The sequence below is a fragment of the Zingiber officinale genome, chromosome 7A (genome assembly GCF_018446385.1).
Source record: "Zingiber officinale cultivar Zhangliang chromosome 7A, Zo_v1.1, whole genome shotgun sequence".
Lineage (NCBI taxonomy): Eukaryota > Viridiplantae > Streptophyta > Magnoliopsida > Zingiberales > Zingiberaceae > Zingiber > Zingiber officinale.
Window position 1 is genome coordinate 137,580,211 of NC_055998.1, and position 72,089 is coordinate 137,652,299.

The 72,089-nt window shown below is 34.8% G+C and overlaps 2 protein-coding genes across 5 annotated transcripts; both read left to right on the forward strand.

Moving 5' to 3' along the window:
• The first annotated feature begins 902 nt into the window (after positions 1-902).
• On the forward strand, positions 903-29,600 carry LOC122002777 (probable serine/threonine-protein kinase BSK3). Of its 4 annotated transcripts, XM_042558088.1 has the most exons (11): positions 903-1,069; positions 1,255-1,397; positions 1,516-1,736; positions 16,432-16,567; positions 17,283-17,416; positions 17,490-17,595; positions 19,459-19,544; positions 26,878-27,066; positions 27,350-27,514; positions 28,142-28,255; positions 28,945-29,600. In XM_042558088.1, exons 2-11 carry the CDS (start codon positions 1,316-1,318, stop codon positions 29,188-29,190), a joined length of 1,479 nt encoding a protein of 492 aa, XP_042414022.1. In that variant the 5' UTR covers positions 903-1,069; positions 1,255-1,315; the 3' UTR covers positions 29,191-29,600. The 4 variants fall into 4 exon arrangements, with proteins under 4 accessions (XP_042414022.1, XP_042414023.1, XP_042414024.1 ...); XM_042558089.1 differs by lacking the exon at positions 17,490-17,595 and having other exon boundaries at positions 17,283-17,360; XM_042558090.1 differs by lacking the exon at positions 903-1,069 and having other exon boundaries at positions 1,254-1,393.
• An 18,292-nt stretch (positions 29,601-47,892) lies between these two features.
• LOC122000544 (ethylene-responsive transcription factor ERF096-like) lies at positions 47,893-49,514 on the forward strand. Its single transcript, XM_042554917.1, has 2 exons — positions 47,893-48,298; positions 48,988-49,514. The coding sequence occupies exon 1, from the start codon at positions 47,944-47,946 to the stop codon at positions 48,292-48,294; it is 351 nt and encodes a 116-aa protein (XP_042410851.1). The 5' UTR covers positions 47,893-47,943; the 3' UTR covers positions 48,295-48,298; positions 48,988-49,514.
• The last annotated feature ends 22,575 nt before the right edge of the window (positions 49,515-72,089 follow it).

Below are 72,089 nucleotides of genomic sequence, written 5' to 3' on the forward strand. Positions count from 1 at the left end.
GTGCACAATGACCGAGCGGAAGGAAGCACCCCCCGGACGGCGCAAAGAATCAGGGCCGTCCGGACGACTTTCACCGCGTCCGGACTTTCACCGCCTGCCCGGTGGGCCGGGCTCCCCAGACAGGTGGTGGGTAAAAGATGGGGACATTTTCTGACAGCCGTCAAGTCGTATGGCTATGCCATACGACTAGCCTGACAACGGGGGTCCTGCCGTCCCATCAAAGAACATTCTCTCACTGTAGCAGTATGAGATCAGGTAAGCTCTCTGACAAGTGCATACCGTGGTATGGGTTGCTGACACGTACGCATCTCGATGGGCGTGCATCAATTCTTTCTCCGTCCTATATAAAGAGGCTATTACTTCGCCAAAGGTACGCATGATACAGATTTGGCAGCCACTTTCTCCATAGCCTACCTGACTTGAGCGTCGGAGGACCGTCGCCGGGAACCCCTCCCGGCCCGGTTTGTTGCAGGTTCGCCGGAGCACTCGAAGATCCAGCAGAGAGCGCCACGCGCCCAGCGTCCGCTGACTCTTGGTTCGGACAGGATCAATCCTTATTTCTGGAACCCAACAATAACTTGCTCGGTCGAAGTTGAAGACCAAATCCCAGCGAGCGGTCCCGATTGATTGACTCCGGAGTCCACAAAAAATGAACGGTGATGGACCTTGAACTAGGACCCACCAGTTTGCTACCGAATCAAAGCAAAGTTAAAAAATTGCAGAGACAATTAAGAAAAAATTATGAAATTTTAATAAAAATTCAAATACCGAGTCAAGAAATGATGATAAATATGTATATATATATATATTAAAAATATTTTTTTTGAAAGGACAGCATGTCGGATAAAAAAATTGCTTCTGAAATAATAATAATTAATAATTAATAATTAATAATTAATAATTACAATTATGATCCCCATGGAAGAAGCAGAGGAGAATAAACACCAGGCGAGATCCGATCTCCACTTTCCCCTCCCCTCGATTTGCTGATCCCTACTTCGATTCCCAGCCCCAGCTCGTCGATCGGGATCTTCGGAGTCGCGTTCTGGGTACTGGAGAAAAGGATTAGGTACTGCTATAGTTTCTTGTTTTTTTTTTTAATTGTTTGGTTAGATCCGGAGCTTGTAGTTTGTTGTTTTTGTCAAATTGACTGTTTCTGGTTTTGGATTCCACTTTGAAGCAATCGAGCTAGTGATTTCTCATGCCATTTTTAATTTTAATTTGTTTTTGTTCTTTTGCTGTTTTGGTTTGTAGCTAGCTCCAGATGGTTTAGCTGCTGATCTACTCGAGGAGAGGAATATAAATATAGTTGGCTATGGGAGCTAGCATCTCTAAATCACGGCCCTGTTGCTGTCGCTCGCAGTTCAAGGGGACTGTTCTTGAAGCTCCGGATGTAGGTGTGTTTGTGTTTGAAGAAGAATGAGCTAAGATTGTTTGAGTTTTGAGTGATTGTGGGCTGCGGGTAGTAGAGGAAGTTATGATGATGGGTGTTTGGTTTCTTTGATTCTGTTGCAGAGGGTGAGGAGAAAGGTGAGGCGTATGATCTGCCGCATTTCCGGGAGTTTTCTTTCGAGCAGCTGAGATTGGCTACATCTGGTTTTGCGGTTGAAAACATTGTCTCGGAGCATGGCGAGAAGGCACCGAACGTTATTTACAAGGGGAAGTTGGATGCACAGAGGAGGATTGCGGTGAAGAGATTTAACAGATCAGCTTGGCCTGATCCGAGCCAATTCCTGGTACTCCTTCAACTCCATTTTTAAGCAGCAACAACTGCCTGATTGTTATGAAAGCAATCAGTTGTAGATAATGGATTCTGTGGAAGTTGACATTTATCTTAACACGCTTGGGTTTTGTTAGCTTATTATCAATGTTCTTGTTCTCGTGCTTATCTTTTTATTCAGTCAATAGGATGTTTGAATGATAACAGAGGTGCATATGCTTGTTTGATTGGTTTCAAAATGTTTAGTTTAAAGACAGTCCTAAAACTGTCTCTTCAACTTAACAGGTGAAGTTTGGTTTTACAAAGAGTTTGCAAATGTAGTACCATGGATTTTTATCAATGAGAGATGTATTATTGAATAGGCTAATTCTTCAAGAGCCTGAAACTTTGTAGTTTAATACTCTTTTCACAATCTTAAAGAAACAAAATAAATTCAGTCATGCATGTTTTGTGTTGAAAATGCTAAGCCAAAGTGCCTTTCTTTGAAAAAGAGGCTGCCCTCCCTGCTAACCCTAAGGGACGGGGCTACGATACTATATGTACAAATAACAGCGGAAGACTTAAAATAATTTTCTTAGTTTCATAAAAAACTTTTCTTTTGTTTTTCTTTTCATCAAAACCGAACTACACTATCATGGCCTCAATAACATGATATCAAAATTAGTAGAAACATAACATCAAGTCACACATAAGGTACTACAATTCATGATACCAAAGCGTAGTTCTTTAAAAGTTTTTAAAGCAGGTTCTTATTTGGTTGCCTAGCCACTGCCATACACATCTCCTTGCCCCTCCTGCTGCTCCTCTAGCTCATCCAACTTTTTCCTTTATCTGTGGTACAAGGACAGTAAGCTGTGAGCACTCATGGCTCAGTAAGTTCCTTTCCTACTCACTAAAACCGAAAATCATAGTATAATCAAAGAATGTCTCAACATGACATCACTTCAACTAGTCATGACATAATGTAACATACTCTTTTAAACATATCATGCAACATGAAGAAATCATAACTAGTCATGGCATATCATAGCGTAAGACATAGCATAAAGCATAACATAATCGTATCTAATCATGGCATATCATCATAAGGAGTCATGGCATATCATACACATGAACATATCATACACATGAACATATCATGGAACATAACATAATCATATCTAACCATGGCATATAAATCATCATAAGGTATATGCATATGATTTTGAAAAACATGTATCCGAAAAACATGTGTATGTCACATGATCTTTAAAAATCATTTCTTCTTACATATATACTTGAACATAATCTCAACTTAAAGGGGATCCCGGCTATGTACCACTTACATATTGCGCGCAACCTATGTAGGTCCAAGGTAGCAAGTCTTGAACCCTACAAGGCAACATACTAGGCCCGAGTCTTACTCCCTCGACCTAGGGGCACTTAGGAGCCCATCCCTAACGAGGCCCGAGTCTTATTCCATCGACCCCGGGGCGCTTATGGAGCCCACCCTTGGTACAAGCCATATAAAGTAAAGTACATGTCATACTTATACATATCATACATCATAAAAGCATGCATCACTTAGGCACACATCATATCATAAAAGTATGCATCACTTAGGCATACATCATGTCATAAAAGTATGCATCACTTAGGCATACATCATATCATAAAAGTATGCATCACTTAGGCATACATCATGTCATAAAGGTATGTATCACTTAGGCATACATCGTACCATAAAAGTATGTATCACTTAGGCATACATCATATCATATCAATATGCATCACTTAGGTATACATCCTATCATAACAATATGCATCACTTAGGCATGGATCATAAAAACATGCATATCTTAAGCATAAAGCATATCATCAAGCATGCATAATTTAACCACATAGCATATCATGAAAGCATGCATATTTTAAACACTAAACATAGCATCAAAGCATGCATAATTTAACCATATAGCATATCATGAAAGCATGGATATTTTAAGCACTAAACATAGCATCAAAGCATGCATAATTTAACCACATATCATAACATAAGCATGCATATTTTCAGCTCATATCATATCACCAAAGCATGTAAGATTTATCCACATATCATAACATAAAACATGCATATTTTGAACTCATAACATATCATAGAAATTCTCATCTGGTATAGCTCACAAGCATACATGTCTAAGCATAAAAGTATATCATGTGCTCATCCAATCATAAGGAACAATGTAACATGATTAATTTGGGTACTAAGCTTCCTAATCCTTTGGGTTCTTATCATGGCCGAAACCCTCTTAGGTGCCCATTTAGGTTTTAAACACATCCAAGCATGTAGAACCTAATTCATTCACGTATCATTTTTATAGGAAGTATCATAAACAAGGTTTACTTGGACTCTAAGTTCTCCAAGTCCTTAAACCTCATTTGGCCGAATCTTAACAAGTGTGAAACAAGGTTCTAAAGGACATAAAGCATGAAAACCTTAACCATATTTATAGCATTCATTTCAAGGAATATGGTAAGCACCATTGGGTTCGTTCCTAAATTCTTTAAGCCCTTAAATTTATGTCTTGGCCGAAACTTACAAGTACTCATTTAGGTTTTCAAGCAAGCATACAAGCATGTGAACTTACTCTAACATCATGTATAAATTTATAAATGGCATCATACAAGTGATCATGGCCGAAACTTCCCTTAGCATCAATTTAGGTCACTAACAACATATAGCATGTGAATTTTTTTAGCTTTCTACATTTCATATTTCATGGAGAGTGACATGAGCATGTTCAATGTAAGTTCTAGGGTTTCTAGAGCATGTATCCCTTCATGGCCGAGACCTTAAGGTGTCCATTTGAATCATAGTTAAATATATAAGCATGTGAACACAATCAACATGTTATCTTAATTTCATAAGAAGCATCTTTAACACATGAGGTCTAAATTTTAGGGTTTCTAGGTCTTTAAACCCTACATGGCCGAACCTCATCAAGCATAGCATTTGTTCAAATGGCATAAAAGCATAGAAAGTCATAACACATTTCATAACATGTATAAAAGTCAAGCACTATAAGCATACATTTAAATTGTGTCTTAGGTTTCCTAGGTTTTTCCTTTCTTTATCTCATAGCATATGTTTGGCCGAAACCTTCCAAGTCTTTAAACTAGGTTTTAGGTGGCCTAAAGTATGGAAAACCTAAACAAGTTTTATGGCAAAAATATCAAAGAACTATACATATAAGTTTGGTTCACAACAAGCTAGGACCCTTGTGGTCATAATTATCATATATCATGCAACCAATTTTCCTATACTCTAATTAAGCATGGGAGCATTAAACAACTTTCATATCTTATTGTCATGGAGGTTTTGAGCATGTTAAAAATCTGTTTAAGATATTCTAAGCCATCCACCTTACCATGGCCGAAACATTAAGAGTGGTGTTCATGAGTTTCTATCAATATACAAGCATGCAACTTCTTTAAGAAACTCTATATTCTATCATATAAACATGGTGAGTTTAAATCCAAAGTATTCCTAACCCTAAACCCTTCTTTGGCCGAAACTTGTGTGTGGGATACTTTTGGTTCCAAGTAACCTTCAAGTATGAAAACAATAATGGATCCTTAACCATTTATTTAGAGGGTTTTGTGCAAGTTAGGTAAACAAATAAATTCCCTAGCCCTTATAAAACCTTTTTGGCCGAAACTCTAGGGTTAGATACATCTCTAATCCAACATCACATATATATAAAAATATGAGAGAAAACATTCTTACAAAGAATAGAAAAATTATCATGAATCAAGGCTTATTTTAAACATTCCTAGGATCACAAGTCCTTCCTTTGGCCGAATTTTTCACAACTTTGTTCTAGGTTTTAAAATCCTCATAAAATCCAAAAACACATCAAAACTACTTGTACCACAGGTGAGGGGATACTTACATCCTTTTCGCTTGTGGTTCTAAAGTGTGGTGATGGAAGAAAGGGTTTCTTCTTCTTGTTCTCCTCCTTTGTTTTCCCTTGGTAGCCTTACTTGTATCCTAGGAGGAACTTTGTTTTGGGGGCCGAAAATGGAGGAGAGGGGGCTGAGGTTCTCGGTGATAGAGAGGGGAGAATGAGAGAAATGAGTGAAAAATCAAATCTTCTCTTCACATGCTCTCTTTTATGTTAAGGGGGAAGAGGTAGCAAAATTGGTTTTTGCTTTCCTTCTCCCTTAGCCTTTTTTTTTCATTTTTATATTTATTTTATTTATTTATTTGTTCTCATCATTCATGACGAAACAAGGGGAAATGAATCTCCTTAATTCCCCTCTTTAAGTCACGACAAAGAAGAGGAAGAGGGAGAGAAAAGAAGGAAGGCAAGTTGCCTTTCTCTTGTTCTTTTCTTGTTTTCTTTTGGCTAGCTTTTACTCTCATCCTTATCATGAGTTTCCCTCCTTTGCTATCAATATATTATTCCTATCCCAACTGGTTATTACCCATTAATCCTATCATTTACATCATGAGAGGTTCAAGGTTCAATCCTTGACAACTCCTTATTTTTATTTCTTTTTATTTCTTTTTGGTTCAACATTCTACTAATATTTTTCTAAGGCAAATTCATCATTCTCTTATTTTATCTTAAAAGCTTAGTGGGTGTTACAGTACCCCGTACCTCATAAAAAGTTCGTCCTCGAATTTTAAAATAGCTCCGGGTACTTTTGTTTCATATCGTCCTCGCGTTCCCAGGTGGCTTCTTCAAATCGTTGATTCCGCCATAGAACCTTTACTAAGGGTATTTCTTTGTTCCTTAACCTCTTGACTTCTCGGTCCAAGATCTGAATAGGTCTACTTTCGTAACTTAGGTCCTCTTGAACCTGTACCGACTGTGGCTCAATTACTTGATCTGTGCTGGGAGTACACTTCTTGAGCATCGATACATGGAACACATTGTGAATAGCTGCCATGTCTGGAGGTAGTTCTAGTCTGTATGCGACTTGGCCCACTCTTTCTAAAATCCGGTACGGTCCTACGTATCGTGGGCTTAACTTGCTCCTCTTTCCGAACCTCATTATCCCTTTCATGGGGGATACCTTAAGGAATACCAAATCTCCGATGTTGAATTCTAGCGGCCTGCGCCGTTTATCGGCATAATTCTTTTGCCGACTCAGAGCAGTTTCTATTCGTTGGCGGATCTTCTGTATAGCTCGGGTGGTGTCATCAATAAGTTCCGTTCGGAGTCCCATTTCCTTCTTTTCACCACTTTCATACCAGCATATAGGGGATCTACACTTCCTCCCATACAGAGCTTCGTAAGGTGTCATTTTAATAGTAGCTTGGTAACTATTATTGTAGGCGAATTCTGCCAGGTATAAATATCGACACCAGCTTCCCTTGAAGTCCAGGACACAAGCTCTTAACATATCTTCTAATATTTGGTTCACTCTTTCAGTTTGCCCATCGGTCTGAGGGTGGAAAGCTATACTAAATAACAACTTCGTGCCGAGGGTCTTCTTAACGCACTCCCAAAAGTGAAATCCATATCTTCTTAACGCACAATCACCCATATAGCGTCATATCCGTTTGTCGTCCTGGGAAGACCCGAAATGAAATCCATAGAGATTTCTTCCCATTTCCATTCTGGAATTTGGACAGGCTGTAGTAATCCGCCCGGTCTCTGGTGTTCAGCTTTTCCAGTATACTCTCAAATAACTTCTCTTTTCATACCGGACCACCAAAATTTCTTTTTCAGGTCCTGGTACATCTTAGTGGAGCCCGGGTGTATTACATAGGGTGTTGTATGAGCTTCTTCCAGTATTTTCCTTCGCAACTCTGGGTCCTCTGGAATGCATAACCGATCCCTGAGGTATAATATCCCGTTGTCCGCGATACGGAACCCGTCATTCTTCCCTTCCAAAGTCTCTTGTTTGATTCTCTGGAGGTTTTGGTCACTGGTTTGCTTTTCCAGTATACTCTCAAATAACGTCGGTGTTATGGTGAGGGTAGAAAGTCGCCCGGACATAGTTTCGACCCAAGGATGCGAAACACGTCTCGGTTTCTCGATGGTTTCCCATATTGGTTCGTTTCCAGCATTAAGTAAAACTTTAGCATATTGATTGAAATTAGGTAACTGACCTGAGACGATGGCAGAGGCGTTCGCCATGTCATCTCAAGGAGAGACACTGCATCGTCATAGTGGGAGGGCCCAATCTTCCTCGATCGATCAAGTCCCTTCTATGGCAGATGATTTGGTGAAGCCGCAGGGTACTCTATTCGGTTGTTCGCTGAGGTAGTGCCCGAGACCCAGTAGGCAATTTCTTGCCAAATGACCTTCCTTTTCGCAGTTGTAGCACTTTCTGGTGCTGACACATACCAGAATGCATCTTTCCACATGTGGCACACTGAGGGTACTTGGTTTGCTTATTGGCCGGACCACCTTTTGTGTTGTTCCACTGTTTCCTCTTTCCACCTGAGTTTCCTTTCTAGCCGGTTCTGGTATTGTGCGATATTTGTCCTCCGGTCAGTGCTTGGTTCTTGCCCTCGTTCATTGCTTTCTGGTAGTGCTCGGTAATCAGGGCACTGCTGACTAGCTCCTCTGCAGTCTGCGGTCTATTAACTCCGCCGGCTATGTTCAGAGCTATCTCGGGTCGGAGCATCTTTAACATTAACCGGACCCTTTCTTTTTCGGTACTGATCAGTTCTGGGCACAGACGTGCTAGGCGGTTGAACTTTTTGACGGCTTCGTTAACTGACAGATCACCTTGGCGGAACTCAGTGAACTCATCATAGTGCTTGTTGGTCACTTGCATATGGAAGAATTCTTCTAAGAACTCTGTCTCAAAATCTGTCCACTACATCTGGTTTATTTGTCTTTTCGCTTTTACTCGGTCCCACCACATCCGGGCATCTCCTAGAAGGCGTAATCGACGCATTCGACCTTCTCGTGTTCGGGCCACCCAAGAGTTCCATTATGCTTCCACGGTTCGAGCCAGCTCATGATCCCATGGTTCGCAGCTTCGAGAATGCTTCCGCCAGCCTTCGCCATCGAATCGAGCAGGCCTCTTGTCGGACCATCGGAAGGGGGCCTCGAGAGTGCGGAGTGGTATAACTAGCGTATTCTAGGTATTGAGACGAACGGGTGTGTTGTCCCGGTATCAAATAATGCTACAGCTCTGATTGTCAGTAGCTGACCCGCGACTACCTGTGTCAGGTCTGGTGGAGTCACTGTCCCCTCGGTTCGGGCATTGCGTGTCCTAACCATGTTTATCTAAATAATGACAAATAGACTAGTGTAAGTGGTTATCGTTTTTAGCCAATCTAACGTACTATTTTGTTTCTATCTATTTGTTCTGGTATTATTCCTAACCTACTAAAATGTAAACCTAATCTAAATTATAACTAAAAGCATAGAATAAAGCATCAAACATAAGCAAGCAAAACATGAAACTAAAGCATAAGCAATATAAGGAAAAATAAAGAATAGAGTGACAAACAATATAACATAAGGAAATAAAGCATAAGCAATATAGCAAAGAAAATAAAGCATAGGCAATATAACAAGGAAGAAAAATAAAGCATAAGTCATATAACATGAAACTAAGCATAAGCATATAACAAGAAAATTAAGCATAAACATTCTTACTTGGAGCGGTAGGTCGGAGTTAATAGACCGCAGACTGCAGAGGAGCTAGTCAGCAGTACCCTGATTACCGAGCACTACCAGAAAGCAATGAACGAGGGCAAGAACCAAGCACTGACCGGACGACAAAAATTGCACAATACCAGAACCGACTGGAAAGGAAACTCAGGTGGAAAGAGGAAACAGTGGAATGACACAAAAGGTGATCCGGCCAATAAGCAAACCAAGTACCCTCAGTGTGCCACATGTGGAAAGATGCATTCTGGAGTATGTCTCCTGTGGTACAAGTAGTTTTGATGTGTTTTTGGATTTTATGAGGATTTTAAAACCTAGAACAAAGTTGTGAAAAATTCGGCCAAAGGAAGGACTTGTGATCCTAGGAATGTTTAAAATAAGCCTTGATTCATGATAATTTTTCTATGCTTTGTAAGAAGGTTTTCTCTCATATTTTTATATATATGTGATGTTGGATTAGAGATGTATCTAACCCTAGAGTTTCGGCCAAAAAGGTTTTATAAGGGCTAGGGAATTTATTTGTTTACCTAACATGCACAAAACCCTCTAAATAAATGGTTAAGGATCCATTATTGTTTTCATACTTGAAGGTTACTTGGAACCAAAAGTATCCCACACACAAGTTTCGGCCAAAGAAGGGTTTAGGGTTAGGAATACTTTGGATTTAAACTCACCATGTTTATATGATAGAATATAGAGTTTCTTAAAGAAGTTGCATGCTTGTATGTTGATAGAAACTCATGAACACCACTCTTAATGTTTCGGTCATGGTAAGGTGGATGGCTTAGAATATCTTAAACAGATTTTTAACATGCTCAAAACCTCCATGACAATAAGATATGAAAGTTGTTTAATGCTCCCATGCTTAATTAGAGTATAGGAAAATTGGTTGCATGATATATGATAATTATGACCACAAGGGTCCTAGCTTGTTGTGAACCAAACTTATATGTATAGTTCTTTGATATTTTTGCCATAAAACTTGTTTAGGTTTTCCATACTTTAGGCCACCTAAAACCTAGTTTAAAGACTTGGAAGGTTTCGGCCAAACATATGCTATGAGATAAAGAAAGGAAAAACCTAGGAAACCTAAGACACAATTTAAATGTATGCTTATAGTGCTTGACTTTTATACATGTTATGAAATGTGTTATGACTTTCTATGCTTTTATGCCATTTGAACAAATTCTATGCTTGATGAGGTTCGGCCATGTAGGGTTTAAAGACCTAGAAACCCTAAAATTTAGACCTCATGTGTTAAAGATGCTTCTTATGAAATTGAGATAACATGTTGATTGTGTTCACATGCTTATATATTTAACTATGATTCAAATGGACACCTTAAGGTCTCGGCCATGAAGGGATACATGCCCTAGAAACCCTAGAACTTACATTGAACATGCTCATGTCACTCTCCATGAAATATGAAATGTAGAAAGCTAAAAAAATTCACATGCTATATGTTGTTAGTGACCTAAATTGATGCTAAGGGAAGTTTCGGCCATGATCACTTGTATGATGCCATTTATGAATTTATACATGATGTTAGAGTAAGTTCACATGCTTGTATGCTTGCTTGAAAACCTAAATGAGTACTTGTAAGTTTCGGCCAAGACATAAATTTAAGGGCTTAAAGAATTTAGGAACTAACTCAATGGTGCTCACCATATTCCTTGAAATGAATGCTATAAATATGGTTAAGGTTTCCATGCTTTATGTCCTTTAGAACCTTGTTTCACACTTGTTAAGATTCGGCCAAATGAGGTTTAAAGGACTTGGAGAACTTAGAGTCCAAGTAAACCTTGTTTATGATACTTCCTATGAAAATGATATGTGAATGAATTAGGTTCTACATGCTTGGATGTGTTTAAAACCTAAATGGGCACCTAAGAGGGTTTCGGCCATGATAAGAACCCAAAGGATTAGGAAGCTTAGTACCCAAATTAATCATGTTACATTGTTCCTTATGATTGGATGAGCACATGATATACTTTTATGCTTAGACAAGTATGCTTATGAGCTATACCAGATGAGAATTTCTACGATATGTTATGAGTTCAAAATATGCATGTTTTATGTTATGATATGTGGGTAAATCTTACATGCTTTGGTGATATGATATGAGCTGAAAATATGCATGCTTATGTTATGATATGTGGTTAAATTATGCATGCTTTGATGCTATGTTTAGTGCTTAAAATATGCATGCTTTCATGATATGCTATGTGGTTAAATTATGCATGCTTTGATGCTATGTTTAGTGCTTAAAATATGCATGCTTTCATGATATGCTATGTGGTTAAATTATGCATGCTTGATGATATGCTTTATGCTTAAGATATGCATGTTTTTATGATCCATGCCTAAGTAATGCATACTTTTATGATATGATGTATGCCTAAGTGATGCATACTTTTATAATATGATGTGTGCCTAAGTGATGCATGCTTTTATGATGTATGATATGTATAAGTATGACATGTACTTTACTTTATATGGCTTGTACCAAGGGTGGGCTCCATAAGCGCCCCGGGGTCGATGGAATAAGACTCGGGCCTCGTTAGGGATGGGCTCCTAAAAACATGTGCATATCATGCCTAAGTGATGCATATTGTTATGATAGGATGTATGCCTAAGTGATGCATATTGTTATGATAGGATGTATGCCTAAGTGATGCATATTGATATGATATGATGTATGCCTAAGTGATACATACTTTTATGGTATGATGTATGCCTAAGTGATGCATACCTTTATGACATGATGTATGCCTAAGTGATGCATACGTTTATGATATGATGTATGCCTAAGTGATGCGTACTTTTATGACATGATGTATGCCTAAGTGATGCATACTTTTATGATATGATGTGTATAAGTATGACATGTACTTTACTTTATATGGCTTGTACCAAGGGTGGGCTCCATAAGCGCCCCAGGGTCGATGGAATAAGACTCGGGCCTCGTTAGGGATGGACTCCTAAGTGCCCCTAGGTCGATGGAGTAAGACTCGGGCCTAGTATGTTTGCCTTGTAGGGTTCAAGACTTGCTACCTTGGACCTACATAGGTTGCGCGCAATATGTAAGTGGTACATAGCCGGGATCCCTTTAAGTTGAGATTATGTTCAAGTATATATGTAAGAAGAAATGATTTTTAAAGATCATGAGACATACACATGTTTTTCGGATACATGTTTTTCAAAATCATATGCATATACCTTATGATGATTTATATGCCATGGTTAGATATGATTATGTTATGTTCCATGATATGTTCATGTGTATGATATGCCATGACTCCTTATGATGATATGTCATGATTAGATACGATTATGTTATGCTTTATGCTATGCTTTACGCTATGATATGCCATGACGTGGCATATCATAGCGTAAAGCATATCATGCAACATGAAGAAATCATAACTAGTCATGGCATATCATAGCGTAAAGCATAGCATAAAGCATAACATAATCGTATCTAATCATGACATATCATCATAAGGAGTCATGGCATATCATACACATGAACATATCATGGAACATAACATAATCATATCTAACCATGGCATATAAATCATCATAAGGTATATGCATATGATTTTGAAAAACATGTATCCGAAAAACATGTGTATGTCTCATGATCTTTAAAAATCATTTCTTCTTACATATATACTTGAACATAATCTCAACTTAAAGGGATCCCGGCTATGTACCACTTACATATTGCGCGCAACCTATGTAGGTCCAAGGTAGCAAGTCTTGAACCCTACAAGGCAAACATACTAGGCCCGAGTCTTACTCCATCGACCTAGGGGCACTTAGGAGCCCATCCCTAACGAGGCCCGAGTCTTATTCCATCGACCCAGGCCATGGAGCCCACCCTTGGTACAAGCCATATAAAGTAAAGTACATGTCATACTTATACATATCATACATCATAAAAGCATGCATCACTTAGGCACACATCATATTATAAAAGTATGCATCACTTAGGCATACATCATATCATAAAAGTATGCATTACTTAGGCATGGATCATAAAAACATGCATATCTTAAGCATAAAGCATATCATCAAGCATGCATAATTTAACCACATAGCATATCATGAAAGCATGCATATTTTAAGCACTAAACATAGCATCAAAGCATGCATAATTTAACCACATAGCATATCATGAAAGCATGCATATTTTAAGCACTAAACATAGCATCAAAGCATGCATAATTTAACCACATATCATAACATAAGCATGCATATTTTCAGCTCATATCATATCACCAAAGCATGTAAGATTTACCCACATATCATAACATAAAACATGCATATTTTGAACTCATAACATATCGTAGAAATTCTCATCTGGTATAGCTCATAAGCATACTTGTCTAAGCATAAAAGTATATCATGTGCTCATCCAATCATAAGGAACAATGTAACATGATTAATTTGGGTACTAAGCTTCCTAATCCTTTGGGTTCTTATCATGGCCGAAACCCTCTTAGGTGCCCATTTAGGTTTTAAACACATCCAAGCATGTAGAACCTAATTCATTCACATATCATTTTCATAGGAAGTATCATAAACAAGGTTTACTTGGACTCTAAGTTCTCCAAGTCCTTTAAACCTCATTTGGCCGAATCTTAACAAGTGTGAAACAAGGTTCTAAAGGACATAAAGCATGGAAACCTTAACCATATTTATAGCATTCATTTCAAGGAATATGGTGAGCACCATTGAGTTAGTTCCTAAATTCTTTAAGCCCTTAAATTTATGTCTTGGCCGAAACTTACAAGTACTCATTTAGGTTTTCAAGCAAGCATACAAGCATGTGAACTTACTCTAACATCATGTATAAATTCATAAATGGCATCATACAAGTGATCATGGCCGAAACTTCCCTTAGCATCAATTTAGGTCACTAACAACATATAGCATGTGAATTTTTAGCTTTCTACATTTCATATTTCATGGAGAGTGACATGAGCATGTTCAATGTAAGTTCTAGGGTTTCTAGGGCATGTATCCCTTCATGGCCGAGACCTTAAGGTGTCCATTTGAATCATAGTTAAATATATAAGCATGTGAACACAATCAACATGTTATCTCAATTTCATAAGAAGCATCTTTAACACATGAGGTCTAAATTTTAGGGTTTCTAGGTCTTTAAACCCTACATGGCCGAACCTCATCAAGCATAGAATTTGTTCAAATGGCATAAAAGCATAGAAAGTCATAACACATTTCATAACATGTATAAAAGTCAAGCACTATAAGCATACATTTAAATTGTGTCTTAGGTTTCCTAGGTTTTTCCTTTCTTTATCTCATAGCATATGTTTGGCCGAAACCTTCCAAGTCTTTAAACTAGGTTTTAGGTGGCCTAAAGTATGGAAAACCTAAACAAGTTTTATGGCAAAAATATCAAAGAACTATACATATAAGTTTGGTTCACAACAAGCTAGGACCCTTGTGGTCATAATTATCATATATCATGCAACCAATTTTCCTATACTCTAATTAAGCATGGGAGCATTAAACAACTTTCATATCTTATTGTCATGGAGGTTTTGAGCATGTTAAAAATCTGTTTAAGATATTCTAAGCCATCCACCTTACCATGACCGAAACATTAAGAGTGGTGTTCATGAGTTTCTATCAACATACAAGCATGCAACTTCTTTAAGAAACTCTATATTCTATCATATAAACATGGTGAGTTTAAATCCAAAGTATTCCTAACCCTAAACCCTTCTTTGGCCGAAACTTGTGTGTGGGATACTTTTGGTTCCAAGTAACCTTCAAGTATGAAAACAATAATGGATCCTTAACCATTTATTTAGAGGGTTTTGTGCAAGTTAGGTAAACAAATAAATTCCCTAGCCATTATAAAACCTTTTTGGCCGAAACTCTAGGGTTAGATACATCTCTAATCCAACATCACATATATATAAAAATATGAGAGAAAACCTTCTTACAAAGCATAGAAAAATTATCATGAATCAAGGCTTATTTTAAACATTCCTAGGATCACAAGTCCTTCCTTTGGCCGAATTTTTCACAACTTTGTTCTAGGTTTTAAAATCCTCATAAAATCCAAAAACACATCAAAACTACTTGTACCACAGGTGAGGGGATACTTACATCCTTTTCGCTTGTGGTTCTAAAGTGTGGTGATGGAAGAAAGAGTTTCTTCTTCTTGTTCTCCTCCTTTGTTTTCCCTTGGTAGCCTTACTTGTATCCTAGGAGGAACTTTGTTTTGGGGGCCGAAAATGGAGGAGAGGGGGCTGAGGTTCTCGGTGATGGAGAGGGGAGAATGAGAGAAATGAGTGAAAAATCAAATCTTCTCTTCACATGCTCCCTTTTATGTTAAGGGGGAAGAGGTAGCAAAATTGATTTTTGCTTTCCTTCTCCCTTAGCCTTTTTTTTTTTTCATTTTTATATTTATTTTATTTATTTATTTGTTCTCATCATTCATGATGAAACAAGGGGGAATGAATCCCCTTAATTCCCCTCTTTAAGTCACGGCAAAGAAGAGGAAGAGGGAGAGAAAAGAAGGAAGGCAAGTTGCCTTTCTCTTATTCTTTTCTTGTTTTCTTTTGGCTAGCTTTTACTCTCATCCTTATCATGAGTTTCCCTCCTTTGCTATCAATATATTATTCCTATCCCAACTAGTTATTACCTATCATTTACATCATGAGAGGTTCAAGGTTCAATCCTTGATAACTCTTTATTTTTATTTCTTTTTATTTATTTTTGGTTCAACATTCTACTAATATTTTTCTAAGGTAAATTCATCATTCTTTTATTTTATTTTAAAAGCTTAGTGGGTGTTACAATTAAGTATCACTAAGTTTGACTTTTGTTCTAGAGCGGTGCTGTGGCATACTGTGGCTTTGTCTCAATGCACAATTTTGCATTATTTAATGTTTATGGCCCTTTTGTACCTGAAACTCATTACTGTTTCCTAGAATTTTTACATCTGATAAGTGATAACCGCCAAGTAACCTTTTGAGTTGATCTATGTCTCGGTATCTTTAAGTATTGTAAAAGAATTGCCTTTGTTGAGAATGTAATCTTTTTGTTTAGGAAGAAGCAAGAGCTGTTGGCCAGCTTCGAAACCACAGATTGGCAAATTTGCTTGGCTGCTGTTATGAAGGCAATGAGAGGCTTCTTGTGGCAGAATATATGCCCAATGAAACGCTTGCAAAGCACCTTTTCCACTGTAAACGCCCCAGCATCAGTGCCAACTACTGCTATTTTCTGTTTTTTTTTTTGTCAAAGATAAGAGAGTTATTGCCAATTTCTCTTTATTTCATCGATTTTCTTTTACACAAATTTCAAAAATCACAAAACAAAAATTCTTCCATTAGTTTGAGAAGTTTCCCATATTATTGAAAAAACAATTAATTTATTCACAAAAAATATTGGTTTTGTCTACTAAGCATTAGGATGCTAGATTTTGAGATTTTTTTGGTATGATATATGGAAACATATTTGACTCTTCTGCATCCTTATCTTTAAAGTATACTATCCTTTCTTATGTGGTTGTCTTTCTAAAGGTGTTGAAATCATCTTAGCAGTTGCCTCAGTTACTTAATACAAGTCCCTCTAGTTGCACGATCTAAGTCATCCAAAATGCAGAAAAAAACCCTAGTATGCAGATGTTATACACCCTAAATCAAGGTTCTTAAAATGCTTAAGCTAAATCCTTCCCTTTCTTCTCAGACATCATCATGTTTTGGCTTATTTGGGTAGAGGCTTCCTTTATTACTTGGTGAACTTATCCCATTGGTTTTTGGGGTCCTTACTTCAGAAATTTTTATGAATAAGAAAAGATGAAGCTTCAATGCTTTTAATCGCAACCATCTCCAATCTTGTTGTTTATGCTGTATATGTTGTCTACATCATGGATGTGTCTAATTTATTGTACTTTACAGGGGAATCACAACCAATGAAGTGGGCTATGCGACTAAGAGTGGTTCTCTACTTGGCTGAGGCCTTAGAATATTGCACCAGTAAGGGTCGTGCACTCTATCATGATCTTAATGCCTACAGAGTTTTATTTGACGAAGTGAGTAGTAATGTAATATATCATTTCGAGAATTGATATGTAGTTTGCACTCTTATCTCAAATTCTCTTGCAGAGCTGTAATCCGAGACTATCATGTTTTGGCCTGATGAAGAACAGCCGAGATGGCAAGAGTTATAGTACTAATTTAGCATTTACACCTCCAGAATATTTGAGAACTGGTTTGTGGTCTTTCAAAACTCAACTGCCTCTCACTTTGCCTCGCTAATTAGGGATTTGGATGCCCACCATATTCCTCCCAGGAATAAGTCACTAAATATCATCGTTAGAAGCATTAATTGCCAATCCAATTATGTAGTAATTTTTAAACCATATGTTTAAAAATCAGGCCTTGCCATAAGTCTTTTTTTTTTTTTTTTGAATTATTTAGAACTTAATCAATTCATTGAGATGCTATCTAGCATTCTAAAAAGTGGTCTACGTGGTGGCATATGCAGTCACCTATGCATATACTGCAGGGAAAACATTAGATAACTTATGGGATTAGCTTTAATTAACGATTACGAAATCCTATTGGGCACATATGTCATATGAGGCCTGCGTATTCAGAAACCCAAAAATATTTTGTCAACTGAACTAATCTGTGTCAAACCAAATCATATAAAATGCTTTGTTATTACTTGTTGGCCCTTCAAAAATAATGAGGGTTTTATGATGTTTTTCTCCTCCTATAATGATTTGTTCTTGTGATTGTTAAATCATAGTTAAAATTTCATTTTGTGCTGGCTGACATGTGATTTACAGTTCAACACGTACTGAAATTGTAACCAAGTGACAAATTTTTGGTCAAATTAAGATTGAACAAACTTAAACCCAAATTAAACCTAATTTAGATCCAATTCTAAATAGTGAATTAGACATACAATTTAGGCTAACTTAAAGCCTTAGATTTGATAATAACTATATAATATAAAGGATAATTACAATTAATTATGTAACCATATACAAGTATTAAATAATCAATAGACTGATGTAACTCATCTTAAACCCTTGAGATGATTGTCACATTCATAGCCTTCCTACTAGGCTACTACTATGGTTGTGATACATCATGTGGTGACTACTTGAATCAGAGCATCGTGGCCGACTTGTAATAGTTCCAATTATGCCTTTTCAACTTGTAGTTGCCAATTAAGGTGTATTGTTTGACATGTGGATATACAAATTCAAATATTGAATGTTCTCGGAGCAATGTGTAATCTTGATCAGGCAAGATTATGGTGTTGATTTTACTTGGACGCTGAAAGATCCAATGCTCCCATCCAATTCAAGAATTCTATTCCCATGTTTGTAAAGGCTCCTAATAACAAGGCAGCATTAGAGATACTCTTACTAGCATGGTATGCTATATAGTTTTTTTTTTTGGTCGAGTTGTTTCTAACTAAATCTAATTCACATGACTGTAAAACTTGTTTTTTGGAAGCAAATAAACCAGATAGAGGAGGTCAGAGGGTGGGGCCAGTCCAAAATCATGTCCATCTATGCTACATGTAGGCACAGCTCAGCAGTGAGATGATACCGAGCTAATATGAAAACCAGAACCCTTTTTTCAAGATTTTAAACTTATTGTAGGGGAGTCATATAATAACACTTTCATTTGAAACCTCCCCATGGCATGACATAGATTTGTTACTATATGCATGTAGTAGTTTAAGTAATTTGCTTCAGTCTGAGCATGTTGAATTTAGCTCTTCAAATAAAGGTTCCAAATCATGGGACAGAAAGTGCTTATGGATTTGATAAAATGTTACCTTTTGACTGATTAGCAACTCTTGTGGCTCCCTTCAGCCTTTCACTTAATGCATATGCAATGTTTTTTGCTTTCTAATTTTGGCAGGTTAACTATCTTGTTTTCTTTTCTGTCAAGATTCCAATTGTAGGTCTAATATGGGCCCATGTTGTTTTAAAGATTTTCTTTTTTTGTTGAGAAATTTCAATGCAATATCTTCTGTGCTAATTATGTTTTTATGTGTCACTTCTACATCATGCTGCAAGTAATCACGTTTCTGTTGGTTGATATGCAGGAAGGGTTACACCAGAAAGTGTCATATATAGCTTTGGAACTTTGCTCCTTGATGTTCTAAGTGGAAAGCACATCCCTCCTAGCCATGTAAGTTTTGTTCTTTCATGCTTCACTACATTTTTTATTCTTAAATACTTAGTAATGTTCCACATTATCTGGGATAACTGCTGTGCTATTTCCTTGCTTAGTGTTGAAGTTCATGAGCCAATGTCAAAAACATTTTTAATTGCTAAGCCTGTTTGTTCATGGACTGTACTTGGCTAATTAGTTGGTGCCACATCTTAGATAAAACATTTAATCTATCTACTGAGTGTAGATGGTCATATGTGAGGTGTTAATGCTAATAAATGAATAGAGTACAAAAATTTGTATAGTTACGAAAAAAGAGGGGTGATAAAATAGAAACATAATAACGATACTAGTTTAAGAATTTTCATTAATATTGTTAATGGTTGTTGTACAACATATTAGACAAATTCACTCATTATATCAAGTTCGCTTAGACCTCACTTTTGGACTTGTAGCTAGATGAGCACAAGTACTAAAGTGCTTTTGAGTTTGGATGAAACCAATGGATGTCCTAGTTTGCACAAGGTTGACCATGAGTGGGTTTTCACTTGACGTATTCATAATTTGACTGAGATGAACTAGGGTTGGTTGGGTTTGTCGATCTTCAAGCTTTCCTATTATAGTTTTTTTTTATTACAGTAGCTTGCAGCATAGACCAAACTCAACCTTAGACTTTGGCTCTCAACCATGGTTTAAAATTTTGAGCATTATCGGAGTTTCGGTTTATGACCAGAATGATAAGGTTTCAATATTTTTTAAGATATGAAATATATTAATTAACAAATATTATTATAATATTTGATTACTATAAATATTTACTATTAGATTAAATTAATATTTTAAAAATCATGATTAAGTAAAGTTATTTTAGGATTAACTAAGGGCATCCGTAGTCGCAAACCTTATAAAGAGGTTTATGCTCTGCCACATCATTGTCACATCAAAAGTTAAAAACCTTACTTTTTTTAAAAACCATTTTCTATTATCATAAAACCTCTCTCTTTTAAAAACTCCACTTCTTTTAAAATTCTCTCTCTATCCTCTCTCCACTATTTTTATACTATTTTTTTTTATAAATCTGGTCCCAAGATTTTGATACAGCTTTATGAAAAAAAACTATAAACCCCACCTATGTAGTGGGGGAGGGGTTTATATTGAGAGATTTATAGCATAAATTGTATGCTATAAATCTCCCACTGCAGATGCCCTAACGTCTAGGTATAATAATTAGGTTCATGTAGGTTTAACTTGAATTGAATTTATTTTAATGAGGATTTTTTTTCATGTATTTAAGGAGGAAAGGAGGAAAGGAACCCCACCAATGTCGGTCCCAAACCTGGATGAAAGGGCGAGGATTGCACGTTAGGTTGCTCGCCAACGTGGACTTTCAGACAAATTTTAATGAATGGATCCATCAAACTATTGTGCTAATGCTAGGATATTCCTCGGAAGGAATGCATTGTAAGGTCCAACTGTAACATCTTGGTAAGGACCGCTACATCTCTTTGAGAACTTAGGTGTAGTGTTAAATAGGTAATAGTTCTCACACCATAAATTAGGTAAAAACAAGTATTATAGGAAAATTAATTGTCTAAGATTTGGAATATGGAATCTAGGAACACTCGTTGGTAAAACAATGAAGGTAGTAGATATGATGATTAGGAGAAGGATTAATATTTTGTGTGTACAATGGACACAATCTGTAGGAGAGAAAGCAAAGATATAGAAAATTCGAGTTTTATGTTATGATACACAAGGAGTAAAACAAGAAATGAAGTATTGTTGTCAATAGTTCACTAAAGGATGAAGTAGTAGCAATTAGAAAGGGTATAGGATTATAGTTCTCAAGATAGTAGTGATGAAAGAAACTATTAATGTAATTAGCATATATACCTCAAGTAGAATTAAATGAACACATCAAATCTAGATTTTGGGATGGACTAGATGAGATTTTATAAACTATTCTAGCAACCAAAATGATTTTAATAGGAGATCTAAATGAATATGTGGGAGTGAAAAAAATGAGGAATATGATAGGGTGCATGAGGGTTATGAGTTTCGAACAAGAAATGAAGAAGGAAAAATTATATTGAATTTTGTGATAACATATAACCTTACACTAGCTAATACATTTTTTAAGAAAAGAGAAAAACACTTTGTCACGTTCAAAAGTGAGAATAATAAATCGTAAATTGACTTTCTTATGATTAGGATAGAGGATAGAAAGATTTATAAAGATTGCAAGGTCTTCCTGGAGAAAACTTAACTACCCAATATAGATTAGTAGAATTGGATATACGCCTCATGTATAGTATCAATAGAAGAAAAATATGCACGACTCCTAAAATTAAATGATGAAAGTTAAAGGATGAGAAGCAAAACATATTTAAAGAGGGTAGGAGTTCAAGTATTAGGAGAAATATATGACGACTTGAATACGATATAGGATTAAATGATATCAAAGTTGAAAATAGTAGTTAAGAGTGTACTCGGTGAGTTAAGGGATATGCACCACCAAGTAAAGGATCTTGTTAATGGAATGAGAAAGTACAGGAGAAAGTAAAAAAAAAACGAATAGCTTATAAGGTATTATGTACTTGTAAGAATGATGAAAACTTTAAATATACAATAGCTAAGAAAACAGTGAATGAAACTTTTAAAAGTTTATATCGAAAGTTAAATTCAAAAGAAGGGGAAAGAGATATTTACAGAATAGCTAAAGCAAGAAGAGGAAGATGAGATCTTGTCCAAATAAAATGCATTAAAGATAATGCATTAGGGTACTAGTAAATGATAAAAAAACATAAAAGAGAGATGAAATTGGTATTTTCATCAATTTTTTAATAAAGGTGACCAACTTAACTTATAATTTAATTAGGTCAAATGATTATAAAAATTTTAAATTTTTATTGCAGAATTCAAACTTCAGAAGTAAAACAAACTTTAAATGAGATGCAAATTGGAAAAATAGTTGAACTAGATGATATTCTGATAGATGTATGAAAGTCTCTAGGGAAACAAGATATGGAATGACTTACAAAGTTATTCAACCTGATATTGAAAGCTAAAAAAAATGCAAATGAAAGGTAAGTATTTTAATTCCTTTATATAAGAATAAAAAAAAGTCACGGGTTCGAATCCTGGAAACAGCCTCTTGCAAAAAGCAGGGTAAGACTGCGTACAATGGATTCTTCCCCAGGACCCACATAGCGGGAGTTTTGTGCACCGGACTGTCCATTTTTAATATAAGAATAAAGAAGATATATAAAATCGTGCAAACTATAAGGGTATTATACTAATGAGCCTTGCTATCAAATTTTATGAAAGAGTAATAGAAAAAAAGATAGAAAGGAGACTACGGTAATCGAAAATTAATTTAGATTTGTCCCTAAAAGGTCATTAATAAAAGCTATATATCTTTTTAGGAGACAACTAATTGAAAAGTATCGACCTAGAAAAAACTTATGATAAAATCCTATGGAAAATTATATGGAGAAAATTCTAGAAAAGAGGTCTTAATATAGTGTATATTAAATTAATTAAGGATATATATGAAAATGTAATGACAAGAGTGAAGACTTCAGATTAACTGAAACGTTTTCCATAAAGATAGAAGATCAATTTTAAGTCGCTATTTTTATACACTAATTATGGACGAACTTACTAGACGCATACAAGATATGGTATTGTACGTTATTTGCAGATATTATTTTGGTAGATGAGACACGTGAATGAGTAAATGTTAAAGTTGAATCTTGGCGAGAAAAAGCTAGAAGTGAAAATTTTTAGTCATAGTAGAGTTAAGAAAGAAAATATGAAATTTAAGTTTAATAATATTAGACGTATGAGACAATTATTAAGATAGGAGATGACGCTGTAACCTAGAGTTTTAAGTATTTAGAATCATTTTTTCAGAAGGATGGAGGGATTGAGAGATGTCATATATAGAATATAAGGGGGATGATTGAAATAGAGGAGAGCATTAGGTATTCTTTGTGATCATAAAGTAACTATAAGATTTAAAGGAAAATTTTATAAAACAGTGGTTAGACTTGCTATGTTAAATGAAGTTGAATGTTGGGTTATAACTCTAGCACATAAGTAGCAAATGAGAGTTGTAGAGATGAGGATGTTAAGGTGGATGTGCGGACATACAAAGCTGAATATGATAAGAAATGAAAATATTGGAGAAAAAGTCGGGGTTACATCTATTGAGGAAAAACTCTGGAGACATGTTTAAAATGGTACAATATGTACTTAGTGTAGGATCGTTGTGCTTGGGGGGTGAATAGTGTTTGTGGCTTTTCACGTTCGTTTAAAACTCGAAGTAAAATGCAGTGGAATAAATAAAGAACGAAAATAATAACAATGCTAACAAGTTTGTTTTTACTTGGTTCAGAGTTTTTGACGACTTCTACTGCAAGGCTCACGATCGTCGATCGCTTTCGTTGGACAATCCACTAGAAGTTTGAATAAGGATATAATATTTAAGTACAAGAACTACAATAATTTAAATGTTGTAAATTAAATTATACCGACAACAACAGATCTGAAGATTCTCACTTTCGATCGTCGGAGCAACGTTACAATGTCGTCGAGGGCTTTTCTTATCAGTGCGCAAGAGTGAAAGTTGTTTGGATTGATGTTCTTGAGATGCTGGTCGAACCCTCCTTTTATAGGCCCATTCGAGTGCCTAGATCCCCTCTCGGGCGCTTGGAGTGTGTTGACGTGGCACACCCTCGTCGAAACTCCATTCGAGAAGTTTATCCATGTCCGGACGCCCAGACCACCTTCGAACACTTGGACTGCTGACGTGGGTAGGCCAAGCAACGCGTCACACTGCAGCTCGAAGATGAACTTTTGCCGATCTTGGCGCCTGGACCCGTTCGGGCGCCCGGACCGTCCAAGTGCCTTGGCAGCCACCCGGGCACTCCTCTTCGCTGCTGACCAGGGCGCCTGGAGCAACTTCGAGCACCTGGACAAGCTCCGGGTGCCTGGAGCCCTTTTTTTCAGCCACCTTTTGCTTTCCATCACCTGCACCACAGAGTTAGAAAGATAAGTAATAACATGTAAAGTAAATTTTGAACTGTCCGGTCCTGACATTGATTTTCATTGAAACTCTAGGTCAGACTGATGACTACTGTTCCCTTTGCGGGGAACACATCTTTACCTACTTCTCTCAGGAGAGTTTACCTTTTGTCATACCGGGTCTTCAAACCGTTTGGACTTTTTCCAAGCATCCGACACTTCAGGACTTTCACCTAGTGTTCTCGACCCTAGGATTTCCCGCCTGGTGTCTGCGACAAATAAATACTCTAGTTGGGCTGTGAAACTATGACAAATGTCATATCAAATGAGGAAGAAAAAAAAGGTTTGATTAGCAACAATAAAACAAGATAAAATTTATATAAATATAAATGATCATATAATAGGGGATATAGTCTAATGACGTAGAAAGATCCATATAGTTAACCCATCTAGTGGGATAAGATTTGACTATTGTTATCCTTATATTTAAGGAGGAAAGGAATAATAAAAAAATGAAAAATGAATGTTTGTTTCCATGTGTTTAAGGATAAAAGAAATTAAAATATGGGGAGGAAGGAAAAAGAATTAACCATTAAAAAATAAAAAGAGAAATTAGCAGTTTAAAAAAAAAAGAAAAAAATTTGAAAATTGAAAAAAAAACTTGGCTGCCTCGAGTGGATGTCGCCGTCTTCCATGAGACCTTCGTGCGGCCACAGGGCCTTCGTGTGGCCGCGGGGCATTCACGCAGCACGAGGCCTCACACGGTACCTTGTTGGGTTGTGCCGGTATAGGTGTTGTGTTGATCGGCGGACGGAATGATAAATTCCATCTATGCCGCCTGGTACGACACAAGATTTTAAACCATGCTCTCAACACAATTCATGCTTTTAGGTTTTTGTGCATTAAAATTATACCTATAATTGTCCATAGTTTAGGTTGGACTCAACCTAGACTTCAGCTCTCAGTTCAATTTGGCTTTTAGACTTTTATGCCTTTAAATTTTATGAATAATTGCCTGCAGTTTAGGGAAAACTAAGCCACCTCAATGCTTAGTCCAATTTGGTCTGTACGCTTTCATGCCTTACAATTTTGCTAGCAGTCACCTACATCATTGTTAGAGGATTGCTTTCTATTGCATGATGCTCCTAAGAACCTTTGACTCGATGTGTTGTGCCTTTTTAGTCATAAAGTGTCTCTTGGGAGCTAAGTGTTCAATAATATTGGCTTAGAGGACTTAAACCATTTCCTACTAAATGATGCCTCCAGAATCCTTGACTAAAGCTTTTAGGTCATTTTATATTACATGGACCTCTTGAGATCTAAATTTTCAACAATATTGGTTGGAAGATTCTTCACCCTTTGATACGTAATGCCCCATGAAACCTTGACCATCTTATGTTATTTTCTATTATATGACGCCTCTTACATTCCTAATTCCTCAGCAATATTAGGTTGATGACTTATGCCACTTTCTGTTATGTGACACTCCTTGGAACCTTTAATTCAAATTCTTGTATCAATTTTTTTTTTTGCATGATGTCTCGTGCTGCGAAGTCTTCAACGAAATTGGGTTGATTTTATGTATTTCAACCTTATCCCTCTGATTGATTCATACTTCAGTTTTTACAAGGATCAGTTCAGCAAAACATGGCAAAAATGATTGATAACTCGGTCTGAGTTATAGAAGTTCAAGATATTTCAAGTACATACCTTCATGACAGTTCGAACCTAAATGTGTGTATGTGTGTGTGTATATATATATTCAAGTTGTCAATCTTCCGCGACCAAGGTATCCTCTTCTTCTCTAAGGTGCTTTGTTATAGGCTTTGGGTTGGATCTCCACACTAATTTTGTATGGTTCCTCTTAGTTAGGTGCCATCTTTGCTTGTTCTATGGGCTGCCCTTGTTAAACTTTCTCGTAACTAAATTCCCATCTTGAAATGTCAACCTAATAAGGTTATTAGAGCTTATAAATTTTAAGCAATTCAATTCTCTAACTTAAAACCCTTAATTGTTTCTTCTTAACCTCATGATTATATTCCTGAATCAGAACCTCTTTTATATTAAGCCATCCAGCCCCAAATGTGGTTCCAAATTGACTCCAGCAGATCGAGGTTGACTTTTAGGTTCTTATCCACTTGATCCTTAGCAAAGGTTGTATTTTAAAGGATGGCACTGTTTTTTCTGTTGATGCAAGAACTGCTGCCAATCAGAACACCAAGTTGAACTTTTCTCAATTTAGTCATTTAGCCATGTGAATTTATTGTTCTTATAATGTTGTATCATTATCTGTATCTTTATTTATCCAGAGATTTACTTACAGGCCCTTGACTTGATACGCGGTCGCGATTTCAATATGTTGACAGACTTTTGTTTGGAAGGGCAATTCTCCGATGAAGATGGGACTGAATTTGTACGCTTGGCTTCAAGGTGCCTACAATATGAACAACGTGAACGTCCCAATGTGAAGTCAATAATACATGCGTTGACTCCCCTACAGAAGGAAACTGAAGTGAGCAACTTTCGCTTTTTTGCTCCCCATCTGTGTTAGGCTTTCATGATAGTTTTTTGCCAGCCTTTGACTGTTGGCACTTATATTTTGTTGTTAATTAACTAACAAGTAAGTTCTGTCTGTGAGAGGTAAAACATAGTTGTGATTTTATGTAGTTTTTCGAACTTGCAAGTAAGCAAATGCTTATGCAAGCTGTATCTTTGTGTTATAAATATGCTCTACGAATTAGTTCATACCCTTGCTTTTAAATCCATTATACATATTTACAGGATATATCCTGTAGGTTCCCTCTTATGTTTTGATGGACATCCCTTGTGGTGGTGCATCCTCAATAGAGTCGCTTTCACTTTCTCCCCTGGGCGAAGCTTGTTCCAGAATGGATTTGACTGCAATTCATGAAATAATGGAAGCAGTTGGATACAAAGATGATGAAGGGACCGCCAATGAGGTTTGCATATAAGTTTTTCTTTCTTGCGCTGAAATAGCAGACTCTGCATAGAAAGTATGTATTATTGGAACAACTAATGAGGTTTGCATATGAGAAGTTTTCCTTTTCTTGACCTGAAATAGGAAACTCATTTAAATATTTGCTGAATATATCTACTATCATCTCACAAACATCATAAAGCTGAGTATTTTCTAGATGGGTTTCAGTTTATAATTTGAAATAAATATGACATAATTACATTTCTCCATTTTGCTTTAGAAGATACTTCATTTCAACTTACTCATATAAGAACCTTGCCTTTTGCCTTTAGTTTAGCACTCCTCGGTATCCATGGAGAAAGGTGGGTGTAAGTTGTCATCCATTTAAATATATCCTCCTAGTCATTTTCTGCTATTTATTCTTAGTTCTCCAATTTGATGTTTGCTCTGCAAAGTCCCTAGGCATGCCCTAGGCATTAGTAAGTGGGACCAAGAAAATTTTTAACACGACATGGAGTGCTCCTAAAGGCTCTTGATAATTGTTGGAACAACAGATTGAGATGACTTTTTGTTTGTCTTTAGTATTTCAAGTTATGTAAAGGATCTCACAATGTGCGGATTTTCTCATTCATTTTCTTTCTTCTTTTAGTTGTCATTTCAAATGTGGACCAATCAAATGCAAGAAACACTCAACTCGAAAAAGAAGGGTGATACCGCTTTTCGGCACAAGGATTTTAATACAGCGATTGAGTGCTATACACAGGTAAATTATTCTTCTGTTCATCATTTTGTTTCTTCATATTTTGCTTGTAGAATCACTTCCATTTTGCTGTTCATCAGTAATTCAGCAACCATCTTTAACTAAGGGTTTGAAATGGGTCATCATCCCAGCTTTTGGAAAAGATTGTATCAATGTTACTCTAATATCTATTGTGACTGCAATTAATCTCTTTTAGCTTATATATTCTAGGAAAGGTCAATGATTATATACTCTGTCAGAGTATATATGCATTATGTACTCCATCAGAGTCCGAATTGTTTCTCTAATACAAGGATGCAACAACAACCAAACTTTATTCCATAACCTCATATTATCTCTTAGCTGATATGCAGGTTCGGCGTGCAGGAGCACGTCACTAAATAAAACATCCAATGCCACCGCATACTGCAACACTGATCTGACAAACATAGGCCTGCATGCTCAAATGTACAAAAATAATATGTTTTCTGCTTGCATCCACATGCATGTAAATCTTTCAGTCATCAAAATTTTAAAGAGATGACAAAAACATTAAGGTAATTCCTATAGTTGTTGAACTACCATTTTAACAATATATTTTGGTATTATTTTTGTACAATGTAGTTTCTTTCTCTCTCTCTCTTTTTTTGTTGTTTTGACCTGAGACAAAAATCCTGACATGAAAGTCTAAAAGCCAATAATCTGACATGCAGTTTATTGATGTCGGGACGATGGTTTCACCAACAGTTTTTGCACGCCGTTGCTTATCATATCTGATGAATGAAATGCCCCAGGAAGCTCTTAACGATGCAACGCAGGCACTAGTTATATCACCTATATGGCCAAGTGCTTTCTATCTTCAGGCTGCTGCCCTTTTGACTCTTGGGATGGAGAAAGAAGCTCGAGAAGCACTCAGAGATGGTTCTTTGCTGGAAGCGAAAGGAAATGGGGCGCATTAAAGTCGACTAAATATCCACAAACATCAAATCCCCTAAGAATACAGATCAATGCCCCATGAAAATGGACTGTATCTTTTAAAGACACTATTTCGAATGTCAAGAGGTTTTGCCATTATTATCAGTAGGCATGATTCTTTGATGGCCCCAGTGTTCCAGAGTTGCTCCACATTCTTACGACTGAGGTTTAGGCTGGACCATATTTAGTGATTTTTGAGTTGTTTTTTTTTTTTTTTTAAATCTTTTCGAAGTTAAGTCATAACCCTTCCAATTTCTATTGTAATTATTTATATATGGGGAATCAACCCGAAAGCTTTGTGGAAGACAGAATGGGTTAAGTTTGTTGCTTCCCCTATGTGAATGTCCAACTAAATGTTTTAATTATTGTGTGGCTTTGCTGTCTTTTCTACTGATTTTTTTTTTTTTCCATTTTCCTTTTGTTTTCTGTTGATTAAATATTGGAATTATTTTTTTTTCATGATGATTTCTTGAATGAATGAAATAATCTTTTGTAAAGTAAGATAAAAGATAAAATAATCTTTTGAAAAGTAAGATAAAAAAATAAGATTGCTCATAATAGATTCTTCTTTTAAAGTTTACATTGGTGGGAATGGAATTTTATGCATCTAGTTGGTACGAAGATTTCTTGATTAATGTATAGTGGTCATGTAGCTAATCAATTATTGAGATTCACAGCAACGTGCTTAGATATCAAATAATTAATAAAATAAGTGAGAATAATATAGAAAAATTGTCTTTTGATCGTCCGGAAAGAACAAGGTAGTCATTATCTCTTTTCAATTATTATTATTCTTTTGAAGAATGATTTTAAAATGATGATCGACAATAATTGTACCTAGCTACGAGGAAGATGCACCTAGTCATCTCTACATTGCAACCAATTATATTAAAAATTCCATTATAAATATTCCTTATTTACGGTCCTCGGAACTTGACTAAACCCTTGATTGGACCTCGAAATAATTAATCAATCCCCAAAAGTGACTTGGTTCGCATAATTAGGCCCTCCATTAGATTGTCTTCGCCCTCCTAGAGAAGGACATCCATTCCATTCAAAGTGTGCTAGGATGATGAGTAAATAATTGCCTCTTTAATTGCCATCCTTCTAAGTGATTAATAATATATTTAAGCCCTTGTGATATAATCGAGTTGGTCATTGTAGGATAGATTTACTAAATTAAATAAGAGTGATAAAGTCGACGGAATACTTTTCTATATGATTTTTTTTTAATAAGACGATAAATTTAAGCACGGTGGCTATAGGTATTCGTGAATTTTTTTTAATTTATTCTGATGATCGATAAAATTTTTTTATGAAATTGGATTGGTTACCTTTAGGATTAACAAGCTCAAAGAGCTGGATACCTGGATTAAAAAACAAATCATTAGTGCATTTCCTCCGAGCTATGGTACAATGACAAGATGTCGATGTAATTTTTCAAGCATCCATAATTCAATTCTCAGCTATGGTACATTGCAGAGCATTTTCCTCTAATGAGATGACAAACCTGAGATGTTAGGCTACTAGACCATCCATTATGAACACTTTCAAATATACCCTGATGATCATCCCTAGGATGAATCAATTTGAAAGGCTGGATATCTGGTGCTAGATAAACAAAATTATCGATGCACTCCCCCAGGCTATGGTGCAGCAGTTAAGGTAGTACAGTAATTTTTCAAAATGACAAGCCAAGAACATTGACGGTCTAAATAAAATAACACTTTCGAATTTATCTTGTTGGTCAATAGAAAATTTCTGTAGTACTAGATCAATTACTTTTATGATTAATTGATTCGAAAAACTGGATACTTAAATTACCAAAAATAATCATCGGATCAGTGGTAAGACATTTGGTGGATTCATAGGATATCATGGTTCAAAATCCAATTGGGGGCAAGGACAAGATTTACAGTGGAGGCTAGCAATTGGGCGAATTGCCACTATCACTTCCGAATTTATCTTGTAGGTGAACCAAAGCCCCTCATCTACAAGATTAATTAGGTCTGTAAGGATCTGGATGCATGGCCCTCACCTCCGAGATTAATCAGGTCTGTAAAGGTCTGGATACATGACACTCACCTCTAAGATTAATTAATTAGGTCTATAAGAGTTTGGATATATGGCCTTCACTTTTGGATTTATCCCGTGGAAGAACTAGGCTACTCACTTCTAAGATTAAAAACAAAATAATCATTTTGCCCTTTATAATATTTGTTCGCTATCAAGGTACATTCGGAACGATTTGTGAATAATATTCGTGTCCAACTCATATTTAATAATTTTAAATATAAATTAAATATTTTTTTAAGAGGTTAGCATCTTCTTTCAGCTTTTAAAAAAAGGTAGATCCGTTACCTTAGCGGCCCCCCTAGTATCAGTCCTACGGACATGGAGGGAGGTTCATGCAGGTACACAGGCCATAGGCGCATGACGGGATAAACCCTAGGTCGTCAGTTCCTGAGAATCGACCCTGATCATTACGCTAGAGATATCATGCGCTCACCGTGTGTGCTACGCCCTGGGGACAATTAATACTATATTGATAAACATCTTTCTTTCAGCTTTTAATCATTTTCTTTAGTACTGATAATTATAAATTAATACTATATGGCTCGATAATCCATCAACTAATATATAGAGGTGTGTGTGTTTCTTATCTATAAACCCTAGCTTAGTCTTAGTTACCAACAAAATCAATTAACTATATATTAATACATTTATAGGAAACCTTTCGAATTTATAGGGCGTAGGTTGATTTAGGATCGACTTTAGGCATAGGTCATTCAGGCCTATTATTTTTAATATATTAACTATATTATATATATATATTTTTAAAAAAATGAAAAAGAATAGAGCTCACGTGATAAAGAATTTGTATGCTTTTATTTTCTAGTTAAAGTTTTGGATTTTACAAATATCTTATTATGGTTCCAACGGATAGAGTCAAAAAAGGGCTCTTTTTTTTTTAGCATTTTATTTTTTTTAAAAAAATTATGTAGGTTATTTTATAAGAATATATTCTTCTTCAATATCTTTCAACCCTAGCCTTCTCTTATTATGTTTCTCCTTTGTTGATGACCATTTCTCTTTTGATCGATAAAAACATGAATTAGAATTTTTTCATTCATATAATGCAAAAAAAAATACTAGTTTTTTTTGGGTTTATCCTCTTTCCATTTTTCAAGTTTCCCTCTTTGTGCTTCTCTCACTCGTTGAAATTGGAGAAGAGAAATCACACCTAAAGCTATGCTGTTCCATTTGGTGCTAATATGCTCTTTTTTTTATTAAGTTCAAATGCTGATACATTCGTCCATATTATGTTCGATTGAAATGCAAGATCTAATTATTTTTGAGCAATAGAGACTTCCTTGATAGACATTAAGTTTATCTATTATTTAGATATATTTGTAGTCATAAATTTTTTATTTTCCTTTTATTTTCATTCTATCATTTTCAATTATTTAGTTTAGGTGATGAAAAATATGATTCATTTTTTCTTTTGTTTTGTGTCTAAAAAGGTTCATTTAGTTCTTTATAAATGATAATAGCTGGTTTAGTCTTGCTTCAATCACCATTTTATAGGGATTGTATGGAGTTTTATCATTTTGTATATGTGTTTTTTATTTGTTTGTTTTTTTGAGTTTTGCATATGATGATGAGTTGATGAGTTGAGGATGGAAGTATGATTCTTTTTATTGTTGACCCATTTCATTATTTTTATTTTCTCAATTTTCTTCTTTTTTTTTTTAAGGGTAGTTATCAAGAAAGATTAAATAATTTAATAATTTTATTAATTAAAAAATAAATATATATTTTAATTCTTAAAAGTAAAAAAATTAAAAAAATATATATATATTTTAAAAATTAATATTTAAATTTGTTTTATTTTTTTTTAAAACCCATCATTATCAATTCCAAATCCGAATGAAAAAGAGTGAGAAATTTTTTTAAAATAATATTAAAAACCTATATATTTTTTTTGACCTAAGGCCTCAAATAGACTTGAGCTGACCGCGTTGCGTTGATTCTTGTGTCCGTTTGTGCAACCTAAATATAACAAAAATGAATGGACAAGGGCATTTTGAGGACAAATTAAAACTAGAAAATGTAAAATGTTAATTTTAAAATTTTAAGGATATTTCAAAAAAAAAAAAGATAACAAACTAATTTCGAAGATATATATATATATTCTTCAAAATTTGTTATGACTGATTATTTCACTATATCAGCATCGTTCTAGAAGCACTACTACAAAATTATGATTGCCCCCTCTTTATATGGCCCTCCATTCTCCTTTTCTTAGAGATACTCTTTAGATACTTTGCATAAGTTCTTTCATAGACTTCTTTTCTAATTATGAACCTACTTCCTACCTAAATTTGTTAAAAGTAGTTAAACTTCAAGATTTGCTATATGTTAGAATCATTGATGTTGCTAGACGAGGGGATGAATAGTCATTTTCATTTCTTGTTGGATAATTATGTGCTCACTTACAAGAGATTCGCAATGGAAATAAAAATATAAAATAAGCACTTTTATTTTATGTGGTTCAGAATCTCCGATTTCTATTATACGGCCTAGAGTTATAATGGTAACATCATTATTCTTTTTCCTTATTGAAGACCTTTGGAGGCTAACTCTTACAATATCTATTCTCACAAGAAATACAAGTAAGAATCTAAATAAATAATAAAAAAATAGATATAATATAAATGAAACAACTTTACAAGAATGAATCTATATTTTGCTCGCTTTATATTTGCTATGGATTGCTCGTGAATGTCTAGAATGCAACAACACTCTCCCACAATCTTTCTTGCCAAAATCTCCATGAACACCCTCTTTTACAAAGTTATTGTCATGGTTGGATGTCGCTTATCAATCAATTGATCGCTCCTTTGTAGTCGACTGTTATGCTGCAATTTGAACATTACTCTACTTTATCAGTTCAATGGTTTCATCCAACTTAATATCATTCGATTATTACTCCATATCAATTGATTGATATTTTAATTCTAATCATACCAAGGTTGAACTCTACTCTTGCCTAGCATCTGATTGACTCTAACCTACTAAATCTTCTCCTACCTAGCATTCTATTAAATTTGATCTGTTAGGACTTAACAATTGCCAAATATTCAGTTCTGCTTAATCTGTTTGGACTTTCCTTCTCGTTTCTAGCATCCGATAAATCTTGATATGTTAGGACTTTATCACTGTCAAACATCCAATCTTCAATCTATTTAGACTTTTCTTCTCATACCTAACATCTGGTCTTTCGTAATCTGTTAGGACTTCATCAATACACCTAACATCTGGTCATTCATAACCTATTATATAGTGATCACAACAACAATTGTGAAGAAATAGCAAAAGAAAAACAAGAGAAGAGAAGAGAAAAGAGAGAACACAAACATTTAACATGGTTTGGCAATATACCTACTCCACGGAAGCAATGACCAGAGTATTCTCCACTAGGATTATCAATTAGGGTTACATCATATGTATTTATACAACCATAGCCATATAAGGGTGTTAAGATGGAAATGCCCTTATATTATTTGCATCCCCAACTCATAGCTCAGAATAGAACACATGACTGTCATATGACACAGTTGTATTCTAAGACACGACTTGGTCATGCTTTGTGAGATGATCGTAACACGGACTTCCCAATAGTGTGATGAGCTTCTCAATAGTTGACATACTGGTCGTGCTTCACACCACGGCTATGTCGGTGGCTGTTGCCTTCAGATATGAGTCATACTCTAACAATATCTACCTTGATGAATATCCATTCCTTAGGAGAAAAATGCACATGTGAGAACTCCACCTGAGGCACAGTTGGGATGCATCCCATCTAGCAACTTGAGAAATTGATTAAGCTCAAGCAATGCTTGAATTTCTCTACGGTAACTAACTTTGTCAATATGTCTGCAATATTATTAGAAGTGTGGACCTTTTCAAGTAATATTTCACTAGAAGAAATCAACTCCCTAGTCTTGTGACAGCTTATATCGACATTCTTGATCCTTATATGATACACTTGATTTTTTTATCAAATATATGACACACCAACTATCATAATACAATTTGACTCCACCTTATTGAACACTCAATTTTTTGACCAGCCTTATAAGCTACAATGTTCCTTGGTAGCTTCTATTACTGCCATGTACTCCGGCTCAGTAGTGGATAATGCAACTATAGATTATATCATGGACTTTCAACAAATATGCCCCCCCCACGAGAGTGAACACATATCCTGTGGTTGACCTTTTGTCATCCAAATCCCCTGTATAGTCTACATCTATATATCCTGCAGTTAAAGGATCACTCGGTTGTCTATTAAACATGATACCATAATCTGCAGTATTTATTAAGTATTCAAACATTCAGTTAACTATATCTCAATGTTGTTGATCAGAATTTGAAAGAAACTTATTCACCGCACAAACATCATGTGTCAAATCTAGTCTTGTACAAACCATAGCATACATCAAACGCCTCATTGTGCTTGCAGATAAAACCTTTGACATGTCTTAAATCTCATCATCTATCTTTGGCCACTGTGCAATGGATAATTTAAAATGATGCTCCAATGGTGTGCTCATAGATTTTACATTACCCATGTTAAACTTGTTTAATATCTTCTCAACGTAGTTGCGCTAAGATAGCCATAATCTCTTAAAGGTTATGTTCCTTTGAATTTACATCTCAAGAGTTTTTTTTACTGCACCCAAATCCATCATATCAAATTATTTGCTCAATTTTTTTTCAATTTATTAATCTCACCCATTCTTCTTGTAACAATTAACATATCATCTATATAAAGTAGTAAAAAAAAAAAGTAAATCATCATCAAGACCTTTCATATAAATGCATTAATTATACTCACATCTCTTATAGCCATTATGAATCATGAAGGAGTCAAATTGTTAGGACCAATGCGGCCAACAAGAGGGGATGAATCGTCCTGAAAAAATAAGACCAAACCTTTCTCAATCTTATAGCTTGATTAAGACAAACATTTGTATAAAAAGAATCAATAAGCTAATTAATTAAGAAAAGAGGCACAGAGATTTACTTGGTTTGAAATCAGAAGATTACTAATCCAAAACTATGAAAAGCTCACTTATAAAAATCTCCTTTGGGTGGAGTAGCCTCTTATAACGTTGACAACACACAATTAGAGTAGTAGAACACTAAAGAAATTCGTGTATAAGTGATGATGTGAACTACTGAAACTAGAGCTCTATTTATAGCCTGCTGGTCGAACATATCCGTTTGTTGACATGATAGCTCCGGGAGCCTGGAATGGGTCCATGTGCCTAGGAGTGGATAAAGTTTTATTCATGTCGGAACGGTTTACAACGGCTTGTTGAAGATAGAATTTTCTAGTTCGGGCGCCTGGACAAACTCCGAGCGCCCGGACCGTGCTGACGTAGCCTCGAGTAGCGGCATGTCGAGGAGAAACCCTGGGCTGCCTAGGGCGGTCTAGGCGCTGGGATCATTCAGGCGTCTGGACTTGGTACAGGTGCCCGGATAGTCAACAACTTGTTGACTGTCTGGTTCTCCTCTGATCCGGTTCCGTTCACTTCGGTGATTGCAGCTATCCAGAATAGGATTCACCCGAACTTATTTTCCTACCTTCTCATCGAGCAAACTTCCGCTCTGGCTTCTTGTCCCTCAGAAACGCTGCGCGCTTTCTTCTCGTCTGCCAGCGTACTCTTCCGTAGCACTTTATCCCTCAGATGTACCAAACCCGTCGACTCTCTTCCATGCATCCTTCTCGCTAGCTATGTCTTTCGCTCGACTTCCTGTGCTCCTAAATTTATGCCCACTTAGATACAAAGACATCAAACAAACACAAGATCTAACTTAACTCGGTTGACCATATTAAAACTAACTCAGGGTACCAACAATTTCTTCCTTTTTGATGTGCATCAACCGGAGTTTTAGTTGGGGTACAAAAAATTGATAAAAACATAGAATAACATAACAGTTAAGACTAAAATTTTGCAAACTACAAAATTACGTAGACTTAAACTCTTATTTCTCATTCTCTCCTTTTGATCACAGCAAAAATAAAATTGGGGAAAAAAATAAAGTTTAAAAAAAAGTTTGAAACTTTTTCTAAGGGTTAGAAACTGAAGTCAAGAATAAAATTTTTTTACAAAATAATTTTTTAAAAAGTTTGAATTTTCAAGATTTAAGAATCATATATGCAAATGTTAAAAATAATTTAACATTTAAAAAAAAAATTCAGAGAGTGCAACAAAAGTATTTAAATATGCAAAAGAAAAAATTCACGAAAAATTTCTAAGTATTTTAGTATAGATAAATTATTTTACATAGAACCATAGTTTTTGCAAGTTAAAATTAGATTTTTTATACAAATAAATTTCCAAAATATTTGTAAGTATATGCACAACGAATGAAAAATTAAAATTTTTAAAAATAAGTTTTCAAGATTTTTTTTAGCTATAAAAATAAAGTTTTTGGTAATTAATCCATAGAAAATTCTTTATCATAAATTTACAAAAGCATATTTTCAAATATAATTTTTAGGGATATATCACTATAAAAATTTGGATAAGAATTTGAAAAGAAGGATTGTACTAAAAATATTTAAAACAGACATGATTCTTTTTAAAAATAAATATTTAAAAATAGTTTTATTAATCTAAAAATCATGCTAATTTTTCTTGTTATTCAAAATATCACAGTAATTTTTAAAAAAATTAGGTTCGTCAAAATACATATCTCAAACATTTTAAATTTTAAATTATTTTCAATAGAAACTCCATAAAATAATTTTTAAACAAACAAAAATTCTGAAAAACTTAATACTAACATATTTTTTATTCTGATAATAGAGGAAAAATTTTTAGTAATAAATATTAAGAGTAAGCATGCCAATGAAATTAATATTGCTAAACATAAAAATATGCATAATCATCTATTTAGACTAAGCAAGTTTTGAAAACCCAAATAAATTTTTACCGATTGGGTTAATAAGAAATTTCTTGCGTACATATTTTTGTGATACTTTTCTAATTTGACCCTTATGATATTTAAGATACTAATTTAGGTTTCTATAATTCTTTCGGCTATTTTGATTAACACATGCAGAATTTCTTGATTTTTTAATTTGGTCTTTCAGTTTTTTATTTTCATCTTTTAATTTATCATACATTTCTAATGGACATGTATTTGATAAAATTATTTTCAATTCTAATATTTCCTTTTTCAAATTATTATTTTAGATTTAAGTTTATATGAGGATCTACTTATTGACTTCATACTTGAATATAATTGATCAAGAGGTAGTAAACATACCTCACTTACTAGATCTGCTTTGAAGCTTATTTCTTTCTCCTCGCCGCAGCTTTCTTTTGAGGAGGCTCCCCCTTCGTCTATGCTCTCTTCCTGGTGACTTACCATCAGTGCAAGTCCAGCGTACTCCTCTAAGACAGATTCTAATAACGACTCGTCCGAAGTCGTCTTTAGAGTTTTGTACTTTGTTGTTGTACTTGGTTCTTTCTCGATGTCCTTCTTTTTCATGTTTGGGCAATTATCCTTGATGTGCCCCTCTTCATTACAGTTATAGCATCTTATCTTCCTTGCTCTAATTTTTTTTTGCCTGCACTTGATTAAAATTATTAGTTTAAAAAAAATTCTTAAATTTACTCCTTGTAAGCATTGCATTCAATCTGTGACATCAAACTTTTTTTGATTATTGCCCTAGTCATTCTTTCCGCTACATTATTTTTTTGTGTTGTTTTATAAATAGTAAAATATCCTTTAATCCCATGTCACTCAAAAAATTTTGAATTTATGTACTCAGTACCATTATTTGATCAAAAGAATATTTAATTTTTCTCACAAGGAATCATGAATGAAACTCACAAAATACATATATCCTCCATATGATATTACGCTGACTAGTCCAAGATATATATATATATATATATATATATATATATATACTAGTGTGATCGTACACACGCGTTGCGTATGTAATATAATAATATATAAATTATTTGGGTCTTTGAAAATCCAAATTGTTTGGATTTTCTAGTGTCACGTTATAGAATTTCAGCAATAAACTATTGTAATGGGCTTTTCTATGCAAAAAATTATTTTAATTTAATATTATATTTATCTTAATAAAAGAAACTAAGAAAAGTATATTTTTTAACATCGTCGGCCTAAAATATTTATAGAAGTTTCTTTGATTATAGTGTTTTCAATTATAAGATGTGGGACTAAAGAGAATTATATTTTTTATATAAAACAACCAAAGAAAATTATTAATAAACCTTGGAATTATTTTTAGTGTGAATAGAAAAAAGGACAGTAACGTAAATTCATTTTAGGTTTCACCAAAGTTAGTTATGTAATATAATAATATATAAATTATTTGAGTCTTTGAAAATCCGAATTATTTAGATTTTCTAGTGTCACCCTTATAAATCAAGAATTAATTATTTGGGTAGATTGGTCAGAGCCATACAATAGTGATGCTAGAAAATTTCAACAACAAACTAATGTAACGGACTTCCCTATGTAAAAAATTAATTTAATTTAATATTATACTTATCTTATTAAAAAAATTAAGAAAAGTATATTTTTTAATATCGTTGGCCTAACATATTTATAGAAACTTCTTTGATCCAAGTGTTCTCAATTCTAAGATGTGGGACTAAAGAGAACTATATTTTTTTTTATATAAAACAACCAGAGAAAATGATGAGAAAAATTCATAATAATACGTCGCAGCTGAGTCTCGAACTTTAGATCAATGATTGTTTCGCTTGTGGAATTACTAATAAACCTTGGAATTATTTTTAAAATGAATAGAAAAAAGGACAATAACGTTAATTCATTTTAGGCTTCACCAAAGTTAGTTAGTAAAGAGGGGAGATTTTTAATAAAATAGTAAGATATATATAATTTGTCATAGAATTAACACAGAGGAGGTAAATCATAGACAATTATCAATATTTGGAATAGTGACTAGCACATAAGAGAAATATTTATCTCGACTTTATCAAGATTCGAACCCGGATCTCAAGAAAAATAGCTTCATGAATCATGTACAAATTGAGAAAGTTGAACTCAACAAACTGTGCTTTTTCCGACAAATCATATCATAGAGAGTGTCGTTACAAGACGATGGCAAGTGACAAGTACCAGGAACAAGACGGCGTAAAAGCCCGCAAATGATCGCCGGCTCCCCTTGCTCGAGCGGCCAACTCTTCTTCACCGTCATCGTCGTCACAAAAATTATATGCGCAAACACTGCGCCTCCACAAGATAATCATACACACAGGCGGCGAGTTCGACATCAATTAATACCGTCGAGAGCTGTAGGGAAAGTTTTCAAAATTTTCACTTTTCAGTTTTGGGTACGATCACACTAGTATATATATATTCAAATAATAGATAATCATATAATTAAGATTATGAAGAATAAAATATAATCTAATATATATTTTTTTGAACCCTAAATAATGTTATAACCATTTAACATTTAGTTCATTATCCTTGATTGAATTAATAAATAAATATAGTTGATTTCTAATTTTCAAATTTTTTTAAAAAAAATCTTGGTGTGGTCTTGTTCTCGGTTCCTTTTGGAATTCCAATATGTTAATCTAATTCAAAACTGAAAAGTGAAAATTTTGAAAACTTTCCCTACAGCTCTCGACGGTATTAATTGATGTCGAACTCGCCGCCTGTGTGTATGATTATCTTGTGGAGGCGCAGTGTTTGCGCGTATAATTTTTGTGACGACGATGACGGTGAAGAAGAGTTGGCAGCTCGAGCAGGGGGAGCCGGCGATCGTTTGCGGGCTTTTACGCCGTCTTGTTCCTGGTACTTGTCACTTGCCATCGTCTTGTAACGACACTCTCTATGATATGATTTGTCGGAAAAAGCACAGTTTGTTGAGTCCAACTTTCTCAATTTGTACATGATTCATGAAGCTATTTTTCTTGAGATCCGGGTTTGAATCTTGATAAAGTCGAGATAAATATTTCTCTTATATACTAGTCATTATTCCAAAGATTGATAATTGTTCATGGTTTACCTCCTCTGTGTTAATCCTATGACGAATTAATTGAGACCTAACCGAACATATTCATTTTTTGTCATAATGAAATTATCTTTCATGTGAAGTTTCTTCCTGCAGGGGTAGCACTTGTTGAGGAAATCAGCGGGCAGCCGTGCAAGTGCCTCCCACCAGCAAGTTGCCGTCTTGAGCCCTCGATCCGTCGTAGAACCAGAGCCGACCTTGGAGGAGGGCAGCCCTGGGCGATGGCCCTGGGCTCATGATTTGAAAGGGCCCAAATTTTTTTTTAAAGTATTATGTATTATAGGCATGTAATTGGGGTCTTAAATAGTTGGACCAAAATTCATATTTTAGAATCTTTTGATATTATCTTTTACTTTTATCTTTTTAGACATGTAATTGGGGTCTTGAGTAGTTAGGGCCCAAATTTATTTTAAACTTTTTTCTTTTCACCCCGGGCCTCCTATGTAGAAGGACCGGAGCTGCGTAGAACTCCACACTGAACCCCGCGTGGCCCGTAGAATGAGAAGAGACGCGCTCACTCTCAGGCAACAGATAGCAATCAACGCCGTAGCGTGGAGCTTCCTAGGGCTGGGTCCACATTGTCGTTAAGGGCGATGGAGATTTAGAGGTCCACGCGGCCGTGGTCGTGTCGGCATGGGGTGCGATCACCCCCTGGAATTTGAAATTAAAAAAATTTAACACACTCGAAATATAAAAAATGAGTTAATTATAAATATTAAAATCTATTGGACTTTTCCAAAAAAATCCAATAACAACCACTTGGCCAAACCTTTTTTTTTTTCAAGCTAAGCCGACCCTTTTTCCATCTCATTTTTTTCTTTCCATCTCCCGCGCCGATTTTTTCTTTCTCCCATAATCCGTTTCTTATTTTCTCTCTAATTTTAATTTTATCCTCGAAATCTTTCACTACATATCACTATCGTTGTCGCCCACGTAGTTATCACCGCACGCTTTACATGATCTCTTTTAATTAAAAAACAATATATAGTGTTAATTTTTTAAATATTCATGATTTTATTTGTTAAGTCAAGTATATATCAGCAATACATGAACATTTTATAATAATCACATGCATAAGAAAAAAAATCATCTTTAGAATAACAATTAAAATTAATTATGTGACTAGAAAAATATATCTTTATAATATAAACACTTGATTTAGTACATTTACTAATATGTGTGAAAAACAAGGGATTATTAACTCTTAAGTTGTTTATATCAATTTTATTTATTATTTATTTTTAAATTATTAGAAAAAGATCATGATTAAATTAGATGATTATGTTTTTAAAATATTATATTAATGATAAATTAGGTGAAATATCAATATTGAGGTATTGTAAGAAAATATGAGATAACCCGAATTCCGTTCTGTATAAACCCCCGTACAAAAATTTGTACAAGGACAGAATTATTCCTTGCAGATCATATGTTCGATCAGACATGTGTTTAATCAATCAAGCAAGTCCTTGATTGACCAAAACGTACCTTGATCGAAGCACATGATCGCTTGCCTCTTGTATTGGTGTTCAGGATCCATACAAAGAAAACATAACTAATTGCGTTGCGGAATAAATAACTAGTTGTACCTTTCTTCGTAGACAAAGACCTCTTGATCTTCTGTTGTATTTCTATCCTCTTCTTGGACGTCGTGTGAGCGACGATCTACCAAGACAAATCACTCGGACCTTCTTTTGTTTCCAAGTCGCCTACCACCAAAATATACAAAGAAAAAGGGTGCCTCCTCCTTCTTCTCCTCCAAACCGCCTACCACCTAGGGTGGTTCTTCTCTTCTTCTTCTTCTCCTCCAAGCTCCGACTATCAAGGGAGATATGCGCCGGCCCTAGAGGGAGGAAAGGGAGGAAGAGATGAGAAGGTGGGGTGCCGACCCTAGGAGGAAGAGAGGAGGTGGGCGCCGACCCTAGGGGAAAAGAAAAGAGAGAAAAGAAGAGATGAGGTGCCGACCACAAGCAAGGGAAAATAACTCAAGAGAGATTAGATTATGGTGACATGACCTCTTCCCTTTTTATAACCTTTGGCACCAGATAAAAGAGAAATTTTTGTTTAGAAAAAAATCTCTAGGAAAGAATTAATATAATTCTTTTTTTAAAAATTTCTTAGGAAAGAATTAATATAATTCTTTTTAGAAAATTTATAAGAAAGAATTAACATAATTTTTTTTAAAAAAAAATCTCTAATTCTGTTGAGAAAAAATCTCCCTTTTTTTTTTCTTTTCTTTTCTCTTCCTTTTCTTTTCTTTTGGTTTGGCCGACCCCTTGCTTGGGCACCAAGCAAGGCTTGGCCGGTCCCTTTCTTGGGTAGGAAACAAAATCAAACGAGTGAATGCGAGACTATATAGAGGCTACAACAGAGACCGAGAGGAGGAATTTGTTTTGACCTCCTGATGGACTTGAGCTTCCTGTGTTCAACCCGAACACCAAACTCAAGTTCATCAAAAATAACTCATACCACTAAAGAGTTATTATTGAACTACCGCACCAATCTCATATTACAATATGAACTCCTTCTTATCATGAGTGTGTTAATCTCCATGTGTTTAAGATATCGTATGCCCATTAATTAAATGAGTTACTGATAACTCACTTAATTAACATCTGACTCCAAGAGTAATACCACTCAACTTTATTATTATGTCAGACTAAGTCCACCTGCAAGGCTTATATGATAATCCTTATGAGCTCCTCAAGGGGACATCATCAATCTAAATAAATAGGACACAGTTTTCTTTTATAATCAACAACACACCATATAAATGGTACTATCTCCCAACTCATCGGACCTATTGATTTAACGAATAAATCTCACCCATTGATAAGTCAAAGAAATAAATACTAAGTGTATGTGCTTGTTATTATATCGGGATTAAGAGAACGCACATCCATAATAAGAGAGGTTCTGCTCTTTTATGCAGTTAGTATAAATCGAACAACCTCAAATAGTCCTGCTTAATACACACATAGTGTACTAGTGTAATTTTATAGTCAAGACAGACTAATACCAAATTACACTACAACCATTCCAATGGTTTGCCCCTATCCATCTCGATCGTGAGCTACTATTTATAATTTATAAAGAACTAATAACATGATCTTCTATGTGGCACCATACACCATGTTATCGACAATATAAATTAAATGAGCAACTACATTAACATATAAATATAAAATGTAATATTTGACCAAAGTGATTCTCATTTCAAAATATAAATGTTCATACAAAAAGCTAGGATTTTAGTATACATTCTAACACCCCCTTCACCACCTCCTTCTCCTCCGCCTCCTCCACCACTTTCTAATGTTGACTCAAATGAGTATCTAGTAATCTTGGGCTAAAAAGGAATATCCTCGAGTATAATATGAATGAAAGGAAGATTGTTTGGCGTTGCTATTTGCAAAAAGATCTATTTCAACCTAAGAATCATGAATTTCCATGGCGTTCTTGTCAAAACGAGAAATGAAAATTTTGAGTTATATAGTTTAATAATCATCCTAATTGACTAGAGTACAACATTGCAAAGATGCAACCTTCTATCATTATTGCTATTTATTCAACGCGAATCATGGTGGTTAAAGTGGTGGTGATTCTTTTGTTACTAAGAAATTTAAAAATTGGAGAAAGAAGGAATATTTTCATGAACATGTTGGAAATTAGAATAGCATTCACAAAAAGTGTATGATGACGGCTTATGATTTAATAAATCAAAAACAACATATTGAAACTTGTTTAGTCAATCAGCCGTCTAGTCAAGTAGCTGTCAATTATCATGTTCAATCAGTCTAGCCTAGTTAATCAATCTAGTTAACATCAATTGATTGAATAAGATTTCTTGTACGTCAAGGATTACCGTTTAGTGATCATGATGAATCCACAAACTCACTTAACCATGGTAATTTTCTTGAACTATTAAGATTTCTTTCTAACCATAATGAGTATATTAATAAAGTTGCATTGGGCAATGCTCTCTCAAATCTCATACTGATATCACCTAATATTCAATAAGATATTATCAGATCCATTGCATATTTAAATACTCATTATATTCTTGAAGATCTTGGTGATGAATTATTTACTATATTGGTTGATGAGGCTTGTGATGTATATATCTATTAAAGAGAAAATGACAGTTGCTTTATGGTTTGTAAATGAAAGATGGAATATTGTTGAACGCTTTCTAGGCATTGTACATGTAAGCGATATTACTGCTTTATCATTTAAGACTGCTATTGATTTTTTATTGTGCCAATGTGGGTTATCTATATCTAATTTGTGAGGATAAGAATACGATGGAACTAGCAATATGAGAGGAGAATTCAACGGCTTAAAAAACTTAATTATGATGGAGAACATGTTTGCTTGTTATGTTCATTGTTTTGCTCATCAACTGCAAGTTACACTTGTAGCTATTGCTGAAAATCTTATGAGGATTTCTATTTTTTTGATGTGATTGCACAATTGAGCAATATTGTTGGAACGTCATACAAGCGAAAAGACATATTTCATGAGAAACAATTTGAAAATGTTATTAAAGGAATTTATAAAGGTGATATCTTTACGTGACGAGATATGAATCAAGAGGAAAGAGCTAGAAGCATACGTTGGGGTTCACATTATAATACATTATTGAGTTTGATATGCTTGTATCCTTTAGTTATTGATGTCCTTTTAATTGTTGAAGAGGATGGAAAAGATCACAAGCAAAGGGCACAAGCAAATAATCTATTGGAATTTATGGGAAAATATGAATTTATGTTTCAGTTATACTTAATGAAGAATATCTTGGGAGTCATAAATGATTTGCAGCAAGCTTTGCAAAGAAAAGAAAATTAAGACATTGTAAATGCCATGGTTCTTGTAAGATCAAGCAAACTGCAAACTATGAGAGATAATGGTTCAAATTTGTTACTGAATGAAGTTTCTTTATTTTGTATTAAACATGAGATAGTCACCCCACACAAGACTTGTTCATCTTTCATGGGAGATCATGATGAATTATTGAAGGAAGAACAAATCTTCACTATTATCGCGTTGAAACATTTTATGAAGTGATAAATTTGTGACTTTAAGAGTTGAACAATTGCTTTAACTAGGTGAACACAGAGTTGTAATGTATGACTTGTCTTGATCCATCAAATTCACTATCTGCTTATGATAAGAGAAAATTACTTCAGTTTGCTTAATTTTATCCATTTGATTTCTCTCCGATGGAATTAATGCATATTGAGCACCAATTTGATAATTTTATTTTTGACATGCGAAGTAGCAATCAATTCTTTGATGTTGTGGGGATTAGCGAGCTTGCTAAAAGGATTGTTCAATTGAAGAAACATCGACTATATCCTTTGGTATTTTTGCTTTTGAAGTTAACATCGATATTATCTGTTGACAGTAGAGAGTGTTTTCAACAATGAAAATAATCAAACCTCACTTCATAATAGGTTGGGAGATGAGATGGAAATAATTGTTTGATATCATATATTGCATGAGATGTGCTTGATACCGTTAATAATGAAGCTATTATTCAACATTTTTAAAGTATAAAATCTCGGAGAGTGATATTGTAAAACATATTAAGTTAATATATGACTTTTAGATAGCGGACCCTCTGGACTACAAAGATGGACTACTATATTCATTGGTTGATTTGGATGAACCCCACCTGCTTAGTCTCTGTGGTACAGATTTTCAATCCTATTTAGTCTCTGTACCGATGACTTTTATTATATATCTAATTGAAAATCCTGGCTACGCCACTAATGGTGGGCATACACAATTACCAGGAATTGCTCATTACTTAAATTAAATATGATTTTTATTGATAACCTTAGATAGATAATTAAAATTTTTAACAATAACTTTCAACTAAACACAAACACAACCTTAGAGGAATAATACGAAGGTCAAGTTTGATTTTGAAATAGGATGAATATTAATACGGGAATAAAATAATATTTTTTATATTTTTATTATTTTTATCGAGTTTGATATTTAAGATATTTTTTTTTTGATATTTTTTAGTTTTTCAAATATTTTTAGATTTTAAGTATATTTAGGATATTTTAGATTTTTTATATTGTGAAAGGAAAATGTGATATTGCTGCTTCTAAACGGTTTAGTATCATCGGTTCCATAATAAAATATAAATAGATAAATTATAGAGATATTTTATTCTAACACAATGAATATTTGAGAAAAATTAAGTATCTAATGAGATATTTTACCCTCATTAAAAATGAATTATCAGAGCAAATAATCAAAATCAAACACTAGGCGTCTAGAAGAGCTATCAGTGCTGGTTAATCAATAATATAGTCGAGTCATCTTTTTCTCCGATACCATACATATGTTTGTGCTAAACTACAGTACTGTTATTTATTATTTAATTTCTTTGTCATATGCGGTTGCATGCCAACGAGCTCACCGTCAGATCCTACCTACCACTCCATGCAATTAATTAATTAAATGCCTACCGAATTTAATCTAAAATTAAAGGTTTCTTTTCGTTTAATTAATCCGCTTGCTTTCACGTGCAGGAGAATCAGATTTCGACCTCGATTTAAACTCCTTGGCAGCGAGATCAGCTAGCTAGGGAGGCCGAGCTAGGCCGGCGATGGCGGAGAAGGAGCAGGGCGACGTCGGAGAGGCGACCAAGTATCGGGGGGTGCGGCGGCGGCCGTGGGGAAAGTATGCGGCGGAGATCCGGGACTCCAACCGGCACGGTGAGCGCGTGTGGCTGGGAACCTTCGACACCGCTGAGGAGGCGGCAAGGGCCTACGACCGCGCTGCCTATGCCATGCGTGGCTCCTTGGCGGTCCTCAACTTCCCCGGGGAGGCGTGCCGAAACCTTGTCGGCACCAGCTCGTCGACGCAGGTGATCGAGTTGGAGTGCTTGGATGACAAGGTGCTCGAGGAACTGCTCGACCTCGGCGAGAAGGAGACCCGGAGAAACAAGGGAGGCTGAACAGGTATAGTCGAAGCTAAATCTATAAAATATATATATATATATATATATATACACACATAGTCGTGACCTGCCCTAGGTGCACGCCTAGTATGAGTATCTGAGGGGGTTTGATCACGTGACAGGATTAACTGCCACATGAGCAGGCCCTCTCAAGTGCGCATGCGAGACACGCACATGGGGTGGCCAAACCTCCTCAAGTGCACATAGGGAGGGTAAATCCTCTGGACCGCTTTTTGTGATTCAAGGGATGATCCCTTAGTATAGATCGGTGAAATGAATGGTCCACATTCATAAAATAGATGGGGACCATTCTTCTCTACCAATCCACATCAAGGGACCATCCCCTAAACCGCAAAAAGCGATTCAGAGGATCCAAGCTGGCACATAGGGGTGTGGATCAGGACTGGGAGCATAAAAGCCTCTAAGATATATATATACGTACACGTTCATGATAGCTTACTCATCTTTGGTGAGCTGCTATTATGAGCGACACTCATGGAAAAAAATATTAATTTTTTTATTTATTTTTTTTTAATTTTTGATTGTGTTAATAAGATTTTATCTTTAAGAGTTTAAGAGTTTAAGAGTTGAGTTATAGTATTAAGTAAAAAAAAAAAATTCAAATCGAAAAAAATATATTAGGTGTATAATTCTATTGCTGCTAATATATGTATATTTTTTATAATCTAGGTATCAGACTTTGTCCGATTACTTCTGAAGATAGACCGCGTTCCCTCCTGGTTGAATAGATTGCAGAGTTGACAGATCTAAAATTAGTTGATTTATCCAGTCAACCGATAGCACAACAAAAAAAAAAACAATAAAGATAATTGATCTAATAAGGCGAAGTAATAATGGTTTTATGACTTAAAGGCTAAGTCAAGGTCAATCGACTGAGATTGACAGATTGAAAATTTTTGCAATAAGATAGTTGACGATCGACTGGATCTAGTTGACGATCGACGACGACAAAACAACAAAATAGTTGGTTGAAGATTATAAGAGAAGATGGAGATCAGAGCATTTGAAGTTTAACAATTACAAAGGATATATCTTTATCTTTATGGTCCTTTCAACTTTCTTGTGTACTCATTTAACTCTTTATAGCTTCTACTTGTATTAATCTTGCAAAGAAAATTCCAAGAGGTTTCCTCAACTTTGAAAGAAGCTTGAGAAGGAGGAAGAGCTAGTGGATTTCAAGAGTAACTTGTTGAAAAGTCATATGTACATCGTGAAATAGGAACAAGCGTTTCGAAATATATTAGATCAAAATGTTATATCAAAGTTTGTTAGATATTGTCATTCCCTTCGCAATATAATTATTCATTCTTTAATTGAAATCAAATATAAAATAAATATTGGCAATTAGTATTAAACTACCAACAAACTATAAATAGCTTTCTAAGTGTAAGTATAAAAGGAATTAAAGAAAGATGAACTGATAAAGGGTACAATTAAGCTAGGTAATTACGAAGAAATCTTAAATTCTATTGGTAATCTTCAAAATGTTTCACACTTCTTTAAATTTGAAATTATCCTATTTACAATTTTCAAATTAATACAAATCATCACAAACCTTGTTTACATACCATTACACTATACACAAACATTCACAATCCATACACAAATAACTAATCAAATCTACTATCCACATTCATACAAACTAACACAATAAACTATCCAAATCCGATAACAATACACAAATTTAAAAAAAATACAAACCATGCCCATAATGTTAGAGAGCCCGACGCGAGTGCGTGCTAAAACACATTTCGTAAATATGCACAACGAAAGATAAAAATAATAATATTTCTTATTATTTATTACAACATATACACCATACGCATATAAGGATATATCTTATACAAATATGATCACAATATAAAATTTTATGAAAATAAATTTACGCTAGATATACCTGATGAATAATACGGAGTGGAAAAAGAATCAACCAAGTGACACTCTCGGAGCCTCACCTCTATCTATATCCACAGTGAGCAATTATCAAAACGGCTTCACAAAGTCACGAGTCTTGTCTTCGGTACTAGCCAATGATCATAGACAACGTGATCGAAGAGAATGATCTAATCTCGACTCGTGTCCAGCGGCTGAAGCAACCCGGTGACAATAAAAGGAGATAAATAGTAGCAACAATCATTGTAGATTAGAGGATTTGCTCATTGTTGTTTGCGGTACAGTAGGCGATAGGAGGCTTCAGGGTCAGCAGGTGACCACCGGTGGAAGAGCTACTGACAACAGGCCCTTGCGACTACGCAAGGGGATCATCGGGGTTGCTTTTGGGTGGCGGTAGCACACCTTCGCTGCTATTTGCGCTTGGATGGAAGAGTTGCTAGTGCTTTGCTGACTGGAGGGAGGTGCTAGCTAGAGGGAGCTTCTGACCGAAGTAGCTCCTTGGGTGGTTGGTTGGTTTGGGTGGTAGCACAAGGAGTTTCTTCTTGTCGTCGGCAGTGGCAAGAAAGATGAGGAGGAGAGAGAAAAACCTTCCAAGAGATTAATTAATTTTTCTCTTAACTTTATATCAATATATAGATTTCCTAGATGAGTTTGATGAGTAAGCCTAAACCTAACCCAATAAGCCTTAACCAAAATACAACCCATTAAGTTCTTGGTTCGGTTCAAAACTAAAACTCTTTTAATAAAAACTAAACCAATTTGGTTTATAATTAAACCAAAGAGGATTCAACTTGTCTTCAAAAGATATGACTTGTTCGCACTTCCGTTTAGACAAATATCTTTCCATATTTTTCTTTTGTCAGGTCTAACCAGACTCAGTTTTTTTTAATCTGAGAATCTAATTCTCAAACTCGTTTTAAGTCTTTAGATAAACTCGTAGTGCGTGAGACTCAATAGGTTCCTAGTTATGTTAGTCGTCCATAATTAATCATTAATTATGGATCGATCATGACTAACACCTAGTAGTACATCATGACCTCCCAATTGACTGAAAAATCATATGGTTGATTCTGGAACCACTGAACCTTTTAGCAGCTATAGTGAGTCATGCCTCATTCTTTTCACTTGTCTTATACCCACTTGGTTCAAGATATACTCTATGTGTATGCCCCCACTAAACTGAATATATCACACCTAGCCCAAGTAATACTTTCTCATCCTCCGGATTCAAATTACTCATACATATGTCCAAGAGTACAATAATCTTAACATGTGATGTTTGGGCAAAGATTTTGAGTAACAATTATGACAAGTGACTATAGGGTATACATCTCATAGTAAGGAGCGATGAATCCTCTATAGGATATCCAAACACCCTTGAACACTTTGACTTATACCTAATCATTCCGGGGTCACACCTGTAAGGAGATGCTTGCTTAGAATATCAAAGTATAAGTCTTCATGACCAAGGTGACTTGAATACCTCAAGTCAAAGGCAACTTGTAATTAAGTTGCAGTAAGAGCTTCATTGATATATCCCTACATGTAGAGAACTATATGAAGTCTTACAGCAGGTCACTTTAATGAACTAGTTACCATAACTAGCATCCACGTTTAGCTCTCATCATCCCAATATCTTTAGCTAGTGAGAAACAACTGCTTGGTTAGACTGAGTATAATCCGTACTAGTCTCACAGAATCAATGATGTCTAAATACATCAATTCGTTGACTATGAAAGATTTACATTCATAATTACATATGTAGAGATACTCACTAGTTGTGATCCAATTACAAGTTCTCTTATGTTGTGAATTGTATTACAGATATTCAGTAAGTGAGTTTAAGATCCAATCACATACTTTAAATATGTACACTCAAATAGTGAATCTTTATTTATCTAATAAATAGTATAAATTATAAGGCAATTGTCTTAGGACATCTCTCAGATATAACACATAATCTACTATAAACACATCCAAATAGAATTATATGAGATAGTTCTATTAAATCCTGTCATAAGTAAAATATGATAGATTATTATCAGAATCATGCTAGGCAAATTGATTCAAAAAATTAACAATGAGCAAATACATTAAAACATGAAGGTATCACTAATTTTACAGGTAAAAAAAAGTACTTAGAATAATATTTTAGATATCTAATGGTGGTGATATATAGAATATATTAATCCTAACGAATTATTCTTGAGAAAATGTAATACAATTAGAGATGAACATATTATAATATCAAAATTGAATAAATATATTTTGCATGTTTTATGAGTGATAAAAAAATTAAGTTATAGTTGAACATACCTCATAATGAGCTACTCAATAAGGTCCCGTGGGTCTTGAGTCTCCTGTGACTTAAAACAATATTGTGATGTGGTAAATTGAGCAATGACTGCTCGCATCTCAACCAAAGCATCATCATCTCTCGCATCCCGGTCGACCATCCTCTACTCCATTATCGCCAATTGATTCCTTAGCTCTTGATTTTCTTATCTTAATGACTGCATTTCAGTAGAAGAAGAACTAGGACGACCCCTAGGAGTTCTCAAATGATCAAGGTCGTAGAACTAGGGAGGAGTTCTTTACTCTTCCACTTACAACATCATAATAAATATTATTTATCTCCTCGGTGGATAGAGCTTGTTACCCCATCCTTCCACTGGTAGTTGAGATGTCTGGGACACTCTGTTAGTCATTTGCTCATGTGTGAAGAAAAATATACAATTAATATCTAGTACACAATTAATAAAGCTAAGATTTGTTAATATAATAAAGTTAATATATTTATGTCTATGGTCCGGGATCGAGTATCGATAAATGGGTCATCCTTTTTCTTGTGAGTCTTGTTAAAAGTCTCCCAATAAGTGGGTGTCTCTATAGAATACATTCCTGCATACACAAGAAAAAAGTAGCATAAAATTTATATAAGTTTGATAATAAATTAAAATTTACTTATATAACTTTAAATTAAATTTGCTAAATCGATAGCATGCTCTACAATAGATCGGGATCTGAAACTATGGCTAACAGGTTTTGTATTTCTATTTGATCGAGTAGCTACATAATTTGACTACCACTTATCTATAGCCCAGGTGGTAGTCCATGCAACCCAGATCTCTTCTAATACATGCATTGGTCTCATGCCCTTCCTTCTCAAATTGTATAAAAGGTCTTTGTATAGTCTTGCATAATAAGTGTTTCAAGTGTCTTTAATGGAGCCTCCTGCCTTACCTCTCAAGTATATTTTTTTTCTACAATAATAAGTTGGCAAATTAATAAAATAAAAGGATAAATGTATGATATAGTACCAAACATATTCAATTACTTACCAAAAATTCTAAATAATTGGAATCCTTCATTACTTAGTTTACATGCTTCCATGTAGTACCAGAAGTGTAGACTTATTCTTTAAATTTTTTGGTAATGTACGTTATTACTGATGCGAATCCAGAGTAAAGCTACATGAAAAAAAGTTAAGGTATGAGAAATTTGTTATAAATATATCATATATGAATTTGAACTACTAATAACATAATATAGACTTACAAGTCTCAAACAACCCTCAACACAATTTGGCCACAGGGTGCGACTGCTTGGTTTGATATGATAATATATCTTCAAATTAATATTACAACATATCATAATATATTATTACTAACATGATGATATATGAAAAAAAATAAGATGAAACCATAACTTACTTGATGAACAATAATACTACTATTTAATCATCATTACAATCTGAATCATTAATATTAACAATTTCTAAATCCTCATCACTAGACTCTATTAGTTCAGCATATTCCTCATTGTTGGAAATATTTCCATCATCTATCTCCTCATAAGTCAAATTAACATCTACAAGTAATTGGCATATGGATTGAAGTTGTGAATCAATTGAATGTCTCTCCACTTCGTCATTCTGAAATGCATTAGGATTTTAAGCAGCGATAGTGTTCAATATTTTTATGGTTGAGCGAAACTTCATTCGACAAATAGCTAACCATTCAGTAGTTCATCTTCTTTTTGTAGGGTATTGAAGTTAAAAAACTTGATCTACTTGTATAGCGAAAATGAAAGGTTTAAACTTGTTGAACTTTTTGTTTACATTAACCTCAACTAAATTGTAGTTTGCATGTATTCTGTTATTTGTTCTTGGAGTCAGATCATACCATGAATATTTGAATAACACACACCTTTTATAGCTAATGAAAGATATTCAAGCTCTATGATTTTATCATGTCTACTATAGTATTTAAACTCAGTGTTACCGTTGTCGATAGATCCTTTAACCAAACACCAGAATTATAGGCTAATGTGCGTGAATCCCATTGTGTCATGTGAAATTTAAAGCTATTAATATAGTAACCAGAGTACACTATTATCTTATGGAGAGATCTAGATGCAAGATTTATTATCCTGAAATATTGCACATTTGACATTACATGATTGTTCACCTATAAAAGTTATGATATAAATTAGATGGGAATCTATTACGGATGTATGAAATTTATATTATTCTCTAACTTAGATAGATTTAAAATTATAATGAAAATTCTGTCTCAAACTTTTCAGTTATCTCACTTACACCTATTGATGGATTTTGTAGTTGTAGTTATTATTCGTACAAGTTGTCATGGAAGGTAATTTGAAGATAATTAGGATAGGAAACAAATATAATGGGATAAATGTTTGATTAGAGAAGTCAACTCACTTTATGTAGGTTTGACCTCATCACAGTTTAAGAGTATGCATATTCTTATAGTATAGTATTTTTGTTGAGTTAACCATCTCGAAACAGATGCACCCATTGGCTTATCAGGAAACTTAAAAATAGAAAGTATCTCTGGGTCTATTGGTTGAGTATCATCAGAATTTCAAGGACTTGTGATGTCTGGTTTTCACATTATTCATAAAATAATATGAGCAGAAAGAAAATGCTTCTTCAACCAAATAAACATTACATATTAACCCCTCAACTATTGCTTTGTTACAAATATTACTCTTTAATTTCCTCAAAAACTATTCAAATGGATAAATTCATCTGTACTACACAATACCAACTAGTTGTGCCTCATATGGTAGGTGAACTGGTAGATATTCCATTGAATCAAAAAAATTGGATAGGAAAATGGACTCAAGTTTATATAGTATCAGAGGAATGTTTATTTTTAGCCGAAGGATATCAATTGTCATAATACACTTTGCTATCAAATCTTTAAAAAATAAACTCAATTCTATGAGTGCTTGCCAAATATTTTGAGAAAGTAAGTCATGAAAAACTATTGGAATAAGTCTTTGCATGAATATATGACAGTCATAACTCTTTATTCCAAACATCTTTAATATATTTATGTCCTCTTAGGGTGGTGCGGTGGTTGAGATATGGAGTGTTTTCATATGAGGTCTTAGGGTCGAAACTTTGCACGTCAGAGCATGCCCTCCCCATACCTTGGTCACTTGCACTAATGACTAGTAGCCACCCGTGATTTACCTCCTCTGTGTTAGCCTAGGGACGAGTTCGCGAAGATGCTAGGGGCGAGCGAATCACCTTTTGCCATATTAAGCCATATTGGAGACATATCCATCTGAGAATTTGATTTCTTTCAATCAATTGCATAAAGATTGCTTACTATCTTTGTCTAATGTATAACAAGTCTTTGAAAATTTATTAGTTGTTTCATCCTAATGCAACTATGGTCTGCTGACTAGTTCTTTTAATTCCTTATGTGATTTTGTAATGTCTTTAGTTCTTCCAAGCACATTTATCAGAGTGTTGAATATATTATTGAATTTTTTTTAATATGTATTACATCTAAATTATGTTGAATGAGTAGATACTTCCAATATTATAACTCTCAAAAAATATTTTTTTCTTTCAACCACACTTGCACTACTTAACAATATATTTATTTATCTCATCAGAATCAGACTGAGATACTAGTAAGAATCCATAGTTATCTATTGGTCAATGATTTGTTCACCTGACTTGATTGTTGGCGGAAGTTTTTTTATTATAACATTCTTTATGAAAATTTTCTTATTTCGCCTGAAAGAGTATTCAACTGGTAAAAATTTACGGTGATTATCAAACCAAGACATCTTCCCACTATAGGCTAATGAAAATGCATCCAACTTTATCACGCAATATGGGCATGCTAATTTACTAGTCGTTCTCCATCTTGACAACATTGAGTATGCTGATAAATCACTGATCATTCATAATAAAGCAACATGCAATGTAAAATTAATTTTAATTGTAACATTATAAGCCTTTGAGCCTACATTCTATAATTTATTCAACTCGGCAATCAAAGATTGTAAGAAAACATCTATCTTCTCTTTCGAATTCGTTGGACTTTGAATAAGTACAGTATAAAGAACTTGGATTTGTCTTTCATGCACATCTATGTTGATAATGTATCTAGCCAAGATGATATTGTTGTTCTGAGTGACCAAATGACTGAAATATATCTGTAGAAAGTCTCAGTATCACATTACGTAGTTCCATTTCAAAGGAGAAAAATATTATATTAAGATATTTCTATGTAGAAGAGTCATAAGGATAACACATTATACCTCCTCCGTGTACATGCTCATGATGCCACCTCATGCCTATTGCAGCTAATGCATACAAGCGTTGAAGTCTAGCAGTTAACAGGAAGTAATGCATTACTTTTCATGCAAAATTTTTTCTTTTTCTTCTCTGATATGTAACTATCATGCTTATAATGAGTGTGTGTATAAATTCTGTATTCAATCAGTTGTTTATGCAATAATCAATCTTCTCTATAGACAAACCTAAACTCATCACCAATTTCTTTGTATTGTATAAACTATTAGTTATTAGGTGATTAGTAGGGAGCAACTCTGATATCAATTGACAAATATTATCGTAACATTTTTCTGATAAATGATGTTTTACTTTGATGTTCAATAACCTTGCAGTAGCTAATAGTTGGGAATAACCAAATGAAATGACGTCTCACACATCTCTTTCACTAGCCTTTGACATGTCATATAGTTACTAAACTTCACGTATTGGTATTTTATCTATATTAGAATGATCAACTGCATTCATTGTATCATGGACTATTAATTATATTGCATTGTTATTATATGATGATTCCCGTAGAGCAGTTGTGCCAGATGAAAAAGCAACTGAAGTTCTAATTGGATCTGAAAAATAAGGTTTTTTGTGTTAGTACCAATTATAGTAATTTGGAACATTTCTTTTTTTTACAAAGATATACTTTCACAATGTCCTCATCACTGAAAGCTTTATTTTTACATTTAGAATGATTACACGAACAACGTAACTCGACATCCTTCATACATTCTGGATGACTCTCAGTAAAGTTTAAAACTCTTAACTCTAGTAAAATATTCATTTAGGATAAATCTATTTTCTAATATGTTATACATCCAAACTTTATTCATGTATCTTAATGAGCATAAAATTTTCAACATTACCAACATAAGTATCATGGATTTATGACCTAAATTAGTAACATAGAATTAACTTTTGACCTAATTTATATATTGTGCAACATTAGTGACAACTTTTGATCTGGCCTACCTTTCCAACAATTACAACATATTGCAATCTAAAAATTAGCGCAAAGGAAAGAAATTCATGCATAGAAATTATCATGGTTTGCAATATATATCAAAATATTTTAAATCAAAATTTGGATTACAACGTTTACAATGAGTGACCCATCAGGTTCAGAAAGTTTTTACAGTGGACGACCCATCATCCCAGTATTTTTAGATCAACCGTTTATTAAGGAAAATTTATTTGTTAATTTACTGAAATTAGGACTCAATCATTAAATGCCTAAGAAAGGCTTTGTCACTGTACCATTGTTCCGGGGGCAAAAAAAAAAAAAAAAAAAAAATATTGATCAAATCTAATTTGAAGTAGAACACTAAAATTAATGATCAAAATCTAAAACTTATTTTAATCTATAATTTTAAATATTTACAATTCAAACTCATAGATTTATAAAATAATAATTATATTTATATATATTGGCAGGTCCAATATAATAGGGACTCAAGGTAGCCACTTTAAAAGTTCATGGCTTGGGTCGGCCCTGAATTAAAGTCGGGTACACTTATATATGTATGGCTCCGCCTTGAACACGAGCCATGTAGAAGAGCCATCAGTAGTGCTTTATCAAGAATATAGTAAAGTCATCGTTTTTCTCGGATGCCATGTAGAGGTTTGTCCTCACCTACATGACAATTGTTATTTAATTTCTTTGTCATCTGCAAGTTGCGTGCCTACGAGCTCACCTTCGTCCTACGAGTAACTAAGGGATTAATAGGAAAAACTTTCTCCGACAACATACACCCGCCGGGACCCTACGATCTCACCTACAGCTCCTACACGATCGACGTACCACTCCATGCAATCAAGCAATTAATTAATTAAACGGCCACGGAATTTAATCTAAAATTAATCAGCTTGCGTAAATTTCCCGTGCAGGAGAATCAGATTTCGTCTTGCAAAGTAAATTCCAAGAGGTTTCTTCAACTTTGTAAGAAGTTTGAGAAGGAGGAAGAGCTAGTGGATTTTCAAGAGTAACTTGTTGAAAAGTCATATATATACATCGTGAAATAGGAACAAGCTAAGCTAGGTATAAATTACATTAAATCAAGATGTTATATCAAAGTTTGTTAGATATTGTCATTCCCTTCGCAATATAATTATTCATTCTTTAATTGAAATCAAGTATAATAGAAATATTGGCAGTTACTATAAAACTAGCTACTAACAAACTATAAATAGCTTTCTAAGTATAAGTAGAGCCGGCTCATGGCATAGGTCATTAAGGTCTATGCCTAGGGCCCCTATTATATTGGTGCCCACAAATTTTACATATATATACCTATATAAATTAAATATGAATATTAATTTTAAAACATATATTAAAATTATAGTTAAAATAAATTTAATCGAGATTTATTTTTATTAGTAATTTTAATTTTTTACTACTAAACTATATTTGGTCAAAAATTTAAATTTTTTATAGATTAAATTTGGATCATTTTTATTTTTTACTCGTGTTAGATTTAATTGATTGTTTTAATTTTTTACTATTAAAATTAGATTTAGTTGGCAATTTATTTTTATTCTTTTTATTAAAATTTAATTAGTAATTTAAAAATTTGTAATGATAAAAATTTAATTTATTAATCAAAATTAAATTTTGTTAATAAATTTAAAATATTTATTGCTTACACTTAATTGATATTTATTTTTTTTGATAAAAATATTTTTGAAAGTCAAAAATATATTCAATAATCTAGTATTATTTCTTTCTTAAATTTTATTTTTCTTACACTTTTTGTTAATAATTCACCATCAATATTTTCTAGCTAAATATTTTTGGATAAAAAATGTTATTAATAATTTATCAAAGTTAAAGTTGATAAAAAGGCAGTTTAATTCACTAAGCTCCGAGGAATTTTGTTGAAGAGTCTATTATACATAGTGACTATATTTAGTACTCGAATCTATTTCCTCTAGGTCACACAATAATTTTACTATTGTGTTAAGACTTTCCTTCCTCGAAGTTAAAAATGATTGATATTTTTTTTAAAAAAAAATTGTAATTAAAATGTATATTAATAGTATTACAATAATTTATTACTGTTTCTAAATTAGATAACATAAAATATTTTTTATTTTTTAAATTTTACTAATAATAAAAAAAGTGAGGTTTGACATAAGATAAAGTTATTACTACGTGGCCTAGTTGGCAGTAGGGATCCTCTGGTCCACAAATTGCGCACTAGAGGATGGTCCACTAATGAGGACCCTTGATTTGGATGGATCACATCTTTAAATAGGTGGGGTCTATCCAAATCAAGGGTCCTTATGTAGTGAACCATCCCCTGGTCCACAAATTTTTTAAATAAGTGGGGTCCATCCAAATCAAGGGTTCTCATGTAGTGGACGATCCCCTGGTTCGCAATTTGCAGACCAGAGGATTTGCTCTCCCTAGTTGGTCATTGATTCTAATTGTATAAATAATCATTGACAATATATGAAAATACCCTTTTAAATTTAGTAGGTCAGCCATCAACACGTATGAATTTGTCTTAGCTTGTCATTGTTTGTGATTAATTTTATCTATTTTTTTATTTTATAGCATACTACATTTGCTGCTTTTATCCTGTTGAACTATATATTTTTAGATATAATTTATTAAATAGTACTTATATGCGACTGTGCAAGATGATAGGATAATGAATATTACATCAGGATCTGTCTGTAAAATAAAGATGTACTCTAGTTACTATATTAATGACCTCAAATTCTACGTGGCACAACAAGATTCACGGAGATTAGCCTATACTTCTAGTGTTTGCGTTAAAGGATCTATGGACAATAGTAACACTGAGTTTGATTACTATAGTAGACTTGACAAAATCATAGAGGTTGAATATCTTACGTTACCTATAAAAAGGTGTGTATTGTTCAAATGTTCATGGTATGATCCGACCCCAAGAATAGGTACCAGAATACATCCAAATTCTAATTTAGTTGAGGTTAATGCAAACAAATTGTTCAACAAGTTTAAACCTTTCATTTTCCGAGTACAAACGGGTCAAATTTTCTATCTTGAATATCCTACGACAAGAAGAAGATCTAGTGAATGGTTGAATGTTTGTCGAATGAAGCCTAGCTCGACCATAGAATTGTCGAACACCATCACTGCTCAAAATCATGATGTATTTCAGAATAATGAAGTTGAGAGACATTCAGTTGATTCACAACTCCAATCCACGTCTCATTACTTATGTTAATGTTACTTACGAGGATATAGATGATGGAGAGATGTCTAGTAGTGAGGATCTTGTTGAACTGACAGAGTCTAGCAATGAGGACTTAGAAATTGTTAATATTGATTAGTCATATCTTAATGATAATTAAATATTAGTATTATTGTTTATCAAGTAAGTCATGCTTCCATATTATTTGTATTTATATTATCATGTTAGTAACTTTATTACGATGTGTTATAATGTTATTTTATAGACATTATTATGATAAAGCAACATCAGGCAGTAGCACTCCGTGGCTATAAGATGCTACGAGTTGTTGGGGACTCGTAATTTTTTTTGTTATTAGTAATTCAAGTTCATATATGAATTTATTTATAATATATTTCTTATACCTTAATATTTTTTCATAGAGATTTACTCTAGATGGCCATCGAGTTACCATGTATATCACCAAAAATTTCAAAAAAAAAGAGTATGCGCTTCTAGTATTACATGGAGGCATGTAAACCAGGAGACAAAGAGGTTTTATTATAATGAATTTGTAGTAAGTAAATTTAATATATTTTGTATTCTATAATATAATTATCATTTAATATACTAAATTTTTTACTCAACTTATAATTGCACAAAAAATATACATGGGAGGAAGTCAAGAGGAACAATTTCAAGACACTTGGAATAGTTATTGTTCCAAATTTTACAAAAACCTTTTTTATTATATAAGAAAGAAGGGCACCAGATCGATATATGTGTCAGTCAAGATATGAAGTGTATGGACGGTCACTTGAGCTACAGAAAGGTGGCAAGCAAATATTGAAAAGACACGAGCAAATAGGAATATAGAGTCAAGTGACCTGAGCACTGGAACCGCTCGACATACATTCATATCCAGATCTATTGTTGAACATGTCATGGATCTGGTGAATTTAATTTAAAGTTATATAAGTAAATTTTATATTTATTACCAAACTTTAATAATTTTGTCCCAAATTATTTATGTGTGTAGGAACGTGAACTAGCCCGCCAACCTACTTATATAGAGGTTTTTCTCAAGACCCATAAGAAGAAGGATATCACATTTGTCGATCCTAGGTCATACACATAAAATTATTAACTTTATTACATTTAATCATTTTATCTTAATTAACCTTAATAATTGTAATTAAATTGAATATTAATCACATTATATTCTTTTTCACACATGATTAAATGACAAATAGAGTGACTCAGGCATCTCAACCACCAACAGAGGGAGAGTCGTAACTTTATTCACCAAGGCGCTAAATGAGATTTATTATAATGTTATCAGTGGACATATAACAAATTCCACCCTCTACAGCCTTGGCTCTTAGGCCAAATTTACATTTGATTGTTTGAGGACTCCCAGGGGCCGTGATTGTTCCTCTTCCTGTTGGTTGCTACTCGGAAAGCCTATAGGTTCCACTGTACAAAAATTTTGTACAAAGGTCTGAACCTTTTCCTAGCTACCATGTGTTCTTTTAAATTAAATTTTGGATCTCCTGCAGAACTTAACACGTTTGATCCAAAACTTAATCTATTTGTTCTTTTAGGTTTTGACTTGGATCTCCTGCGGAACTTAACACGTTCGACCCAAGTCTCCTTAAGTTATTAATTCCATTAAATATTAATTTCCATAAAAGGTTCCCAGTACTGACGTGGCGAGGCACATGGCCTTCTTGGATATGGGAGCAACCACCACCGACTAGACAAAACCTTTAATAGAAAGCTAATATTTAATTTCCTAAAATAACTTTAGGTTAACCAAAGAGAACAATCAAATCACAAGGAAAAGAAAGAAACAAAAGAACACAACTTGAAAAAACATATTCGAAATACTAGAACGTAAGCCTCTTGTATTTGGTATTATTTCCATAAATAACTAGCATGATGCGGAAATAGAAATTACTAGTTATACCTTGTAGAAAAACCTCTTGATCTTCTACCGTATTCCTCTTCTAACCTCGGACGTTGTGTGGGCAACGATCTTCCAAGATGAGAAACCACCAACCACCTTCTTCTTCTCCAAGCAAGGTTCGCCACAAAGAAAAGCTTCACCAAGGAGAAAACCAAAATACTAACCAAGCTCCAAGAGATGCTAGCTTTCTCCTTCTTCTTCTTCTTCTCCGAGTAGTATCCGCCACCACAAGAGCTCCAATAGAAGGGTAGGGTTCGGCCACCACAAGAGGAAGAGATGGAGAGGTTGGCCGGCCACACCAAGGAACAAAGAGGGAGGAATAATAGATGTTGTGTCTTGTGAAGGCACCTCACCCCTTCTTTTATATTCCTTGGCCTAGGTAAATTAGGAAATTTAATTACAATAAATTTTCCTTAATTTCCTTGACATGATTTAATTGAGAGAAATAAAATAAAATTTCCCAATTAATTTGTGGCCGGCCACATCATTGGAAAACAAAAGAGGACAAGTTTTAATCAACAATTAAAACTTCCTAATTTGTTTCCGGAAATTTTAAAAATAAAATTTCTCTTTAAAATCTCTTCATGGTTAATAAAAGGAAATATCTATAATTTTAATTTTATTAACATGTGAATAATTTTAAAGAGAAAATAAAACATCTCTTCAATCTACAAATAAGGAAAGAGATCAAATCTCTTTCTTTAATCTTTGTAGATCTTTTACAAGAGAGATATTTTAATTTTAATTCTCTTTAAAATATATCTTCCACATAATAATAAAATTAAAATTAAATTTCTTTTTAATTTTATTTGGCCGGCCCTACTAGCTTGGGTTTAACCTAGGCCGGCCCTAGCTTGATTCCCAAGCTAGCTTGGCCGGCCCCCTTTGGGTGGGTATAGAAGGTGGGTATAGGTGGGTATAGTACTCTATAAATAAGAGGCTACGATAGGGACCGAGAGGATGAATTGGTTTTGGTCTCCCGATAAAATTAAGCATCCCGTGTTCGCCCCAAACACACAACTTAATTTTATCAACGATAATTCATTCCACTAGAGAACTATCATTGAACTACCGCACCAATCCCAAATTACATTTTTGGGCTCCTTCTTATTATGAGTGTGTTAGTCTCCCTGTGTTTAAGATATCGAATGTCCACTAATTAAGTGAGTTACTGACAACTCATTTAATTAATGTCTAAGTCCAAGAGTAGTACCACTCAACTTTATCGTCATGTCGGACTAAGTCCACCTGCAGGGTTTAACATGACAATCCTTATGAGCTCCTCTTGGGGACATTATCAACCTAGTATCTCTAGGACACAGTTTCCTTCTATAATCAACAACACACACTATAAGTGATAGCATTTCCCAACTTATCGGGTTTATTGATTCATCGAACTAAATCGCACCCATTGATAAATTAAAGAAATAAATATCAAATATATGTGTTTGTTATTATATTAGGATTAAGAGTACACACTTCCATAATAACTGAGATCTTTGTTCCTTTATAAAGTCAGTATAAAAGGAACGACCTCGAATGGTCCTACTCAATACACTCTGAGTGTACTAGTGTAATTATACAGTCAAGATAAACTAATACCTAATTACACTACGACCTTCTAATGGTTTGTTCCTTTCCATTCTGGTCGTGAGCTACTGTTTATAATTTATAAGGTACTGATAACATCATCTTCTGTATGTGACACCACATACTATGTTATCTACAATATAAATTAAATGAACAACTACAAACAAATGTAGATAATTAGACCAAATGTGATTCTTTATTCATAATGAATGTTTACAAAGCTTAGGCTTTCAGTATACACTCCAACAATCTCCCACTTATACTAATGACTAAGCTGCCATATCTTCTACCATACATCTGATTCCCATTCCCTCCACATGCCGATCGAAAGCTTTCGCCGGAAGGGCCTTAGTGAAAGGATCTGCCAGGTTATCCGCTGATGCAATCTTGGCGATGACAACTTCTCCTCGCTTCACAATATCTCGTATCAGGTGGTACTTGCGCTCTATATGTTTACTTGCCTTATGAGCTCGTGGTTCCTTCGAGTTTGCAACTGCACCGCTATTATCACAATAAATTGTGATGATCTTGGGCAAACCAGGAATCACATCTAAGTCCATTAGAAAGTTCCTGAGCCATACTGCTTCTTTTAGCTACCTCAGAGGCTGCTACATACTTAGCTTCCATGGTTGAGTCTGATACGCATTTCTGCTTAACACTCCTCCATGAAATGGCTCCACCTCCTAAAGTAAACACATAGCCTGATGTAGACTTACTGTTATCCCTATCTGATTGGAAATCTGAATCCGTATAACCCACAGGGAGCAAATCATCTGCTTGGTATACTAGCATATAATCCCTAGTCCTTCTCAGGTACTTTAATATATGCTTTACCGCAGTCCAATGTCCTTGTCCAGGGTTACTCTGATATCTGCTGACCATGCCTACGGCAAAACAAATATCAGGTCTCGTACATAGCATTGCATACATTAGGCTTCCTACAGCCGAAGCATAAGGAACTGCTTTCATGTCCTCTATCTCTTTTGATGTCTTTGGAGACATCTCTTTAGATAGAGCTACTCCATGTCTAAAAGGTAAGAAACCTTTCTTGGAATCCTGCATGCTAAAACGAGCAAGGATTGTATCTATATATGAAGCTTGGGATAGACACAACATTCTTTTCTTACGATCCCTTATAACTTTGATCCCAAGAATGTGTGCACATTCTCCTAAGTCCTTCATATCAAATTGTTTGGACAACCATACCCTTACGTCTGATAATACTTTGACATTGTTGCCAATTAACAAAATATCATCTACGTATAGTACAAGAAATACCACCACGTTTCCGTTACACTTCTTATATACACAAGACTCATCCGGACTTTGAATAAATCCATATGACTGGATTACTTCATTAAACCGGATGTTCCAAGACCTTGAAGCTTGCTTCAGTCCATAAATGGACCGATTGAGCTTGCACACTAGATGCTCTTTGCCTTTTCAATGAACCCTTCGGTTGCTTCATATGGATGTTCTCTTCAAGACTTCCATTAAGGAAAGCTGTCTTGACATCCATTTGCCAAATCTCATAATCCATATGAGCAATAGATAAGAGTATCCGGATAGACTTAAGCATGGCTACCGGTGAAAAGGTCTCCTCATATCGATTCCCTCTTTCCGAGTGTACCCTTTTTCAACAAGCCTAGCTTTGAAGGTTTCTACCTTCCGTCATCCCTCTTTTCCTTTTGTAGATCCACTTGCATCCAACGGCTTTTACACCATCGGTGGTTCTACAAGCTCCCGACTTTATTAGAGTACATAGACTCTATTTGAATTCATTGCCTTTTGCCAAGATCTGCATCTATATCTTGGAGTGCTTCGTCATATGTTCGTGGATCGGGTTCATGTTTACCGGGACCAAGTCCAAGACTCTCCCAAAACATGAATCTTTCAGTGCCTTACAACCCTCCCACTACGACGAGGCCCTGCGTGGTTGTGTATCATGTGTGACACGTGTTGCGGTCTCTTGTGGTACTTCATCTTGTCCTGTTGGTACTAAGTAGACATGTCCCTCTAAGTTCTTCTAAAACAACTTTACTCTGGGCTTGTGATCCATTATATAGTCTTCTTCTAAAAGCGGGCATTGGTGCTAACAATGACCTTACGGTCTTAGGACTATAAAATAAACCACCTTTCGTTCCTTTGGGATATCCTACAAACACGCGAACTTCTGTACGGGATTCTAACTTATCAGCATCTGGTTTCAGCACATGTGCTGGACTACCCCAAATCCGAATATGTCTTAGACTGGGCTTTCGCCCATTCCACAATTCTATGGGAGTAGAAGAAACTGATTTAGAAGGTACTAAGTTCAGAACGTATACTGCTGTTTCTAGAGCATATCCCCAAAACGAATTTGGTAATTCTGAATAACTCATCATTGATCTAACCATCTCCATAAGAGTCCTATTCCTTCGTTCTGCTACACCATTCTGTTGGGGTGTTCCAGGTGCAGACAATTGGGATTGAATCCCGGCCTCTGATAAGTAATTCCTAAACTCTCCTAAGAGGTATTCGCCACCACGATCTGACCGTAGTGTCTTGATACTTTTACCTAATCGTTTCTCCACATCAGCCTTGTATTCTTTGAACTTATCAAAGCATTCGGACTTGCGACGCATTAGGTAAATGTATCCATATCTTGAATAATCGTCTATGAAAGAGACAAAATATTCAAAACCTCCTCTTGCCTGGACAGACATAGGACCACATAAACCAGAGTGAACCAACTCTAACACTTCTTTGGCTCTATACCCCTTGGCCTTGAGCGGCCTCTTGGTCATTTTACCTTCTAAGCAAGATTCACAAGTTGGAAAATTTTCCAACTCTAATGAACTCAAAAGTCCATCGGCTATAAGCCTCTGAATCCTACTTAAATTAATATGACCAAGTCTTAGATGCCAAAGATATGCTTGGTTCATTTCTGAAGGTTCTTTTCTCTTATTAGAATTAGAAGATGAGTTATAAATTTTCATGTTTTGCTTTGTGGAAGAAATTGGATTTAAAGTATACAAATTGCCAACTAATGCACCAGAACAGATAATCACTTTATTTCTTTTAATAACTACATCGTTACTGAAAGAAACTGAATATCCATCTAAAAACAGTTTAGAAACTGAAATTAAATTCTTTCTAAAACTGGGTACATAAAGACAATTTCTTAAAACCAAATTTCTATTTCTACTAAAAGACAAGTAGACGTCTCCCACTGCAACAGCTGCCACCTTAGTAGCATTGCCCATGTAGACAGTAATCTCCCCTTCAGATAGTCGTCGGGTTTCCTGGAACCCCTGCAAGGAATTGCAGACATGATCAGTGGCTCCCGTATCTACACACCAGGTGCTGGTAGATAACACCGCTAAACATGTTTCAACAACTAGAGCATGAGATATACCTTTGTTTTGGTTCCTACGAGGACAGTCCGCCTTCCAATGTCCTGCCTGCTTGCAAATGAAGCATTTGCCCTTCGGCTTCTTCACTCCAGCTTTAAATCCCGTACTCTGAGATTTATTCACTTTCTTTGCTGAACCAGCTTGTTTCTTCTTCTTCTTTCCTTTCGGTTTAGAAGTAGAACCATTTTCAGCATAGTGAATTTGAGCATTGTGACGAAATAATCCTTCTGCTGCTTGAAGTTCTGTCAGTAGTTCCGCTAATGAATAAACCCTCTTATTCATATTATAGTTCAGGCGAAACTGCTCAAAACTTCTAGGTAGCGTTTGGAGGATCATATCGATCTGGGTTTCCCCATCAATTTCTCCTCCAAGGATCTGTATCTCGTTCAGATAAGCCATCATCTTTAGGATATGATCCCTTACAGGAGTACCCTCTTGCATGGTGGCTGTCATTATCTTTCTCATGGCTTCTTGCCTAGAAGCCCTATCCTGATGACCAAAGAGTTCCTTGAGATTGTTCATAATATCATAGGCTGTCTTAATCTTGATGTTGCAATACATTTGACATTGAAGCCAAAATGTAACACCGCGCCATCTCATCCGCTTTACCCATTTCCTATGATATTCAATCTCCTCTTGGGTAGATTCACCAGTGGGTGCATCAATACATATTTATAGCTTTCAGCAGATGAAACAATGTCCGGTTTCTTTTCCAATCTATGTAGTTTGGTCCGTCTATTCTGTTGAAGTATGATGGACAGTGGGTTGAAAGACATCCTAAGAATCACAAATGACTTTTGGTCGAACTCTAAATTTAGAATAATATTGATTCCTCAAACAATACTATTTTAAATTAACCAACACCTCATAACACCGTGAATTTTGTATGCCACGTTAGTGTGGACGTATACAAATTCAACATTTGTAAAGGAGGGTTTTAACCCATTAATTTTATTATCTTGTCAACCTAACTTTTGACAAATAAAATAATAGTTGGTATCATTTGGTCACACATATAATAGCAGTGACTCCGTTGGGAGGATACTATTAGATGTGTCTAAGTGTATACCATTACTTGACACTAAGTCCATTAATAAGATTATGCCCTTCCGTTGGGGAAGATCACACGCTCTTAATTAATTTCCTATAGTCATCCAAAAATGGAAGTTTGTTCTAGTGATCCACAAACAAGCTCATCCGTTATGGAGGAAGGCACTCAGAGCCAACGCGCAAGCTTGTTTGCATCACTTACAAACCAGTAATGGAGACCATGGGATTTATTTAAAAAAACCCTCTCCCACTTAGTTATTTATAAATGAGGAATTTTAACTATGCTAGCCTACTAAACTTGTAAACTAACATGCACACACAGCACAATATAAAAGCAATAAATAGAAAATTTAATTTTCAACTATTATGGCTTTTATCTCTAATTGTCCTCCGTGTGTTGTCATCCCAAGCTGCTGCCATATTTGGCCACCGCCACCGGGTCTAGCTGTTGCATCCATCTTGCTCCTAGTTCCGCTGCGCCTCTGGTCCTTAGAAGGTTCCACGCTTTGCAAGATTCGATCCGCGACATTAATAGAATTTTACATTTTTGATCCTATATTCCATAAAAGGAATGTACATGTATCTAGATCAAAAAATAAAATCCTAATAAAAACTAAATACAGCTCCTGCTGTATTTTAATACAATCATGCACACACATTAAATGCCCTTGACATGTCCAAGGGTCCAATCACACACATAATAACTAAAAGCCATAATAGTTGGATCCTGCATCCACAAAGTTAGCACATCCTACTATTATCCTGCCTAAATTATGTATGACATGCATAATTAAACTAAATACCAAATACACAGAGGCAAAACCCTAGCTCTGATACCAATTGTTGGTTGCTACTCGGAAAGCCTATAGGTTCCACTGTACAAAAATTTTGTACAAAGGTCTGAACCTTTTCCTAGCTACCATGTGTTCTTTTAAATTAAATTTTGGATCTCCTGCGGAACTTAACACGTTTGATCCAAAACTTAATCTATTTGTTCTTTTAGGTTTTGACTTGGATCTCCTGCGGAACTTAACACGTTCGACCCAAGTCTCCTTAAGTTATTAATTCCATTAAATATTAATTTCCATAAAAGGTTCCCATTACTGACGTGGCGAGGCACATGGCCTTCTTGGATATGGGAGCAACCACCACCGACTAGACAAAACCTTTAATAGAAAGCTAATATTTAATTTCCTAAAATAACTTTAGGTTAACCAAAGAGAACAATCAAATCACAAGGAAAAGAAAGAAACAAAAGAACACAACTTCGAAAAAACATATTCGAAATACTAGAACGTAAGCCTCTTGTATTTGGTATTATTTCCATAAATAACTAGCATGATGCGGAAATAGAAATTACTAGTTATACCTTGTAGAAAAACCTCTTGATCTTCTACCGTATTCCTCTTCTAACCTCGGACGTTGTGTGGCCCACGATCCTCCAAGATGAGAAACCGCCAACCCCCTTCTTCTCCTCCCAGCAAGGTTCTGCCACAAAAGAAAAGCTTCACCAAGGAGAAAACCAAAATACTAACCAAGCTCCAAGAGATGCTAGCTTTCTCCTTCTTCTTCTTCTTCTCCGAGTAGTATCCGGCCACCACAAGAGCTCCAATAGAAGGGTAGGGTTCGGCCACCACAAGAGGAAGAGATGGAGAGGTTGGCCGGCCACACCAAGGAACAAAAGAGGGAGAGGAATAATAGATGTTGTGTCTTGTGAAGGCACCCTCACCCCTTCTTTTATATTCCTTGGCCTAGGTAAATTAGGAAATTTAATTACAATAAATTTTCCTTAATTTCCTTGACATGATTTAATTGAGAGAAATAAAATAAAATTTCCCAATTAATTTGTGATGGCCGGCCACATCATTGAAATACAAAAGAGGACAAGTTTTAATCAACAATTAAAACTTCCTAATTTGTTTCCGGAAATTTTAAAAAATAAAATTTCTCTTTAAAATCTCTTCATGGTTAATAAAAGGAAATATCTATAATTTTAATTTTATTAACATGTGAATAATTTTAAAGAGAAAATAAAACATCTCTTCCAATCTACAAATAAGGAAAGAGATCAAATCTCTTTCTTTAATCTTTTGTAGATCTTTTACAAGAGAGATATTTTAATTTTAATTCTCTTTAAAATATATCTTCCACATAATAATAAAAATTAAAATTAAATTTCTTTTTAATTTTATTTGGCCGGCCCTACTAGCTTGGGTTCAAGCTAGGGCCAGCCACCCAATCGGCCCTAGCTTGATTCCCAAGCTAGCTTGGCCGGCCCTTGGTGGGTATAAAGGTGGGTATAGGTGGGTATAGTACTCTATAAATAAGAGGCTACGATAGGGACCGAGAGGAGGAATTGGTTTTGGTCTCCCGATAAAATTAAGCATCCCGTGTTCGCCCCGAACACACAACTTAATTTTATCAACGATAATTCATTCCACTAGAGAACTATCATTGAACTACCGCACCAATCCCAAATTACATTTTTGGGCTCCTTCTTATTATGAGTGTGTTAGTCTCCCTGTGTTTAAGATATCGAATGTCCACTAATTAAGTGAGTTACTGACAACTCATTTAATTAATGTCTAAGTCCAAGAGTAGTACCACTCAACTTTATCGTCATGTCGGACTAAGTCCACCTGCAGGGTTTAACATGACAATCCTTATGAGCTCCTCTTGGGGACATTATCAACCTAGTATCTCTAGGACACAGTTTCCTTCTATAATCAACAACACACACTATAAGTGATAGCATTTCCCAACTTATCGGGTTTATTGATTCATCGAACTAAATCTCACCCATTGATAAATTAAAGAAATAAATATCAAATATATGTGTTTGTTATTATATTAGGATTAAGAGTACACACTTCCATAATAACTGAGATCTTTGTTCCTTTATAAAGTCAGTATAAAAGGAACGACCTCGAATGGTCCTACTCAATACACTCTGAGTGTACTAGTGTAATTATACAGTCAAGATAAACTAATACCTAATTACACTACGACCTTCTAATGGTTTGTTCCTTTCCATTCTGGTCGTGAGCTACTGTTTATAATTTATAAGGTACTGATAACATCATCTTCTGTATGTG

Excerpts from the sequence above, each read along its gene's own strand:
- LOC122002777 (XM_042558088.1), top strand. The coding sequence starts at position 1,316 with ATGGGAGCTAGCATCTCTAAATCACGGCCCTGTTGCTGTCGCTCGCAG. Across the intron at positions 27,515-28,141 it reads ATGAAGGGACCGCCAATGAG|TTGTCATTTCAAATGTGGAC; the intron begins GTTTGCATATAA and ends TTCTTCTTTTAG. Across the intron at positions 28,256-28,944 it reads CGATTGAGTGCTATACACAG|TTTATTGATGTCGGGACGAT; the intron begins GTAAATTATTCT and ends TCTGACATGCAG.
- LOC122000544 (XM_042554917.1), top strand. The coding sequence starts at position 47,944 with ATGGCGGAGAAGGAGCAGGGCGACGTCGGAGAGGCGACCAAGTATCGG.